At 35.4% G+C, this 72,089-nt stretch overlaps 4 protein-coding genes across 5 annotated transcripts; 2 read left to right on the top strand and 2 right to left on the bottom strand.

Moving 5' to 3' along the window:
* Positions 1 to 17,410: 17,410 nt before the first annotated feature.
* Positions 17,411 to 19,170, top strand: LOC106662042 (cuticle protein 12.5-like). The gene is made up of 2 exons (XM_014385847.2): positions 17,411 to 17,469; positions 18,476 to 19,170. The coding sequence occupies exons 1-2, from the start codon at positions 17,461 to 17,463 to the stop codon at positions 19,013 to 19,015; spliced, it is 549 nt and encodes a 182-aa protein (XP_014241333.1). The 5' UTR covers positions 17,411 to 17,460; the 3' UTR covers positions 19,016 to 19,170.
* A 14,294-nt stretch (positions 19,171 to 33,464) lies between these two features.
* Positions 33,465 to 39,973, top strand: LOC106662043 (cuticle protein-like). The gene is made up of 5 exons (XM_014385849.2): positions 33,465 to 33,555; positions 33,629 to 34,113; positions 34,777 to 34,788; positions 39,284 to 39,302; positions 39,376 to 39,973. Exons 1-5 carry the CDS (start codon positions 33,547 to 33,549, stop codon positions 39,859 to 39,861), a joined length of 1,011 nt encoding a protein of 336 aa, XP_014241335.2. The 5' UTR covers positions 33,465 to 33,546; the 3' UTR covers positions 39,862 to 39,973.
* Positions 39,974 to 42,046: 2,073 nt separating this feature from the next.
* Positions 42,047 to 61,929, bottom strand: LOC106661690 (pupal cuticle protein C1B-like). 2 transcript variants are annotated; one of them, XM_014385239.2, is made up of 4 exons: positions 61,824 to 61,929; positions 61,590 to 61,671; positions 61,085 to 61,541; positions 42,047 to 42,080 (listed from the first exon to the last, which is right to left on the bottom strand). In XM_014385239.2, exons 1-4 carry the CDS (start codon positions 61,830 to 61,832, stop codon positions 42,077 to 42,079), a joined length of 552 nt encoding a protein of 183 aa, XP_014240725.1. In that variant the 5' UTR covers positions 61,833 to 61,929; the 3' UTR covers positions 42,047 to 42,076. The 2 variants fall into 2 exon arrangements, with proteins under 2 accessions (XP_014240725.1, XP_024081233.1); XM_024225465.1 differs by lacking the exon at positions 42,047 to 42,080 and having other exon boundaries at positions 61,081 to 61,671.
* Positions 42,059 to 42,844, bottom strand: LOC106661691 (cuticle protein 67-like). Its single transcript, XM_014385240.2, has 2 exons — positions 42,800 to 42,844; positions 42,059 to 42,613 (listed from the first exon to the last, which is right to left on the bottom strand). The coding sequence occupies exons 1-2, from the start codon at positions 42,806 to 42,808 to the stop codon at positions 42,077 to 42,079; spliced, it is 546 nt and encodes a 181-aa protein (XP_014240726.1). The 5' UTR covers positions 42,809 to 42,844; the 3' UTR covers positions 42,059 to 42,076.
* Positions 61,930 to 72,089: the final 10,160 nt, after the last annotated feature.

The following is a 72,089-nucleotide window of genomic DNA, read 5'->3' as shown; positions in this document are numbered from 1 at the left end:
TACAGAAAGGTATTTTCTATAATTAAGCCAGATTATATTTTTTTTATAATTTACTGCAATGGAAAGCATATTTAATGATACGTTAAATTATTAATTTGTCCCAGGAGAGACCTCAGAATTTACATGCACCTTTAATTCACGAGGGAATAAGAACATAATCATAGACTTAAACTATATTTCCCGGTGATGCAGTATTTTAAGAATAAAATTGAGAAAGGTAAAACCTTATTGAAACAATTCTTTTTACAATTTTGAAAAAAATACGCTGATAAACATTTAATAAAATTGGTTGTGAAGAAGGTGAAAATGTTTTGTAGTATCTTTTTTTTTGGTGGATGAGTAACGTTTTCTTTTCTCTCGTTTAACAAATGGTTTTAACCGATTTCTTTGCAACATTCAATAGAACAGAGTTCAATAAATTTTCCTATTTCGGCCTATATTGAGAACTCGTCGGCAGGAAACGGTCAATTAACCTTGTTCAAGTGGGATTCGAACTCCTTGTGCAATAGGAGGGCTGGGGTGGTATTGGGCAACAGGCCGGGCCACGATTTCATGCCAGTTTCAATTCCGTGCTGGTATTCTTATTGCCTCCCTTGGTGCGAACCACCGAGTCAATTATTTAAATTGGTTGCCCGGTTGGCAGGTATATGCGCGCTTTACCGATTTATTTGGAGCAGTGGTGTGGGAACGACCTTTCTCGTTTTTGCAACTGCTCTTTTAAAACTAAATATGACAATATTTGAATTCGGATTGTTAATAAAAAATACAAGTTTGTGGTGTTTAGTGACCGTTAGTTAATGATTATTCGGAGATCGTGAGATGCGATCTGGTAAGACGTAGGTTTAGAAAAACATTTTCTTTATCGTGCCAATGTTTCGATTTTTATTGAGATCATCTTCAGTGCTCCTCAAAGTGTTTGTTTTCCGTGTAGATGTGTCATGTTTGTCTGTCGTGGCAGGCAACGCCTACGGGCGCTTTCTACGTGGCAGACAAGAATGGCACATCTACACGGAAAACAAACCCTTTGAGCCCTGAAGATGATCCCAATGAAGATGGAAACGTTGGCACGATAAAAAAATGTTTTTCTAAAATCTACGTCACACAAAACCGCATCTCACGATTTCCGAATAATAAAAAATACAAGGCTGCTCTAAAATCAACAAAGTTCATTTTTTGGTAAACTTGAGAAGAAATAACATAAACAAGTTGTGATGAAGTCTGTAAAATACTGAACCCTGTAATTAATACGTTCCGCTCTGCCGAATCTCGCTGGTTTCGTCTTTCACAGATTTTTTCATAAATTCGCAATTTTTAGTAATCATGCTGAACCGGCATTGGGTCACTTATTGCGTCCGACTTCACTTGGGAGTTTGCTGATCTCAAACCCGCGAGTGAAGACGGACCCAAATCCCGGTCCTGCAAAGAGTTCACCGACTCGTAGACCAACACCCAGCATCAACTCTTTAGTAGTCAGTAATCACTAACTTATTGTGAAACGATTTCAAGTGAATGGCAAATGTTTAAAAATAAATTGTATTCTTATATAAGTCGATAAATGCAAGCAACAAGTAACAATCACACACAATCTTGGTTAAAGTCTGCGTTTGATGAAGGCCTCATTTAATTTTTATTTGATATTGAAAAAAATAATTTAATTCCTGTTTTAGAATTACAGTATAACTACACTTTAACCAGTGTTATTTATCAATATTTTGACATTTTTATACTAAGCGGTTTAAATGTTTAACCGCTGGGGTCAACCACCAATCTAGGAATCAAGCTTATTGGCATATCGCGTGACCTTAGTACAGATGCCCAATATTGTCAGATCCCGATGCACATCTTTATTCCTTACTCTTTATGTAAGGAGATAAAAAAGTCAGTGTCAGGAGCGGGATTCGAACCCACGACCTTCGGCTAAATACGCTGCTACTCTACCACTTGAGCTGTCATGACATTGATCCACTCGGACACTAACTTCCCACCTCAACCCAACCTTTCTAATTGGCCCTCCTTTTTGCCATTTTTCAAATGCCGTGTAATCAGGATTCGATTCTCGGCGACAAGTGAAATCAAATAGATTTTATCATCTTTATGTAAGGCTTGGTTGAGATAAAAAAGTCCGAGTAGATCGAAGTCGCGATAGCTCAAGTGGTACATTCCCGTATACTCGGCTGTCCTAAAAAGGACAATGAGAATCTGTAACGTCCGCACCTAGCCTATTCGGCCTGATCAGACGTTTTGATTCCCAAGATGAGAGCTGACGCACCTCCGCATACGACAGGATGGTGTACTGCCGTAGCATTGGTGTAAAGGCAGCACGGCCCCGAAGGGCCAAGACAACCTCGCTCCCCGCTTCCCCATTCCGAGTGGTCGGGTCTGCATTGAGCATCAGACCGTATGTCGAGCGCAAAGAGCTACCTAAGCCGAAATACATCAGCCCGGTCTCCCGCGCACTCCCTAGATAGAGAAGGCGACTCTATCTCCCAGAGTATTGGGGCTTCCCTAGCATAGAAACTACCGGATCCTCCCTGGCCGCGGTTTCGTTTAAAGTGGAATTTCTAACCACCCCCCCTAGAGGAGTACCGCCTACGGTAAAAGCCTCCAATCGAGCTCAGCCTACAGCTACGCGCAAAGCATGCTCGAGTAGGAGCAACCGATTCACTACCCGTTCCTATCCGCCACTAACCACGCATTCGAGGGACTTTCCAGCATAATCATAGCGTCCTCAACGCTCATACGCTGCCGTCCGATCCGCCGTATCCTGTGAGGCCGGGTGTATAACGGTGGTCATACGCAAGTTTCGTGCGGAGGTCACAGGTCGAAGACAGCCTCTGCTCGAAGTTCCCGCCAGGGGCGTCGCCACGTACCACTACGAATCCATTCCAAGTGGTAGGTCAAGTGGTAGAGCAGCGGCGTATTTAGCCGAAAGTCGTGGGTTCGAATCCCTCTCGTGACACTGACTTTTTTATCTCAACCAATACCTTACATAAAGATTAATTAATTGAAAGATGTTATTTGGTCAATCGGACAACGAAAGCTAATCGATTTATTCCTTACGTTCCAAGGAACATCGGCCATGATCCTTAGTACTCTGTTTTAAAAATTTTAAAATAAAGCTTCGTTACTACTTTACGAACAACTCCACAATGTTATGCCATAGATCCAAACAGATTTAAAGATCAAGTTATAAATGAGTTCTGTTCAACTTTTATCATGGGCATGCTTTTGGGCTCAATACATAACATTTATCGCGTGACCACTTTTATGCAATTGATTTCGCGTTACCAGGTAGTGAGAAAAAGATCGGTTATGTTAGGGTTAGAGTCAAGATTAGGGATAGGTTAGGTAAGATAGGGGTCAGAATTAGGGTAGGGTTAATATAAAGGTTACGTTTAGGGACGAGTTAATTAGGGGTAGGTTAGATTGGTTAGGGTTAAGATTAGGGTTAAGTTTGGTTGTATTAGGGTTAAAATTAGGGTTAGGTTATGTTAGTTACGTTCAGAAACAAGGCGGGAAAAGACATAAGGAATTATGATATCAATTCCTGACCAATACGAAACAAATATCAATGACAATTAATTAAGGTTTTTAGTTGAGATGAAAAAAAGTTAATGGCACGAGAGGGATTCGAACCCACCACCTTCGGATAGATACGCCGCTGCTCTACCACCTGAGCTATCGTGACCTCGATCCACTCGGACATCAACTCCCCATCTCAACCCCACCTTATGAGTTTTCCCTCCTTTTGCCATTTTTCAAATGTCGTGTAATCGGTTTGTATTCTCGACGACAATTGAAATGGCGACGGAGAGCTTTAGTGAAGTGTACTTCATTTTTAAATCATTAATTCACTAATTTCGTGGTCCTCTTGACCAATTAATACATGACAATTAATTAATGGCAAAAGGAGGGAAAACTCATAAGGTGGGGTTAAGATGGGGAGTTGATGTCCGAGTAGATCGAGGTCACGATAGCTCAGGTGGTAGAGCAGCGGCGTATCTAGCCGAAGATCGTGGGTTCGAATCCCACTCGTGCCATTAACTTTTTTATCTCAACTAAAAACCTTAATTAATTGTCATGTATTAATTGGTCAAGCGGACCACGAAATTAGTGAACAAATATCAATGCTCACTAAATAAAATATATTTTTAGAATCTGTAAAAAATGGTTGACATTGCATTTTAAAAAACTAATCGTCGCGAGCAACACGCCATACTCTGTACAAGTTTTTGAGAAAAGTTGGTGGGAGATTTTCACCCGGTATATTTAGTTGCACAATATTTTTACTGTGACGCAATTTTCTTAGATTTGTAAAATTTATAAATGAAATTTCTAGAGTTATTACAATATCGATGTTCGTTGACTTTTCAATACGAAACGTGCCTATTGGCATGGCAGGCATCAAATGGCCAAATTGGTTCATCCAGAATCGAAACTTGAAAGACTCGAAACAATCAGGTGACTTTTAAAACAGAACCAGAGCGGGCAAATTAATTTAGTGGAAACCCTCGGCAAAAATTATAACCCAGGGTTATTATGCATTTATGAATTTTGCGCAATCCGAACATTGTACCAGGTCCCGGGGCGGCGTTCACCATTCAAGGTTGCCGGGGTTCAACAACTGAGGAAGACGAATGAGGTGGCAATCGTTCAACTCATTCATGCCGGTCTGCAAGCACGATCGGGATCTCGGTAGTTTTTTCCCCCTGAATCTTTGTACATTGCCATTTCCGATCGGAACAGTCTTATGTCACGGTTTGGTGAAAGCCCTTTCAATGCTGGGAATTTCAATGATTCGGTCCGACCTCTGTTTGTTTCACTCGTGTTTAAACTGCTCCGCTTAAATGTCAATATTTAACAACTGTTCGACTAGATTTTACTTTTAAATTAATGGAAATTTGAGCTGATAAATTTAAATAGGTTAATTACATTTGCTGGGATGAAGGGTGCCCTGGGTAATCCCGAATCAAACAGACAATAGAAAAAGTTTCAAACACTCCCCAAATTTATCTGGAAAATATAAATGTTGACGTTAACAAGTTTTCCGATCCAATAGATGTTTCTAATTAATAATTTAAATGACAAAATGTTTTAAAAATTAGTTGGACTAAAAAAAATTTCGTAGGGGTACAAACTACACATAATAGCCTACATTTGGTCACCGTAAATAAATTAGAATTGGAAATGAAAAGTTTGAATAGCTTCTATTTATTTCGTTCTCATTAAATCAAAAACCCTTGCACATGTAAACAATCGATTTCAACATTTCATGGAACAAATATTTCACCAAGTCACAACATAGAACATCTAATAATTTTATATGTAAAGAAGGTTTTTTTAATTGGACTTTCACCCCAAAGGGTTGTCACTCTCGATGTGCGACCCTTTATACCTTAAGGGAATTCACCTACCCCGTTATGCAGTTCGGTCGCTAGTATCTCCCCCAGATAAAAATATAAAGAAGACAACAAGGATCCCAGTAAATACAGACCCATCAGTCTATTGCCAATAATGGGTAAACTTCTGGAAAGAAAATTTGATAGATGAGTTGTACTCATTTAGGTAAATCGCAATACGGCTTTACTCCTCAAAAAGGCACTGTGGAAGCGCTCATGGAAATTAAAGACTACGTTGAAAAAGAACTCAGCGATCCAAGAGAAGCAATGGCAATGATCTCCATAGATGTTAAAGGTGCATTTAATGCTGCATGGTGGCCATCCGTAATCTGGTCAGACATTACTTTTCTAACAGAATTGCCAATTTAATCACAGCTACTATCAAAGTAAAAAAAAAAAAAATGGAAGAAAAAGGTTGCCCTCAAGGATCGTTGGAAAATCCTCTGGATCCGGCTTTTGGAACATAATGTTCGACTCAGTCCTAAAATTGAAATTTCCAACTAATTTCCCAGTTAATTAATATTTATATACTTGAGCTATCGTGACTTCGATCCGCTCCGACACTAACTTCCCATCTCAACCTCACCTCTCGAATTTTCCCTCCTTTTTGCCATTTTTCAAAGCCAAGTGGTAGAGTAGCGGCGTATTTAGCCGAAGGTCGTAGGTTCGAATCCCGCTCGTGACACTGACTTTTTTATCTTAACCAATACCTTTCATAAATATTAATTAATTAAAAAAAGTTAATTTGTCAATCGGACCACGAAGTGTAATGGATTTCTAACTAATGTAAAACTGATCGCTTTCGCTGACGACCTACTCCTAATGACTAGCTCCCGTGGCATTGACTACGCCTAGTATACAGCTAATAAACGTATGTTCGTAGTTGAAAAATGGTCATCAGAAAATAACATCAACTTCAACCCAAACAAGTCCAGGGTAATGGTAACAAGGAGAAACATTAACAATATTAACGTATATCTTGGAGGAACAAAACTAAAGATTGTTGTCGAACCTAAATATCTGAGCGTAATATTTGATAGCAAGTTTACCTGGAAGAAACCAAAAAGCATTGCAACTGATTAATATGCTTGCTCGTTCGGCAAAGGTATACTGCGGCCTGGGATCCGACGCACTTCAAATCATCTATTCTGGATCCATACTACCATTATTGATGTATGGATTAAAGCTGTAGACAATAAGAAAAATGTCCAAAAAGTCGAAGGTGTACAAAGAAAAATAGCTCTACACATAGTAAAAGGATATATGACAATTTCGTATGAAGCAGCTTGTATCATGGCAGGGGTAGCCCCGATTGAACTTAAACAAAGGGAACTAACCATATCTACTTCACCATAAAAAGTTCATCCAACAACAAAACCCTCCCTGCACTTATCGTGGAATCCATACTGCCTTTAAATGAATGGCCCCATCCGGCTTATACAACTCAAGGACTAACAGAGTCAGTATCACGGCAAGACAAGATCGTAATATACACTGATGGGAGCAAAATGAATAATGTGTTGGAGCAGCCCTAGACATCTATGGAAAGGACAACACCCAGCAAGAAATAATACAAATTAGACTGGCTAGCTGGTGCTCGAACAACCAAGCTGAACTCGTTGCTATGAAGGCTCTTCAATAAAGATCTTCATACTAAAAAGTTCTTCCCTACGGTAGAATCGAGGATAGCAGTAGAACTGACTAATCACCCAACTTATAATCGGCCATGGACGAACTCGAGAATATCTCTGCAGATTCCACATAACACAGGACTCGGAATGCGACTGTCCAAGGAGACCTCAAAAAACATCTTATTCGACTGTATTCAAGAACCACGCCGAAAAGCTGTAATAAGGGACTTTGTATGTAAAGGTGGACAATGGCATAACATTTTGATTAAAGAGCACATTGAAGAACACATTAATTTTGTTAGTAAAATTATATTAAACTAATTGTAAATAAAAATTGTATATGGATGTAAATACCTGAAATCACTATGGGATCAGGTACTAAATAAATTCTCTAGCCTTATGGGTCTAAGGGTAGAAAAAAATTCACTAGTTTCGTGGTCCGCTTGACCAAATAACATCTCAACCTTTTTTATCTCAACCAATATCTTACATAAAGATTAATTAATTGAAAGATGTTATTTGGTCAATCGGACCACGAAATCCAATGGATTTAATAAGTTAAATGAAGTATATCTTCTCTCCGTGGCCATTTCATTTGTCGCCGAGAATCGAATATATTACACGACAGATGAAAAATGGCAAAAGGAGGGAAAATTCAAAAGGTTGGGTTGAGATGGGAAGTTAGTGTTTGAGTGAATAGAAGTCACGATAGCTCAAGTGGTAGAGCAGCGGCGTATTTAACCGAAGGTCGTGGGTTCGAATCCCGCTCGTGACGCTGACTTTTTTATCTCAACAATACCTTAAATAAAGATTAATTAATTGAAAGATGTTATTTGGTCAATCGGAACACGAAATCTAATGAATTCGGACAAAGAACTAATTTTTATAATACATTCGTACAAAGGGAAAACACTAAAGATTTAAAACAAGACTAAATAAATACATTTAAACCTATTACATTGCATTCATTCTGATGAGTCGGTGAACACTCAACATTCCTCCATTGACCAATAGGTCCATCCACCTACCCGCAATATTAATAATTTAGTCAAAATTGGGTCGGATACTTTTGCAAATATTCCGCCATTGACCCTAGACACACACAACTGCTGTGGGTTTTATAATTATTTGCGTAATCGTAACTTGTGTGATAAAAAAATTAATATTTGTAAACAAAAAATCTATTATGTCTAATAAATATATTTATTTAATAATTCTTATCTTATTGAAAAAATTGAAAACCTTTTGAATTATAGTGTTCGTTGGTAGAGCGTAACGTGCCACGGTTCATTGGACCTGATTATTTATAGATTACCTTTTTGAACCCTTCAAATATGCCATTTTTGCTTAATAATCCCTTAATTGCCTTTTTGCTAATAACGTTTAAGAAAAATTTTATTGGCTAAATGTTAAAATAATAATTACCAAGCGTTGCCCAGTTTGTCAAGATTTTCCGAAATGCGTCGGACCGTCTTTGAATTTCAATGAACCGGGACCGTTTTGATTTAAACAAACGATACTGAGCGGTTGCGCAACTGGGTCTTAATAGGCGATGAGGGGTTTTACGACTCGGGGCGATAATCATTTTTATGATTTCTTTAGTTTTGCCGTTCAACGTCAACCGGCGAGGGGTTTTATTTTCGAAAGTGAAACGCCGGGGAATTTATGCTGTGTTCTGAAGAAACACGGTCTCTAGATAATACAGATAATAGACCGTTGGTTCGGAACTTTGGAACGGTTTCGTATGTTTGAACACGCCAACTACTGGTTAAAACGACAAAGAAATGTTTGGGGGAAAGTCTGAAATGTCAAATCCGTCCGTTTGTATCCGTTTTCAGGATTTAACTAAAACTACAACCCTGTCGTATCTCTCTCGATTCATAATATAAGAAAAGATAGAGGTACTAAAGTAGTGGCTGTGTCCCACTGTCCTAATCATGTCTTTGCCCGCTCGGCTCTCATTCCTCCTGAAATGGAGATGAAGAAGGTGAGACGAAGAATGAGTGAAATGGCCAAGTAATAAAGGCTCATTTTAATGTGGGTTTGGGGAAAATAGCGGTGGAGAACTATGTACTATATATTAGGTAAGTTGCGTGTTAGTCACTTACTAGAGTCCCTCCTGTTTTTCTCAAGAAGTACTCGGCCTAGAAAAAAATTTAAAATTCTTAAAATTTTTATAACCATAAACTGTGTATACATGATTATTTGGAGATCGTGAGATGCAATCTGGTGTGATGTAGGTTTTAGAAAAACATTTTCTTTATCTACCCAACGTTTCGATCTTTATTGAGATCATCTTCAGGGCTCAAAGTGTTTGTTTTCCGTGTAGATGTGTCATTCTTGTGTCTCGTGTTGACGATCTACAAATAACCATTAACGCTAGATTTTTCATCTCGACCAAGACCTTAGATAAAGAGAATAATTAATTGAAATAATTAATGTGGTCAATAATTATGAACGCTAAACATATACGGATTAATATAATAAGTAAAGACCTTATCACTTCACTAACCCGTGGCCACTTCATAGTCGCTTAGAATCGAATCCTGATTACATGACATTTGAAAAATGGCAAAAAGAGGGAAAATTCGAAAGGTTGTAGGTTGAGATGGGGAGTTGTTGTTCGAGTGGATCGAAGTCACGATAGTTCAAGAGGTGAGAGCAGCGGCGTATTGAGCCGAAGGTCATGGGTTCGAATCCCTCTCGTGCACTAGCTTTTTCATCTCAACCAAGATCCTATATGAAAATAATATTTAATTGAACTAATTAATACGGTCAATTATGACCGCTGAACATATTTGTATTGTATATAATTTACAAAGATACAAACTAAAAATTATATATAACTCGTACATTTTAAAGAAAGAAAGGGGAAAGGTAAATCCAATCTCACTTCTGATGTAGAAGATTTAAAAGAAAAGAAAATGTGATCGATAAGAAATAATGAGATGCATGTCTCGGAGAGTAATCTTTTGTCAGGAATGGTTTTTCTTCTAAATCCGCCATGGGGCGATAATAAAGATATCCATGTCTTAACATTTCATAAAAATGTTTATTAACTAAGATCCACAAAGGACGTATCGAAGCCGAAGCCAGACACCCCGCCTCCAAAGCAAGCTCATTCCATAAAAATCTTACAAGGTCTATAGCCTACTCATCATGGCGACCAACTGTCCAGTCTGTACTTGTGTCAACCACTGTCACGTGACTACCGTGAGTACCGACTACACTTTTTGTATCACCACTTCTTTGCCAAAATTTCCCAGAGTGAATTACACGGGGCTTTTTTCTTCAGCTTTCTTCATAACTCAGAAATGGTCGTTCCTATCAAAAACTTCCTTTCAGTAAAAGTGGGATGAAATAAGCTCTAAAATCGAATTGTAGACTAAAATGACGGGATTCTCATTTAAAACAACAAAGTTAGTGTCATTTCCCATCTAGATGAGAAAGTTACGTTAAATCTATTACCACCACCCATTCCTAGCCAAAATTAACTTGGAGTTTGTGTCAGACCATTTTTTGATAAAATGAATCGTTTCGGAATTAAATGGGTGGACTTTAGAACTAATATTTAATTATTTTATATAATCCATAAAAAAAGTTATTAGTTATATAATCCATAACCGAAATTTAAAAAAGTTTAATAAATTTATTCAAAATTTCCTTAAGTTTTTTTTAATTTTTCGCCTTACCAATCCGTCAGCCACGGTTTTTTCTTTCCTCTATCAATTTCTTCATCTTTGAAAAAAGTAATTGAAAAAAATTATAGCACTAAAAAGAATATCTAATGGAATACGTTTTCTGAAATTTGCTGGTTTCTAAGTTTGGAAATAGTGGTTTAGAATCGCCAGTAAGTTTTTCAACATTGAAAAAAATTTTGTTTTTCAATGTTCTGGCTACTAAAACGCTTATTTCAACAACGTTTAAACTTTAGTATTGATCGCATCTTATTGGAAATTTAACTTAGTTTTCAATGGTATCAACGGATTTGTCAAAACCTGTTAGTTTTGGAGTTATTATTGTTTATTTGAAGCAAAGTCGTGAAATCTTAAAAAATCAGAAAACGGGGAAGAACTCCGAAACTGTTAAGATTCGGACTAGAGTCAATTAGGACTCTTTGGTTGTATACAGTATAAAGTTTGTATATATATACAATTAATATTAATAATAATATTAATNCAGACCAGTTTTTGATAAAATGAATCGTTTCGGAATTAAATGGGTGGACTATAGAACTAATATTTAATTATTTTATATAATCCATAAAAAAAGTTATTAGTTATATAATCCATAACCGAAATTTAAAAAAGTTTAATAAATTCATTCAAAATTTCCTTAAGTTTTTTTTTTAATTTTTCGCCTTACCAATCCGTCAGCCACGGTTTTTTCTTCCTCTATCAATTTCTTCTTCTTTGAAAAAGTAATTGAAAAAAATTATAGCACTAAAAAGAATATCAAATGGAGTACATTTTCTGAAATTGGCTAGTTTCTAAGTTTGAAAATAATGGTTTAGAATCACCATAGTAAGTTTTTCAACATTGAAAAAAAATTACAACTAATTAAAGTTTTTAGGTGAGATAAAAAAGTCAGTGGCACGAGCGGGATTCGAACCCACGATCTTCGGCTTGATACGCCGCTGCTCTACCACCTGAGCTATCGTGACCTCGATTATATTAATATATTAATTGGTCAGGTGGACCACGAAATTAGTGAATTTAATGAATTTAAATGAAGTATACTTCACTAAATCTCTCCATGGCCATTTCATTTGTCGCCGAGAATCCAATCAGATTACACGACGTTTGAAAAATGGCAAAAAGGAGGGAAAATTGAAAAGGTGCGGTTGAGATGGGAAGTTAGTGTCCGAGTGGATCGAGGTCAAGATAGCTCAAGTGGTAGAGCAGCGGCGTATCTAGCCGAAGATCGTGGGTTGGAATCCCGCTCGTGCCACTGACTTTTTTATCTCACCTAAAAACTTTAATTAATTGTAATATATTAATTGGTCAAGCGGACCACGAAATTAGTGAATTTAATTGAAAAAAAATTGTTTTTCAATGTTCTGGTTACTACAACGCTTATTTCAGCAACGTTTTCAACTTTAGTATTGATCGTATCTTACTGGAAATTTAACGTAGTTTTCAATGGTATCAACAGATTTGTCCAAAACCTTTTAGTTTTGGAGTTATTTTTGTTTATTTGAAGCAAAGTCGTGAAATCTTAAAACATCAGAAAACGGGGAATAACTCCGAAATTGTTAAGATTCGGACTATAGCTAATTAGGACTCTTTGGTTGTATACAGTATAAAGTTTGTATATATATACAATTAATATTAATAATAATATTAATGTACATAAAATTTAAGCCTTATTTCAAGCATTGTAGCAATTATATATTTTAAGATTAAAAATATTTAGATTAAAAATATGTTTTTCTAAAGATAACCTACATTTTTAAAAATATTTAGATTAAAAATATGTTTTTCTAAAGATAACCTACATTTTTATTTACAGGTTCATCAGGTTCATTCGATTTTATTGAAAATGGTGAAAATTACCAAATCGGTTTGGATAAACGTTAGATATTGCAAAAAAAATATCTCGTTAATCAGATATTGCGGAAAAACTTCACTTCATAGTTAAATAAAGATATAAAGATAAATAGAGACAGATAGAGCGAGAGAAAGAAAGAGAGCTTGAGGGAATAAGAGAGATAGAGAGAGAGAGAGAGAGAGAAAGAGATAGAGAGAGAGAGAGAGAGCGAGAGAGAGAGAGCGAGCGAGAGAGAGAGAGAGGTAACTTGCCCTGCTTGTACCATTTATATTACAGTTACACAGATAACATTGGTTTTTCCTAGGTGAACTGCTGACAGAGCTAAATAAGCTTATTGGCCTATAACTCTCTCTCTCCCCCTCTCTCACTCTCTCTCTCTCTCTCACTCTCACTCTCTCTCTCTCTCTCTCTCTCTCTCTCTCTCTCACACACACACACACACACACACACTTTGAGAGAGAATTAAGCATTAAGCCATGAAACTAGAATAGCTAGAATAAGGACGGCTACCTCTTGCTGTTTCAACCAGCCATGCAGAACAGAGTTGGTAAATTAAGACTTGTGCTAAAATTCTAAGAGATAACTGTCGATTGATCATCAAGCTAGATGAAAAACGGTTTAATATGTAAAACGGAACAACTACAGGTTAAAACGATAAAGAAATTTTGTGGTGAAAGTTTAAAATGTCAAATCTGCACATATATAACGGAGATTCGTTTCTATAAGTTTAACAGGAAGTCGGGTTTTGGAGACGGGGAAATGAATTATTAATTTACTTAAAAACATATTTATTTTTCTTTTACCCATCATTTTCGTAATGACATTAAATCAACAGTCATAAAATGTAAAGAAAAAGTATTTAGTTTTGGTACACATTTAAGTCAGCAGGTACAATGTTTGTTACAATATTTGTTATAATGAATAGTTAAACTGAAATAAAGTCTGATTTTTCATATTTAAACTACGAAAAAATATTTCAAATTTATATATTTATATTGTAAAATACAATAATTTCTTTCGTTTTGAACTAGAATTTCTAAAAAGAATCTTTACAATTATTTATCTTGGGAAATTAATTATAATTTACCTTAATTTTACAGCTTTTTGTTGTTAGATCTATAAAAAAACAGACCTACATAACTTTCTTTTTCACTAATGGCGAAATGGAGCTGTGGGAAGCTGTCCCTAGTGAAAATTGTAATCTAATTAAAACCTTAAAATTAATTTTATATGGCAATACGTCCTTGTTAAACAAAAATTACGTGACTCTCAATATTTTACATGCAATCGTACATTCTAGAACGATTTGTTGATTTATAATTGATTCATATCATTCATTTATCATAGACGCCATGTTGTTCAGAACTTTTTAATTTGAGAATTAATAACCGTTGTCTGATTTTAAGTTGGACAATTTTATGATTTCAAAAAACTATTTACTGTGTATATAGTTTCAAATTAAAAGTTTATTAATTTTTGTCTATTAATTGTTTATTAATTATGTCCAAACATTCTGACTTGAATGTTATGTGATTTATCACTTAACGTGCAGACGAAATCTTCTGTTGTTCGGTTGAATTCAACTTTAAGAGATTCTGAATTTTAAGAGATATGAAGAAATAAATAAATTAATTTGATAAATGCCTTCAATTACAAACTATTTTCATATTTGTCGGACAACTGTGTCCTTAGCGTAAGTGGTATTATATATGCCAAGGGTGGAACGTTTAATTTTTCCCCCTGTGTGCCAATCGTTACCAATTAAACAGGAAAGTCTATTGAGAACTGAAAATAACATTATATACAAACTTAACTGTGAGTGGAAACTATCTTTTTAAAAACATGTTAACAAATTTCTGAATACATGTTAGCTATATAATAGCAATATTTCCTCATAGTCCCTTAAATATCTTAAAGATTTATTATTAAAAAGTCCAAAAATCGAGAATAATACAAAAGATTTTTGATGTCAATTCAATTCAACAAATCAGTATCAATGTTGAAAACAACGAAAATTGCAAAAACCTAAAACATCCTATTTCATTCTTTCTTCGAGCATCATTTGATAATAATAATTTTGTAATTACTAAAAAAAAATCAAAGTTTTTATGTTTCTTAATAAATAGATGAGCTATTTATTTTTATTATCACACTGTTTACAGATTGAATTTAATACTGTTTAAAAAAATTAAGGTTTTAAGTTGGGATAAAAAAGTCATTGTCACAAGCGGGATTCGAACCCACGACCTTCGGCTAAATACGTCGCTCCTCTACCACTTGAGCTATCGTGACTTCGATCCACTCGGACACCAACTTCCCATCTCAACCCCACCTTTGAATTTTCCCTCCTTTTTGCCATTTTTCAAATGTTGTGTAATCTATTTGATTCTCGGCGACAAATGAAATGGCCACGTAGAGCTTTAGTGAAGTATACTTCATTTTAATTCATTAAATTCACTATTTTTCGTGGTCCGCATGACCAATTAATATCATTCAATTAATTAAGGTTTTAAGTTGAGATAAAAAAGTAGTGCCACGAGTGGGATTCGAACCCACGACCTTCGGCTTGGTCGTGGGTTCGAATCCCGTTCGTGAAACTGACTTTTTTATCTCAACTTAAAACCTTAATTAATTGAATGATATTAATTGGTCAAGCGGACCACGAAAAATAGTGAATTTACTGTTTAAAGAATTTATTTCCTTTTTTTTGTGTAAAGTATTATTGCAATGGACTTTAATGCACAGATCTTTAAAAAATGTTGATTTTGTAACTTGATTTTGATTTTTTTCCAGTACTATAAAAAATTAAGGAGTGCTTATATAAATAAATAAATGCTAATTTTTAATAAAGTAAATTAAAATCAAAACATTGTATGCTAAACAAAAACAAAACAAAAAATAGTAATAGAAACTCCTAAACAGAACATTTTGCAAGTTAATATTTGGACATATTAGAAACCAAAAATAACACTAGATTTTTTCTTTTTTAAAAATAATTTTATATGAAAGATTTTAATGTATAGATCTAATAAAATGGCTAATTTTGAAGGTTAATTCTTGTGTTTTTCTATTGCTGTAAACAAAATTAAGCTCTGCATGTAAAAAACATGTTACACTAAAAAAAAATGTAACTAACAATTTCATTCGAATTCCTTGCTCATACCGCAATCAGAAAAAATATGCTGTCGATTATATTATTGTATTATGTATTTGATTAATGCAATAGAAAAGAAAAAATAAATTTTAACCAATTTGCTTAAAATAATTTTTATAAAAGATTGTAATGGCTAGATCTTTAAAAATGGAAAATTTCGCAGATTGATCTTGAGATTTGCCAGGGATGTAGACCAAATTAAGTTATGATATGTATATAATTAAATGCTAAACATTTTTTTAAAAGTAACATATCAAAAAAAGAAAAAAGAAATCGCATGACATCAACAACCTTGTTCATTAGGGCATCGAACCGTTCACGCGTAAAGTCTCACAATGAAGCTCGCTACTTATTTCATTATTATATCATTTGATTATAGAAGTTAGAGAATAAATAAAAAACAAGCATAGTACAGAACCTTGGACGATTTTTAAAAGGATTTTATGGAAGATTTTAATGCCTAGATATTTAAAAACGGCCGATTTTATAGACATTCTCAGTTTAATCAATGCTAACAAAAAATCACCTGATACAAGTACTAATAAATAGATGCTATACCTTATAACATAAAATAACATAATAACATAAAAACAAATGCTTGACTTCTTAAAAAATATTTGACTTTTGTCCTTATGGAACTTAATATCCATCTGAGAGCTTATACGTTGTCTTATATTCAAGCACGTCATTTATTTTTTTTATTGCACTATTTAATGATAGAAGTCGGAGAATGAATAAAAAATAAGCACCATATTGAAGTATTATTTTTTAATTTTTTAAAACGATATTTACAAAAGATTTTAATGCTTAAAAATAGTTGTTCTTAACATTGATTTTTTTTCAAGTTCTCTATAAAATAATTAAATAGTGAAGGTTAAATTGATGAATAACCTTTTTTTAATCAAAATAAAATCAAAACAAAAAATTTCGCCCGAAAACTTCAAGTTCCACATAAAAAAAACTTTATCTATCACGACTTCCTTTCTACTCTCACGTTCTAGTCTTTCAAATTATCCGGTCAAATCGGGGAGAATAATATTTCAAACTAACTTTTTCATCAGAGTTGTGTGTTTGTCGCTCAAAAAATAAACTTTAGAGCGTTTTTTATATATAAACATTAATATTTATTGTGTGGGAGAATGTAAATGATGGAAGCATGATGCATCTTGAAGGATGAATAAAGAAAAATTCCCGAGAGCCTTGAGGAAGTTTGGTTGGTCCAAAGAAAGAATACTTTTAATATATTTTTCCCCCAATAATGAAAAGTTTCAAAGTCCTAGGAATCATATCGAAGCACACTCACAAGTTTAAAACAATCGCCACGACTAATCGAAGAGGTATTGAATTGGGGCCGCGCGAAGGTAAAAATTGCTCATGAGCCGATCATGAATACAGGAAGGAAGCTGTGTTCGGATGAGTGGCTGCACATGAACTGAACTGCTTTCACGGATCGTGTGAACTTCTCCCACATCCCTCATCAGCCAGTATGAAAAGGCGTCGGCCGTCTTTTCTCAAGTTTTGAAAGGGCCCCGCCCCACCCCTTGGCGTCTGCCCTCCAGTGTTGATGATGATGACGTTTCTGGGAATAATTTGACACAGATTTGACAGTTGCGTAACCTTTTAGGGTTCAACCCCCCTACCAAACTCGGCCGGCTCGCATTTACTATAAAAGTGAAGCCATGTAACAGGGAGGGCATAGACTTCTATCCAACGTCTAACAATCAACATGTACAAGGTGAGGGCAACAGCCAAAAAACATACACCAAACTTTAAAAAACACGTACAATTACAAAAACAGCAAAACTTTACAGCCACATGTTTTGTCACATATTATTTTATCCTACACAGTAATTAATATTCATCTATCAAAACATTAAACTAAAAAGTTTCTCCATAAAAAAATAATATTCTAACACTACCTATTTATTCTAATCACTTATTATTCATATTATGAAATGATCTCATTTGTTAGTCAATTTTTTCACTTGTAAGTTGCTCGCCCAAATCTTTCTAACGCCTACACAGTTTAAAATCACAAAAAGACAAATATTTTAAAAACATTTATGTTCACCCCTCTTTTAGCCAAAATTGCTAGGTTTTGCAGATTTATATACTATAAGAAATCGTACTTCTAATTATTTTCGTTTATTGTTTCTGGATAAAGGTTTACGAAAAATATATTTGATTGCTAAAGTTAAATTTTCGAAGCAGTTTTGTTTTTTCCTGAAATATTATATATAATTTGTTTAGAACCTTCCATGATTTGCCTTAGTCCAATTTACTTAAATCTACATGCTGAACGATAAAGTTAATGAACATTTAAATTTAAAAAAAATCTTGATATCTATTCTTCATATCTCGCTGGATTAATTTGCTTAATGCTGTAATGCCTAATATGCTAATGCTTCTCAAATTATGTAATTATATTCTTACCATTTAGATGTTTTTAATTTCACATTGCATATAGCAATATATGTGCAAGTCTAAATATTGCGTTTTGATTGCATTAGATGGTTTCTAATGACTATGTCATTTTGGTATGTGCTGTAATTAGCTAAGATTAGGGTCACTTATACGCGACGAGGTACGTGTTTTGAAGATCATTTGTTCTTGGGAAAGGGCAAATGTTGCAAGATCGTTTTGAGTTTTGAAAGAGGGCCCGCCCTTATTTCCATCCTGATCCATTTCATACTGCTGATCAAAGTGAAAGTGAACAAAGTTTTATGGTTATGTTTTTTCAGTTCATCGTTCTTGCCGCCGCCTTGGCTTGCGCCAACGCTGGATACGTCGGAGCCCCCGCCGCCGTCGGTTACGCCGCCGCCCCCGTCGCCACCTACGCCCATGCCGCCCCTGTAGCGTACGCCGCCCCCGCCTACGCTAAGACCTACGCCGCCGCCCCCGTCGCCACTTACGCACACGCCGCCCCATTGGCCTACGCCGCTCCCGCCTACGCCAAGGCTTACGCCGCCCCGGCCGTCGCCACCTACGCCCACGCTCCCGCGGTCGCCACTTACGCCAAGACTTACGCCGCCCCCGTAGCCACCTACGCCAAGACTTACGCCGCCCCCGTAGCCGCCTACGCCCACGCCCCGGCTGTCGCCACCTACGCCGCCCCGGCATACGCTAAGACTTACGCCGCCCCCGCTGTGGCCACCTACGCTCACGCCGCTCCAGTAGCCCACGCCTACGCCGCCCCCGCCGTCGCTAAGGTCGCTTACTCCGCCGCCCCCGCCGTCGCTCACTTCTCCTTCGACGGATACGGAACCCACTACGGATGGTAATCAACTAAACTGCCATCTTCATCTCCATCGTTCTCATCACAATTTCATCAAACTTTCAATCCTAAGTACTAAGTACTGCCATGGTATTACATATGTATCTGTTACTTTTTGTACATAGTTTAAGGACTAAATAAAAACCATAAATTTTTAAAATATGTGTACTTTTTGTGTATTTATATTGTACATTTCCTATTTGTTTTGTATATTTCCTCCGTTAGCAACTCTTATTTTAACTAAAACATACATACTTAATCCTTTGTTAATTTTTTAGTATATTAAGTTAACAGTCAATTATAATACATTTTCTAATATTACAAAATTTTCCCAATTATGTGTGGTGATTAGTGACCGTTAATCGATGATTATTCAGAAATCGTGAGATGCGGTCTGGTGTGATGTAGGTTTCAGGAAAACATTTTCTTTATCGTGCCACGTTTCGATCTTTATTGAGATCATCTTCAGGGCCTGGGATTTATAAACACTGTTTAAATTTAACAAAAACATGTTGGATGTGAAAAAAGTGAATGTATACAATGCAAAATATATTTTTTATATTCAAAGTATTGAGTAGAAATACTTTGATTGAATATAAAAAATATATTTTGTATTACCTTAAAAAAAAAAATTACATCGCGGATAAATTTTGAGTCCTCTCAGACCCAGTATCTCAAAACAGATTGGCGTACAGTCCGTTGCCGTGTCAGAATTTTGTGTAAAAATAATTTGAAATTTGTTCTAAACAGATCATCGTGGTCCGCTTATTCTCGCTGGGTTGGTCTGTCAGTCGCGTCTTGGCATTTCCCCATCTTCAGTGTGTACGATCGATAACGACTAAATTCAGATTAATCATCCAGCAGGCATGAAGAAATAGTTCGTTTGTGTGGTTTTAAGTATTTTGTACATATTCTATTATTTCTCTATTATATATGTCCTTGGGCGTAACTGTTAGTCGATGTATTTTATTTTTGTACTTTTATTATTTACACGTTATTTTGATTATATCATCAATTTAAATATGTCCAGCGAAGTCCCACTTGTGCGTCATCGCCCGCTTTATTTTTCCGTTCTGCCAGTCACTTCGTTACAATTATAATTAACCCATAATATAACGAATAGGCGTCCATTTAGTTTTTGGCTTGTTTTACCCTGACCCAAATTTGTTTTGAATCGTTTTGTCGTCCTTGGCATTGTATCTGAAGACAGAAAGGAAACTAATCCAGGCGTGGTGAAGATTTCAGCCATCGATTTAGTTTGACGCTTGAAATTACTCTTCTATCAATTCCAAGTGGCTAAAAGCCCAATTTTTCCCATGCTGCGATTTCATTCCCTTCAAGGCCGATTTTAATGCGTAATGGGACCGAGATTTCCAAACGATCATTAAATAACGTGTCGATCCTCGCTTTTAGCCGTGACAGGGATAGTCAGGCATTCAAACGGCCCAATTGTTTTATGAGGGGATTACAAACCTGTCAGCAACGGCGTAAAACTTCACTGAATAGAAAAGGCATAAATTATATGCTACGAAACCACCTCGTATTACCGATAATATAAAAAATGAACCGATAAAAAAGTATATAAAATTTTGCATTACAAGGAGAGAAACTGTTGACCGTTTCGTAATGCAATGCACTTGCTGGTCCTGATCATGACGCAATCATGATGACCACAGGGCCTCAGGGTCGCGGCCGGCAGTTGACTCCACCTTTAGCGTTACACTTCGTCAAACTCAAGCAAAATTTTGAAAAAAAAAATGGTTATCCATATCATAAAATGTGGTTTATACCAAACTAGATATTATTGAGACAGCAAATTGTTGTGAAATTATTTGAAAAGAATGGTTTTCAGCTGAAACGTCTTCTTCTTTACATAAAACTTATATTGGTTATTAAAATTAGGTAATGCAAGAAAGAAAAGTTTCTTAAACGAATAAGGAATCCGTTGACGGCGGGACCGTCTACACCCGCGGAGGTCTTAGACTTACACATAGCTGTCGATTACTTAACCCTCCAGAAACAATCTCATAACAATAAAACTACTCAAAACAACATAAATACATTAACTCAACAAAAATCTCTTAAACAGAAACTAACAAATTTCTCAAAACACAAACCCACCAATAACCAACGCTTTCATAACTCTATCACACAAAAACTTCAACACTAACCAAACAAACCTACAACAAAAAGATTAAAATACAACATAAAATCCACTAAAGAAGAACGTATCATAACTCAAGACATAACTGACTTAGAAATAGATGTCAGCTTCTACCCACGGACATACAAGAACGAACAAAATAATAACATTAATAGACAAAACAATTACACCACTCTCCAGTACGAGCAGCAATGACAGTCAATGACACTTCTTACAAAAGGATCGAGTCAATTGAACTGAACGAAAGAACTAGAAAAAATATAATAAACCAGAAGGCTTGGAAAGTAAAAATCCATGCTTCCTAGCATTCCAACATTATCAGAAGCAGCAACAACATCTTTACAATACGAACAAATTTAAAAGGGAACTAATAAAAACATGAAGAAAAAACTAACAAACAAGAACCTGATTATCAATACAGCAAGCAACGTAACGCCACAGTCATCATGACAACGAGTAAAACAGTAGAACTTATACAAGAAAGACAAGACAGCCAACATAAAAATATCAAAAATACATTAGAAGCATAAACTGAAAACAAACAGCAGAAGCCAGAAATAATATAAGCCATAATAAGAAGCCTCATAATCATAAGCGTCAAAGAAGCATGTAAATACATAAGCATGAATCCCAGACAGCCTAACCGCACCCCATTTCAACAGTAGTGAACTGCCAATCCCTGCATAGAAAATATCAAAGCATGTTGCAGGTATTTAAAACTCCAATTTAAAATAAAAATAAAAATTCCGCATCACGTTAGTGAACACGGACCCAGTGCCAGTTCAAAATAAGAAAACATTTCCGAAGAAGCAAAAGCAACAAATTTAAACATCAATCGCTTCTAGCATTATACTTGAAAAACGTATAAGGCGTTGAACTTTGAGATATTAATTTTATTCAAGCTATAAAACTTGTAAAACAAAATTCACAATTGAAAAACATATAAGGGGCTTATTCCTAATTACCCCGAGGAATATCGAATATTCTGGGGTAGTGTGAATGAATTGTGGTATGTGAATGTGATTGTGAAAATCTCAATCATACACCATTTATTGTGTGGTAACTGTTCACTATTTATTAGCGTAAATAGAGGGGCTCACCCCCAATAACCTCAAGAAATCGAGTACTTTGGGGAATTGTGATAGCTAAACAGGTTGTTTTATCATGTTTGTGTTTATATGTATATTTGTGTTATTTTATCCATGATTGAAGAGGACCTGTGGTAAAGAGGGGCTGCAATAGGATAAAGAAAAGGGATTTGTCTGATCTGAATTTGCCTGGAAAAGAAATATTACGACTAAAACGCGAGAAAGACAAGAACAACAAAGACAAAGAGAGCTGGTGATGAACAATGTAGTTTTCCCATATTCACTCTAATAAATACGTTTACTCTCAATATTCACAAAACGAGATATTTGCCGAATACTTTATATTTCTGCTTCCTTCAAAATCATCCGGACAGGAGACTTGACTCGCTGCCGTGCTCCAGCACAATGGTCAAATCGGCGGGCATTCATACTCACGCCCTATATGGAACCACGGAATAACACACGTCAATTGTGTGAGACACATCAAGCACACCTTTCCCCCATACCAAGGCATCGGACCAAAAGCAAGTGTCCGTGTATCAACCAAGTATGATCTGTTCTTAGTCGGGTGAATACGATCGTTTTTTTCGATTAAGATGCTCCGAAGTCGCCTATAAACTCTTGAACGTGATAGCTTCTCTGCCAATCGCTGCCACTTTTTTAAATCATGTTTTTTGTTGTATTTTTAGTGCCAGAGAGTCGGATTGCGGTAGTTAGGTCCGAAGGTTGTATATATTATACAAAATATACTTGCAGATATATTACAATACCGATAAAATAATTATATTATACAAATTATACGTTTAGAATAGTTATAAACTGATAAAAACATTTATGGGTTACCAATAGGGGTGAGTTAAGGGAGTTGGGAGTTGGTGGCCGAAACAGTTAAGGCTTGTCACGGCGCTCATCACTGTAAAGATCCCGGGTTCGAATCCAGCGACCCTGCATTCGAGCCGATACATTTACTAATGTTTGTTTTTTCAAAAACATCGACACCTCGCGGGTTCATATGGCCTGTTGCGAACCGTAATACTTTGAGGATTACGGTGCCAAAGGGAGGTGCATCAAGACGGGGCGAGGGGTGCAACATGTAAAGGTAAGCCTCGCGTTCTCGGGCATTTCCTTTTCTCAATCCTCCTCAATTTCCTAACCCTTAGATGGAAGGGGTTTTCCAGGCAAGCATAATAGTGTAGCCTTGAGAGCGTGGTGAACTCTCTTAAGCACTGCTGTCGATTAGTCTGTGGATTTGCAGACTTCTACACCGAACCTCACGGAAGAAGCAGATTTTTCGTGCGCGGAGGTGAGTCACGCCTAACTTGAGAATCTAAACGTGTGACGCCTAGGTGCCCTCGCTAAAGAACCTCAATGTTAAATGACATTGCGACCCCAGTGGGGTAGTGCAAAGTTCCAAGACCGGTAGCGTGCTACATGGGATTGGTATCGTAGAGGCCCACTGGTGAGACCTCTAGCGGGTGCTTAGAGCAGAGCAATGGTGCTCTTATCGGCTTCCCTTACTGAAGGCAATGTTCCTCAAAGGGGTGGTTAGAAATTCCACTATAAACAAAATCGCGGCCGGAGAGGATCCGGTAGTTCAGACGCAGGTGGGGCTCAACACTGTGGAAGATAGTTACCTTCTCTATCTAGATAGTATAGAAGGTTAGTCAACTGATGCATTTCGGTACCGAATGAGCAGCTTTCCAACAGCTATGTGGTCAGGTGCGTAGAAATTGGCCTATCCTCAGAAGGGCCAAGCGAGAGAAGTCACCCTAGTCTGTGGATAAGTGGCTTCTACACCAAACCTTACACGATTAACACTGACCACTTGTGAACAGGATGAATTGCTCATATCTTCAGAATCATTGTCTTTCTGATGACATTGCGACCCCAAATGAGAAATAATATTGCGAACCCTCGTTAAAAGAAAAAATCCGATGTAAAAAATCAGATATTTGTAGCTGATAATTTCGTTCGTGGTCTCGCGGTCTAGCTGATATCAGACATTTCCATTCTAACTCGATGTAACCAAGCGGAAGACAGAAGCGTGGACAGAAAGATGCGGGTCAGAGCGGATTCTCGGTTACACAAGTCGACCTTCGCGAGAAAGGGAATCGAGAAGAGTGTTCGGAAGAAATTAACAAGCCGGCCCGACATGTGAACCAACCGGTTCTCTTTCGGTTCATTGCGTCACGTGAGTTTTATCAGCAAAAGAAATTGGTTTTGGACAATCTTGACTTTATTGTCTTTGCCATTTCCCCAAGGCCATAGTTCAAACAAATATCTGTTTCCTAATGTACGAGAGCGCGCGGACTAAATCATCCGAGGTTATTGTTCTTCCAATTTGTTCTAGTTTGACCTAATAAGGTATTCCCATTACATTCGAAATGTCACAGCGAGTCAGAAAGATAAACCTGGCTTTTTAACATGGTAAATTGGTTAAACAACACCCGGCCTTTTTTTTTTTAGTTTTTATGTTTCATAGTTCGACGTCGTTAAAGGTCGAAAACGCCAAGATTACAACTGCACAATGCCGCAGGAGAACAATGATTGCATATCTCGTCACGGTTTACCTATTTTACCGTGTAAAAACTTGTTCTTGTATCAAGAATAATTATTGTTTTGTTCCCCAAAAAATAGATTACAGGATTTGACCTATCACTGAGTGGTAGGAGTGGAGTTAAGGGCTACTTTTCATTTCTAAATTTTACAGGTCTTTCTTCGTAGAAATAAGCTTTAAGTAAATTGGTAATTCAAAAATATATACTATATATTATTTAAATATATTAATGAATTTTTTTCTCATTCGGAAATTACTCATAACACGTACAAGAACGAAATTATTTTCGAGTAGTTAATTTTGATTACGAGTATAATTTATTTTGTGGCATTTCTTCTTACTTGTCAGTAATTTGTGTAATTTGGTCGTTACCGAACATTTTGGACAGAAGTCGGCATTTTGCCATCTTCACTATTGGGTCGGTGTTATTGTTGTCCCTTTGTTGAGAGAGAGAGAGAGAGAGAGAGAGAGAGAGAGAGAGAGAGAGAGAGTGAGAGAGAGTGAGGGGGGAGTGAGAGAGAGAGAAGAGAGAAAGATAGAGAGAGAGAAGAGAGAAAGATAGATAGATAGATAGATAGATAGAGAGATAGAGAGAGAGAGAGAGAAAGAGAGAGAGAGACAGACAGACAGACAGAGACAGAAGGCAGACAGCCAGATGGATAAATGGACAAATAAAAACAGAAAGAAGATAGATAGAGAGTGAGATAAGAAAGAAAACAGATAATAAAAAAGTAAGTAAAACGCATAAATAGACATAATAAACATACCTATAGGGTGTATATGGGTCAAAGAGAAATGGAAGGATAGATAAAAAGATAGATATCTAAACAGTTTGATAGACAGATAGTTGGAATGAATAAATAGATAGAGAGATAATGAATGAGTGAAACAGAGATGTCTAGGTATATAGAGAAATAATGAGTGAAAGAGAAAGAGAGAGAGAGAGAGATGGTTAGATAGAGAGATAGAAGATAGTGATAGAGAAAAGAGAGAGAGAGAGAGAGAGTGAGAGAGAGAGCGAGAGAGAGAGCGAGAGAGAGAGAAAGAAAGAAACAGAGAGAGAGAGAGAGAGAGAGAGAAAGAGAGAGAGAGAGAGAGAGAGCGAGAGAGAGACGGGTAGATAGATAGAGATAGTTAGGGATTGAGAGAGAACCTGTAACTGAGCCTTTACCAATCACTTAATTCTACCTATCTATTTGTTATTTCATTTTTGGTGTTTCGGCTTCTCTTCATCTTCAGTGGCAGATTGTACAACTGGCTGACTTTTGACATACCAAACCAGCGAGGAAAGGCGGACCAAAACCGGAAAATAAACCACGAAATTACAAGTCGATTACATCATAGTTAAAATGAGTTCTTGTACGTAAAGCATGAAATTAAAAGTGCAAAATTTATAAAATTTAAAGAGAAAGACTGAGAGAATGAAAAGTAAAAAGAAAAGAGGAGTGAGGGAAAGAGAAAGAGAAAGAGAAAGAGAGAGAGAGAGAGAGTGAGAGAGAGAGAGAGAGAGAGAGAGAGAGAGAGAGAGATATAGGAAGAAAGTAGGAGAAATAATTTGTTATTTAAGATTTCATTAATTTCTTCAATCTATTTATTGGTTGTAATGGCGTAACTTTATGTGCTTCTACAAAATAATCCAAATCGTCTTTATAAGACAGTGTTATCCACGTGGGCGAAGAAAATAGCGGTGTTAAAATTCAAAAATTGTCGTACATACCATGTTTCTTTGTTACGCTAAAACTAATTTGGCCGTAGTCATTCTGTTGTCAGGATGTAGTCCAAGGCTCAAAGCTGAGAATAGCACTTTGTGATGATAGTTCTCTGTTTCGCTACCGTTGGACAAAAGAAATGGTTTTTACGTTTATATTGTAACTGTACTTTTGAAAAGTAGAAAACTGGCTAAAGAAAACAATGGAACTGGAATGCATTCGTTTCGAAAGATCCTGTCATTTTCAATGTTGATGCTAAATATTTTCTGTATTGATGATATTTATAATACAAAATTTTCATAGTATGTTGAAGCAAAATGCTAGTACAAAGGCATCACCAAGAATAAACATGGACTTCCATTGTCTACAGAACGTCTTTAGGTTACTGAAGATACGACAAGCGCCCTCTATGAATTATAAACTGAAATTTCTCATACACTTTCTTATATCTTCCATTTTTCTGTGATTTATTATCATAAGCAGAAGAGGGAAAATACATTATTTTCTAAGCAGTTATTTTAAAATTTCATGTTTGACTTTGGTATGAACTGAAGTTTTTGCCAATGTTTTTCTTTCTTGTATTGTCTGTCTTAAAAAGCAAGATATTGATTCCTTTCTAATTTTTATCTGCAAGTAAAAATCATCTCTCCACCTTAGATAAGTAGTGTGTTATTTAGCGACCTGTTGTTCAATAATTAGTTGAAGTAGTGAGGAGCGGTCAGGAATAGAGTATTTAGAAAAACTCCTTTTTTTTGCCGAGTTTCGACTTTTGTTCGTGTCATCTCCAGGCAAAAGTGTTGTGCTTCTTATGGTATCATGTTTGTTTCGTGTGAAATTGTTGTCTGATGAAACCCCAAGAATAGCACTGCCCTTTAAGCACTGAAGATGACCCGAATGAAGGTTGAAACGTCGGCAAAAACATGTATTTTTCTATCTAAAAAGGGCTGTAGGTATTCTTCCTCAATATTTCAACAAATAAGATAAGGAGTAACAAATACTGTAAAATTTATAAGAATTAGGAACGATCAAATTTTGTTCGACTGTTAGATAATAAAACATTTGTATGATGTATTATATGATACAATGACAATGTGTTACTTCTGTTGAATAATTACGATTACAAAATACTTATTAACTTTGTCATTTTTTCGCCAATTTAAAATCCGATTACACCATTGCTTTCGCCGTAAAAAATCCTTTAAAATGATTTGTCAGGATGTATTTAAAATTTTGAAGTTGAACTGTGCCTGAGATATCCTGTACAATTTTCTCCAAAAAAGGTAAAAATTGGAAACTTTTTTTCAATAGCGTCATTTGTTCAAGAGAAATTCAGCCGGGCTATCTAAAAAGGCCACCCTGTGTAACAAAAAGAAGTGTTGTTGGAGAATTTAATTTTATCATTTAAATATTAGTAAAAATCATAAAAACAAATATTTTTTAATAGTCAAAATCCTATCTCACGGCATTTCTGGACAGGTTATGTTAATACTCTTGAATATTCAAACCACGAGTAAACCTACAAAATATACAATTGAATCTGTATAAAGTTGTTTCTGTATATATTTTAACTGTTTATATTAAGTAATGATGGTGATGATGATGAATGTGGATACCAGGAAGGCAGGGTGTTTCGTTTCCCAAGCACTGCAACCCCCTGGCTTCCTGTACTTTCCTAGTTCCTTAGTTAAGATCAATCGTTTCGATCCTGCTCCTAACTAGGTCATAGACTGATTTTATTATATTTTTTTTAATTTGTGATGGACGATTTTATGCTGGTTTTTGTTATCCCAATAATAGGTTCTATATAGGACCTATATATGATCTTGTGGAACTTGTTGTGGCCAATGTGTCTACCCTTTCGTTTTTCAAACTTCCCTTGTGCTCCCAAATTATCATCAGGTTTTGTAGACTTCGGACTGACGTGACTGATGTGATTTTTTTACATTCTAATGCTGTATGAGTTTATTACTCGTGTTTTCGGCTTGAACAGAAAACGCCTGATCCGGTTCGGTCATTGGTTTTGAATATCTGTTTTAAAATATCACTCTATCTGATATCCTCCTGAATTCTTCTTCTCCGTTGTAGTCTGTTGAGACATAAAAAGTTGTTGTGAAGACTGTTTCCGGGATGATGTCAGTCCCTAATTATAAGAATGGGTGTCTGATTTTATTAGTTATTGTTGTATGTCCTAAGTGTTTAATTTCCAGTTTGATTGTTTCTGGAGCCAAAATGATTCTGCTCACTTCTACCTGTATAAATATGCCCAAAGGAGGTAGGTTTAACATAGTTTCTAGTGCAATTGTATTTTTTTTTTTTTCATTGCCTCTGTATTTTTATTCATTAATTTCAGTTTAAACCTTAGCATTAGTGCAATTATAATCAGTATGGCACCGTTTTTTAATAAAAACATACGCTGAAATAATTATCGTTTTTACAGGTTTGTCAAGTTTTATCTTTTTTCGAATATATGGAAAAAAGAACAGTCCAATAAAATAAATGTATTAGATACTTTTAACTCATTCTCAAAAACTGACTGATTACACGGTAAAAGTAAACCTGTAATTTAAGCGGCATAAATACAAGGTGGCCCCAATCGATTCAGCCACACTTCCAGATCTTATAGGAAATTGAACGCTGAGTAAAAAAGGTCCTATGAACCTGTGTCCGCAAATCCTTCAGTTCCGAGCTACAGGCTAAAAACCATGAAAAACCACGTTTTTTTTACCTTATTCGTGAAATTGTTAGTAAACCGTTAGCCTGACCGTAAATCAGCTCGAAACGACATCTGTAGAGGATTAATTTCTGCGTCTCTAATGAGATTAAAACTAGCCTGATCGGACGAAAATTTCATTTTTGGTGATTTTTCGAAGTTAGGAGGTGAAGGGATACACAAAATTCACCATTTCTGACATTTTTATCGATTTTGCAAACACTTTCTAAAATTGGTAAGTAAGCTGTTCAGATTTTTCGTACATTATTTCATTCAGTAGGGGGTACCCATCAGAAATCTAACATTCGATTTGGTTGAAAAGCAGTAAATTAGCCAAAATTTGAATGTTTCATGAATCGGATTGGGGTTGGTCTAATGTGACGGAGAATTCGATCACCAACAAACGAGGTTTGTAACGGAGAATTTTTTCATAGGGTGTTCAAGTTGTGAATTTTCGATAAAATGTCAGAAATGGTGAATTTTTTGTACAGGGGTACAAAATACAATACAAAATACAAAATACAGGTGAAGGGTCACCTCCTAACATCGAAAAATCGCCAAAAATGAAATTTTCGTCCGATCAGGCTGGTTTTAATCTCATTAGAGACGCAGAAATTAATCCTCTACAGATGTCGTTTCGAGCTGATTTACGGTCAGGCTAACGGTTTACTAACAATTTCACGAATAAGGTAAAAAAACGTGGTTTTTCAAGGTTTTTTGCCTGTAGCTCGGAACTGAAGGATTTGCGGACACAGGTTCATAGGACCTTTTTTACTCAGCGTTCAATTTCCTATAAGATCTGGAAGTGTGGCTGAATCGATTGGGGCTACCGTTGGTCAAAACAAATTTTTTGGCCTAGAAGATTCTGTGAAGTGATAGTTTTTCCAATTTTTTCTGGTGTACCACGGCCTAAATTGTTAACTCTTTTATATTCATTATATAATTCTAACCAATTTTCTCTAAAATCTTCTAAAAAAATGATTTCTGCAACAAATTTGCACTTTTTACATACGATAGTAAAATCAATTCTATAATAAAAAGAAAATCAATATATATTTGGTCAAAAGCATTCTTGTCATTTAATTTTTTAGAAATATACTGTAAATTGATAGTAATTTTTCTTCCAATAAATTCACTAATTTCGTGGTCCGCTTGACTAATTAAATCATTACAATTTTCATCTCAAATAAAAACCTTAATTAGTTGTCAATTTTTTTCTTGGGCACCACAGTAACAAAATTTTCGAACAAATTCTTTGCTTGCCAGTGATTTATCTATTAAGGTGGTACATACACATATACATATAAGTTACGCCTCCGTTTTAACAACGAGACTTCTTTGAAACAATAATTATCTCAGTGCTTAGGAATGTGTGGACTCAACAATTGCCCCTTCTTTCAATTGTTCCCTTTAGATAAGCTTCTCATTCCTGGTTAGTTACAACTCAGTTAACGGACAGTAAAGATCCGAACATTTAATTGTTATAAAATAATGGGTACCGCCCAATACATCCGGATAGAGGGAAAACGAGTAAAGCCAAGCGATCAAGTCAAGTACTTGGGAGTAATATTAGGCGATAACCTGAACCCAGTACACCACGCTATTAAAATAACGGAAACGACAAGAAGGGTGTACAATAGATTGAACGGAATAGCGAATGTGGAATATGGACTTAGCACAAAAGCGCTCTCCACAATCTATAAAAGTGTCTTCCTCCCAATAGCAAGTTATGGTGCAGCCGTGGGCCAAACGACTGCCGAGCAAAAGCAAAGCTATAATAGAGCAAAACCAACGAATAGTTGTTATAACAACCATAAAAGGGTACAGGACGATTTCAACACACGCCCTACAAGTAATAGCCAACCCACCGCCAATAGACCTAGTCCTTAAAGAAAGGGTGGTCATCCACCAAAAAAAGAAAAATGAGGCAATTGATATAGGAGCAAGCCAAGGAGAAATAAACTGGTTCCGAAGCACAACTGGGAAGGAGGCAAAAGAGGGAAAAATGACAAGGGTATCATGACAAGGAAGATGGACAAACAGCAATAAAGGTCGGCTGACATCCAAATTTTTCCCCAGCGTTGAAAAAAGACAAAAAGCAAAATGGACCCCGACTACTGGACCACCCAAATGCTATCAGGACATGGAAACTTCGCAAGCTATCTTCATAAATATAAGAAAAGAGAAAGCCATTTATGCTCTGTTTGCAGCACTGAAGACAACGCCGAACATAAACTCCTCAGCTGTACCAAATTTAATGTAGAAAGAGAACGTTTGCGAAAGACCATCACCTCAGCAGAATGGCCGCCTAATCTCCAAAAGCTAGTCTGTGATATCAAATCATTTGAAGCACTAAAAGACTTTGCCTCAAATACGCTTAAATGAACATGTCCCTATTTATTATAATTATTAAGTCCTAAATAATGTTATTATTGTTAGAGTTTTATTACCATTATTTATTTATTTATTGCATAATTAAACATAGGTTTAGGGTTCCGGGCTGTTTTCTTCTTCTTAGTAAGAAAATTTTAGATAATATAAATAGATAGAAAATAAAATCAAGGAAAAGTAAATGTGCAATGTGAAACCAGCAAGGGAAGACCTTTTGTTTTATGGTTATTTTTAAAATGAAAATATGGTCCCTTCAAAAACCGACCAGCGGTCTCGCCTGAAGGAAAGATCGTTGGGAGGTATTTTTATCGTATTTATTTGAAATCCTTTAGATATACAAATTCGATTAAGCTAAAGCGCTTGTCCGCCGGTATAGGGTCTTCCTCTGGTACGGCGGGGTGGTGGAAATAAAATAATCTAGACCGTGAATAGGAAAGTTATTCTCTGTAACCATTTTGTGTTATTTAGTAATAAAGATTCTTTTTTAAAAAGTCTTTCGTCTAAATCTTGCACATAACTTATATATAGAAATATTTCTATAAAATGTTATACATATAAATGCAGTTTTTCTGACCTTCCCAACAGCCATGACACGCCCCGGTTGATGGCCACATTTTCTGTCCAGTGATCTAATCCGACCCATTTTTCAAGGGAATGGCCAAGTCAGTAAATTCTCCGCGTACTTTGGTCAATTTCTACAGGTACAAGTTTTTATTTATTTATCAGTAATGATGAGCTTCGAATCGGATGTTTATTACGTTCGTTATAGTTTGAAATAGTGAATCATCCTATGATGAATAATCATCGAGGATTTGATTTTTAATTATTCAAATAAAGCTTTTACCTCTGAAATTAATTGAGCGAGTTAAATTTTATTTTAATCTATGATTTCAATTTTTTTTTAATATTCATTTTTCTTGGAACCGCATCGATGTCAGACGGTCAAATTATTATATATCGGCCTTGTTCGGTTGGCCCAGATACTAACCGACTATTTCAATATAATTATTTGGCCGAATTGAAATCACCATTTTAACAATTAATGAGGTTCTTTTTATGCGAGTCTACAATTTTTTTTTTCATTTTAAAGGTTTGAAAGAAATGATCATTTTATATTTTTCTGCATGAAATCACAATAGATAAGTTTGATATTCATAGAAAAGGAAAGATTTCGTAGATTATTAATTTTACATACAATTTGAATATAATAACAATATATGAATAAAACTATGGCAATAACCTTCTACTAGACTGCAAAAGGAAAGTGAAATAATTCTTGTCATACAGAAGGACTAAACATTTAACTATGGACGAAGGGTCCAACCAGTTTACAATACATTTTACACATTATTACTAATCAAAATACCAACTCGGCAACTGCGCCACCCCCTCAATAAAAGGAAATATATTTAAAATTGAGCAAATCAAAAAGACAAGCAAAATGCTCATAATAAGAATATCAATAGTTGTTTATTATTCTATTATCAAATTATAATTATTAAAACAAATTACATAATACATATCGTAAAAGGTTAATACAAATTCTGAGATAAAGTTTTTGGTAATTTAAATTTATTTAAACATTATATTATTCAGTTGCTTAAACAACTAATTAATTTTGTGCGAATTTGTTTGGACTGCTGAAGAATTGCCGAACGTGTAGCAAGAAACGCAAGACAGGACAAAAGTACAATTCCTGCTAATGAACCTACATAATATAGTTATGACATATAATATAAAATAAATGCTGTAAGGGTACCCATGACCTTTTCTCTTTAACTGTGGGCTAATATGAATGAGTTGGTATGATCCGTGGAGAAATGGCCTTGCCAGGGGGTGTGTCCACCTGAGGGGAGGAATATAAAAGGCACTGCGTTTTAGATTGAAGTCAGTTTGTGTCTCAACGCAGATCTTTCAACATGTACAAGGTAGAAACAAAAGTGATTGAAAGAAAAATTTTAGATTTTGAAATATTAAATTGCAAATGTTTCTTGTGAATAGTTCTTCGTCCTCGCCGCCGCCTTGGCTTGCGCCAACGCTGGATACCTCGGAGCCCCCGCCGCCGTCGGATACGCCGCCGCCCCCGTCGCCACTTACGCTCATGCCGCCCCCGTCGCCTACGCCCCGGCCGCCGTCACCTCCCAGTCCTCCAACACCCTGAGGTCCTTCGGAAACTTGGGACAGGTCTCCACCTTCCACAAGACCGTCGACACCCCTTACTCCAGCGTTTCCAAATCTGACGTCCGTGTCTCCAACCCCGGATACGCCACCTACGCCGCCGCCCCGGTCGGTTACGCCGCTCCCGCTGTCGCTACCTACGCTCACGCCGCCCCTGCCGTCGCCACCTACGCCCACGCCGCCCCCGTCGTAGCCAAATCCTACGCCGCCCCCGTCGCCCACGCCGGTCTCCTCGGAGTCGCTTACTCCGCCGCTCCCACCGTCTCTCACCTCGCCTTCGACGGATTCGGAGCTCACTACGGATGGTAAATGTCGTAACAACGACTTAAGTTCCTAACAATCGAAACCATCTTTCCGCTTACTATTCTTCTCCGATACTTCCTTTTCTTCCACCAGTTATTTATTTATTTTCCTAGTCCAAAATAAATTCATAAAATTCTATTTTCTTTTTTTCTATTATACCTTTCCCTTAGATCTAGCGACAATATTGCTTATTTCAAGCAAAGAAAGACGTTAGTTACTTTTTGGAACAACACGTACGTTTACGGGTCATTGAAAATGAAAAGTAATAGGTCCTTACTTTTGGTGAAAAAAAAGCCTAAAACATTTTATTATTCTCTTTTTAATGATCATTTTATAGGCTTAGCTTGGCTGCGTTAATAATTTATAATTAATATTATCATGAGCTTTAATGATACAATGGTATCATAAAGAGTTGTACATTGTAATATGGCCAAGTTTCCAATTACTGCTAGATTGCTAATAGTGCGAATTTTTAGAAATATTTAAAAGATATACAGTTTTTCCCACGCTTATTTGAGCTAATGCAATTAATTGAAGGAAATTTAATTGAAAATATTTTGGAAATTTTTCTAGTCAAATTGTTTTACTGAGTGTTGAAGTGTTTTCCACAGCATCTTTTGACTACGAATTATCTTTCCTTTTTTTTCTCAATCTACTTTTTTTAATAGCAAGGAAAGAGTGTAAATGTTTCAGTTTGAGCTGTCAGATTGAGAGTTTTCCCTTTTAAACCTTCGGAGGGAAGCCAACTATTGGAAAAATCCTTCCTTGTTGTTCCTATTGGAAAATTCTCGCAATAATTTTTATGTTTCTAGGAATTATAAATTTGATTTGAATTTAACCATAAGCTTAAAATGAAATATACCTAGTAGGGGAAGCATAAATCTTAGAATAAAATAGTTACTTCCCCAATTTATACAAATCTTCAACATAGAACAAAAACTCATCAAAACATATAATGTCGATACAAAATAACTAAAGATATTTGGAATACGAACGAACAAATGAAATAACCTTAAATTGAATCGGAGTGTAACAAGTTTAAGATTCCAAAATTTGTTGAAATGAGTGACGAACATCATTTTGTTAGCCGTACCTAAGCGCTATCGAATGAGTCAAAAATGGTTAAGATTACAGCGTTACTTACGGTAGTAAGAACTTAATTTCACTAATTTCCTGGTCCGCTTGACCAATTAATACATTACAATTAATTAAGGTTTTTTTTAGTTGAGATGAAAAAACCCATAAGGTGGGGTTGAGATGGGGAGTTGATGTCCGAGTGGATCGAGGTCACGATAGCTCAGGTGGTAGAGCAGCGGCGTATCTAGCCGAAGGTCGTGGGTTCGAATCCCTCTCGTGCCATTAACTTTTTTTCATCTCAACTAAAAACAAAAATAAAAAAAACCTTAATTAATTGTAACGTAGTAAGAACGTTATGAAAAATATTAGTTAGAACAAGGCGGATAAGATTCCACACAGTTTCTTACCTTGCGATAGGAACTTTTCAGTGATCAAACGTGTTGTTAGAAGATTGGATAGAATTTACTCCCTCAGTCAGTATGAAGAGATAATATGAACACCTAAGAAACCAGCTCCCCATTTTGAGGTACGAACCGTTGATGCTGACCTGATTTTGGATGTCAACGGTTGGTGGCCTCAGTATTACAAAAAGACAACGACAAGCGTTGAGAAAAAAAGAATCAAGTTCAATATAAGCAAGTACAGACATCTCGTGTATTCGAATGCCTGGTTGCGTTAAAGCCTGCGAATTGCGACGATTTCGCCAAATTTTGAAATTGGATTTTCTCTATGGCGGTGTTATTATCCATTATCTGGGAATCGTCTCGCCCTGAGAAAGGGTTTGAGGTGCGATATGTGGCCGGAGGCGGTGTGGAGGAAAGAGGGGATATCCAGGATAAACAAACAGCCGACATAGTGAGGCGTTTTCGAAATATATGCCAATCAGAGGTCCAGTTAATAAGTGGTAACAACTGTCCAACAAGAATACATTTTGCGGCCATCTTGGAACGGCAAACCTGGGATCCCGGAAATTCATGTCTACACTAGGTGTCTTTTAAGAGACGTAACCTTGATAACCTTGATTTTTGTCAAAGCCAGTTAATTTCAAAATTATAATTTTTGGCCGAAGTTAAAAATTTTGTTTTAAAAAATAAATATATTTTTTTCTTTGCTTAAAGGTGTACATTTTTAATTTCATTTCTAATTTCGCTATTACGTTTTATTTTATTATACATTACCTTTTCGTTAGTTTGATCTGATAAAGCATTGTTTCAACAAGCCTACATAACTGGGCGCATATGTGAAGGCAGATTTTTAGAGGATAGTCTTCTCTATACATTTCAAAAGAAAAATCAATCGTATAATTGAAACTGACCCTCACAGAATCGATTGATGGATTAATTCCAGTTATTTTCAAATTGGCTAAAACTGGCAACTACCTTCACTGAAAGCTTATCGGGGAAAAATATCAGTCAACTACAAGAAAGTAGAAGACATCAAGAAGGTGGTGCACTACGTGCCTGAAGATTTAACCGTTCTACCAAGGGATTTTGGCCAACTACCAACCAGGATTGTGAGAGCGACAACGACAATAATTAAAATGACTTTTTGCATTTTTTATTACATGATTATTTTGCTTTTTTTCTCAATTAATGGAAGAAAGATAAAATTCCAACAGATGTTTTTTAATATAGGTATAGATACCAAGGACTTTTTTTTGAACAACTCACATAATTTCCTTCAAGTTTTAGAATAATCGTAAAATAAAAATATTTTGATTAAAACTATTAAAATTAAATTTTTTTTGTTTTTCTCAAAATTGGAAAATTGGATTCTTAACCTTGTAACACTCACTGATTCAATTGTCCTGTATCCATCAGTAAATAATTAAACATACCTTCAATTTAAAAAAATAATATTAAACAAACAAATTCATTCACCACATGACGATAAAATAATAAGATCTATGCCTGTTTCGGTTTTCTTTCGCCCATATCCAAGCTAACCTGACCTGAGGTCGACTCGGCCCGGCCGCGAAAAAGGGCGGCCCTCTCGCGATTTCTCCGTCCGCGAAGACCAACCACAATTTATGACCTTAACGTTTTAAGTCTTATTATTGGGGATAAAAAAAACGTAATTATATTAACTTGTAGGTTTCTGCGGGCGCGAGGCACCCTCTGAAGTGTTGACATAGCCAAAATCCAAAGCTAGAACTTCGAGTTCGATAATACGACACATTGCACAATAGCTGGATGGTAACATGAACTCATTCACAAGCCGCAATGATGGGGAACGTGAAAATTTGTTAATTAATACACGTGGGCAACTAAAAATCTTAATGTCACTTAAAACAATCGTGGGTGTTGAATGTGTTTATCTGAAATCCTGGGTGGCCAGAGCGACAATCGTTTCCCAGTATTGATAAGCTGCTTGTTTACTTCTTGGTTGTCGCTGCCATGTTTGATGATAATGATGAAAGGAATCTAAGAAGTGGAGGTTTATGTCCCCCAAGCACTACAGGCTTCTGATTTATTGTACTTTCCTAGTTCCTTAGTTCACTGCAATCGACTTGATCCTTCTCCTAAGGAAGACAGGTTATTGACGGTCATTGCTACAATTCCTTCCCCTGGGTTTTCTTTGCATCCCAGGATATACCTCCATTGAGCGATTTCGAAGATGACATGGGTGACTGTTTCTTCCTCCACACTGCATAATCTACAGAAGGGCTGGTTATCGTCAACATATACTTGTTTTGTCATATTTCCTCAGCCAGTGACCGGTTAATAGTTCATCACTCATCGGAGTTTAGCCCTNAGGGCCGCTGGATTCGAACCCGGGACTTTTACCTTACAGTGATGAGCGCCGTGTCAACGCCTAAACCGTTGCGGCCACCGACGCCCCCTCGTTGTGATTATTATTTCAAATTTGTGAACTATTTTTGCATGAATTTGATTTCTGTGTTCTTTGTGTTAGTGACAATTAGTTAAACAACTTTACTTAAGATTAAGTGTTTTTTTGTTGCCCTCGCCATTTTTCCGCAATTGTTTGCATTGCGAAATATGTGCCCGTTTTTCATCTGCTTGGTTATTTGAATTTTGCAGCATATACGATACATTTGAAATCATTCATTTAACAATTAGTGGTTTTTCTTTAAATTTGAGTCGAAATACTATGTTTTTTCATTCTGACAGTTTCGAACGGAAGATAATTTTGTTTGATTATGTGAGGGATCACAATAGGCTTTGATATTCATTTTAAACTATATTTATTCATAAAAACGGAGAGGTTTTGAATTATTGATTCTGCATATAGCTAGAATATAATAACAATATATGAATAAAACTAAGACAACACCCTTCTACTGCTCTTAACGTCAATCAACGGGCGACCAATGTAACTTTACGTTTTACAAAATATTACAGATTAAAATTACATGGGCAGTGCCGCGTGGCACATATGAGTCTGAACCCAAAACCCTGGGACACTGAGCCATCCCCTCAAAAAAGTAAATATATTTCAAATTAAACAAATTATAAAAACAAAGAAAAACGATCATGATAAGAATATTAATAGTTGTTTATAATTATAATTATTTAAACAAATTTACTTAATACCTATCATGAATAAATAAATATAAATTTTTGGACAAATTTGGTAGTAATTCAAATTTATTTAAACAATCTTTTTAGTTTAGGTTTTTGGTTGAAATGAAAAACCTTAACTAAAAAGATTAATTAATTGAAAGAAGTAATTTGCTCAACAGACTACTAGATATAATGGATTTATTTAAACATTTTATTTATACGGTTGTGAAAACAACCAGTTAAAATGCGTGATATTTTGTTGGACGGCTGAAGAATTACGGAAACGTGTGTAATAGAGTTAACGAGAGACGGTGGCCAGGGCTAAATTCAAGTAATAATTTCTACTCATAAACATATTATATAATATAAAATAAAACCGAATTGAAATAAGAAATAATACGGGAAGTGGATATCCATGACCTTTTCTCTTCAGACCTCTCTCAACTATGGGCTAATATGAATGAGTTGGTATGATCCGTGGAGAAATGGCCTTGCCAGGGGGTGTGTCCACCTGAGGGGAGGAATATAAAAGGCACTGCGTTTTAGATTGAAGTCAGTTTGTGTCTCAACGCAGATCTTTCAACATGTACAAGGTAGAAACAAAAGTGATTGAAAGAAAAATTTTAGATTTTGAAATATTAAATTGCAAATGTTTCTTGTGAATAGTTCTTCGTCCTCGCCGCCGCCTTGGCTTGCGCCAACGCTGGATACCTCGGAGCCCCCGCCGCCGTCGGATACGCCGCCGCCCCCGTCGCCACTTACGCTCATGCCGCCCCCGTCGCCTACGCCCCGGCCGCCGTCACCTCCCAGTCCTCCAACACCCTGAGGTCCTTCGGAAACTTGGGACAGGTCTCCACCTTCCACAAGACCGTCGACACCCCTTACTCCAGCGTTTCCAAATCTGACGTCCGTGTCTCCAACCCCGGATACGCCACCTACGCCGCCGCCCCGGTCGGTTACGCCGCTCCCGCTGTCGCTACCTACGCTCACGCCGCCCCTGCCGTCGCCACCTACGCCCACGCCGCCCCCGTCGTAGCCAAATCCTACGCCGCACCCGTCGCTCACGCCGGCCTCCTCGGAGTCGCTTACTCCGCCGCCCCCACCGTCTCTCACCTCGCCTTCGACGGATTCGGAGCTCACTATGGATGGTAAATGTCGTAAAAACGACTAAAAGTTCCTAACAATCGAAACCATCTTTCCGCTTACTATTCTTCTCCGATTCTTCCTTTCTTCCACCAGTTATTTATTTATTTTCCTAGTCCAAAATAAATTCATAAAATTCTATTTTCTTTGTTTCTATTATACCTTTCCTTTAGATCTAGAGAAAAAATTGCTTATTTCAAGCAAAGTAAAAACATTAGTTAATTTTTAATGGCTTTATAGAACAACACAGAGGGTTATGACTAATTTCAGTTTTTTTATAGGTGAAAATACAATTACAAACATATTTATGGTGAAAGAAAAAAAAACAGAAAAAAATTTATTGCTCTTCTTTAATTGATAAAGTTAGCAAGGCTTGTCATATTTAATAATTAACAATTAAAAATATCATGACCTTTATTAATGCAATGGTTTCTTAAAGAGTTGTAGTTATAATAGGGTCATGTTTTCAATGACAGCTAGATTACTGATAGTGCAAATTTATATAATTATTTATTATTATTTAATATCTTTTCAATTAATCAATCTTTATGTAAGGTATTGGTTGAGATAAAAAACGTCATTGTCACGAGCGGGATTCGAACTCACGACCTTTGGCTAAATATGCCGCTGCTCTACCACTTGGGCTATCGTGACTTCGATCCACTCGGATACCAACTTCCCATCTCAACCACACCTTTTGAATTTTCCCTCCATTTTGCCATTTTTCAACCAATACCTTACTTAAAGATTGAAAAGAATTTATTTGGTCAATCGGACCACGAAACCTAATCGAATTATTTAATATTATTAAAGCTGATGTCATTAATTTTTTGAAGGCATATTTAATTATTGTAAATATTGTAAAAAATTTCTAAACATATTGTTTAACTGAATTTTGTGGTATTTTTCAATTGTTTTTAATTACGCGTCTTTTTCTCGAAACACCCTTATTGAAAAATTAAAATCAGTTATTGGGTGTAAGTGTAATTCAGTTGAGCCTACAGATTCTTTATCAATATGTTTTATAACTGTTTACGCCAGTAGTTAAATTTAGTTTTGTAAATAGTTTTACACTTAATCCATTAGAAACAATAGTCCTCATTTTCTGAAAAACACTAACTCTCTTCTCTATCGCTCTCACGAATAACCTAAGTCTCGCTTCTACTGTTTTTTTGTTTTTGTTTTTCTTAAAGGTTTTAATTTCATTCTTAACTGGTGCAAGTGCCTTCCCTTAACTTTATTTTACCCAAAAATTATCATGCTGTGCTTTGGAGACTCCGATCAACTTGGGCCTGAAATTCCGTAGCAATAAAACGAAGAATATGACCGTTCAGAATACGAATTCATTGTAAGAACTTGTTTTATTTTCTTATATTTCAAAAAAAAAAAAAATTCCGACCCACTTGGATTTGGGCTCAATGTAGATATAGGCCTAATTGAAGAATATTTAAAATTTCATAATTACATTACACAATTTATTAATACATTTTTACCGGGTTCTGAACGTTTATGGTTTAAATGATCAGTTCGGAGCCGCTGCCAATGGTTAACTTTTTCTATAACGATAATTAATGATAAATATTCAAAACAGAGATGCAATGTAATTGTTGTTTATAGTAATTAACATTACAGTTGTTGGTAAATAAATGTATATATTAAATTAGATAATTGTGAATTAATCAATGTGATTAATGCTTAATCAGGCGTCCAGTTATAGATTAAACCTGCACTACCCCAGCGTCTTGACGGTTAAGTATATTTCACTCATAAGATATTGAAGTACATTTTTTCTTTAAAGCATTTGTTATTTACAATTTCGAAAATTTAAATTCTTTTCGACAGCCAACTGGATGAGAAAATTAATTTACTCTACAGAACATTAGCAAAAGTTGTTTAATCGGATTGTAATCATGGGTAATATTTGAACACGACATATTTCAAAATCATTTTCATGAATAAAATATGCTGTGAGATAATCGTGAGCTATATCAGTGGAATTTGTTCGTGTCATTATTTTTTTATATTAATTTTAGAATAATTGCATCAAAACGTTTCGAGATCAGCACTTTAAGCAAGGATTTATTTTTAAGGAAAAAATAAATAAATACAACAATATTTAATTACGGAAAATTTTTATTGGGACTAGGAAAATAAATACAGGAATAAATAAATGAATCGGATGGTGGATGATCGGATTTGATGATAATCGATGGGATTAAGGTAATTACCATCCGTAGTGAGCTCCGAATCCGTCGAAGGCGAGGTGAGAGACGGTGGGGGCGGCGGAGTAAGCGACTCCAAGGAGACCGGCGTGAGCGACGGGGGCGGCGTAGGATTTAGCTACGACGGGGGCGGCGTGGGCGTAGGTGGCGACAGCAGGGGCGGCGTAGGTGGCGACGGCAGGGGCGGCGTAGGCCTTGGTGACGACGGGGGCAGCGTGAGCGTAGGTGGCTACGGCGGGGGCGGCGTAAGCGACCGGGGCGGCGGCGTAGGTGGCGTATCCGGGGTTGGAGACACGGACGTCAGATTTGGAAACGCTGGAGTAAGGGGTGTCGACGGTCTTGTGGAAGGTGGAGACCTGTCCCAAGTTTCCGAAGGACCTCAGGGTGTTGGAGGACTGGGAGGTGACGGCGGCCGGGGCGTAGGCGACGGGGGCGGCATGAGCGTAAGTGGCGACGGGGGCGGCGGCGTATCCGACGGCGGCTGGGGCTCCGAGGTATCCAGCGTTGGCGCAAGCCAAGGCGGCGGCGAGGACGAAGAACTAAAAACATTCAACATTGTTTACAATTTATACAAAGTTATATAACAACAACAAAAAAGTTATAAAACTTTATATACTAAAAAATTCATGAGTAACTATGATTTTCTTTTTTACTGGTTAATAGAACTGAGAATTAAATTATTCATTCAAGTTTTATCACGAATGGTCGCTGTTAAGCCAGCATACCTTGTACATTTTGATGTGTTGTGTTTGAATACCACGAGTGATATGAAGTTCAAGTAGCTTTCTCACCTTTTATACGTACCAACCGCGGCCCCTCCAGTCAGATAGACAGTGTTGGGCAACAGCGTATCCAGACTGCCATAGCCAAGGACCTACGTACACCTCGCCCAAATAACCCAATTTGCCAAATATCTCTCCTCGGAGGGAACTATGACTGTATTATAGTCGCCCAAGGTGTTCTACTTAGGACCTTGTTTTCGTGTCAATTAATTATATCGTACAAAAACAAAAAAGGCAGGTGTCCAATTCCTAGGTTTTTTATTAGTCGCCAATGCTATTTCCATTTTTTCTTGTCTACTTCGGTCAATAAATCGTTATTTATTTTTAATTTTACTATCTATATTTTGAAATTTCCCATTGTATTTTTTTCATGAACGAAGTTTCCAATTGCCTCACCTTAAAAGCGTTAAAAGAGTAAAATTGAAATTTATGTTTATGTACCTCCGCCTCGGCCAACAGGCAATGTTGCCAGAAGAAAATAGCCCGAAACGTCGACGAAAAATATGAAATAAAATAGCCTGTTTTTAAAAACACCACGAGAAGATACCGCACCTTAAAAAAAATTTAAAAAGAAGAAAAAGGTTTAAAAAAATATATTTTAACGTTGAATTAACTAAAAAAACATGATTAAAATTGATGGATAAGGCAAATTTGAAAGCAAAAACAGTTCCTTAATTTTCAAGGAATATATCCCCTTCATCAGATCTTTAAAACAATTATTAATCATTCACACGGTTAATATTTGCTATTTGAATAGCAAATATTAACATCTATTTACAGTTCCATTTTCTATTGATAGAGGAAAGATATACATGATCCATTCTATACCGGAATGAATGACGGCCCGTCTTCAAATTGTGCAAATTTAACGACCCTCTTTTCCTAATGAAGATGATACACACTTCTTAACTGATGGACTATACCTCTTAGCAGTACTTTTCAACCTTTCTACAGCAGTTATATCATCGCCATTCGGAATTGTTACCACCTTAAACAAATTTCAATATATTACAACAAATGTAAGTTAAACGTCAACACTAATAATATCAAAGTTTGACCAATAATACCACTTTATTAAAAGCCGACCGATCGTTCGGGACTACATAAATTTATTAGGTAAACTAATCTCGATGAAATTGATTCACCATCGATAAAGGCCTGCCATAAACATAACCTGTACAAAAAGTACAGTCCAACAATATGTGATTTATGCAGGTTGTTTCCAATCTTCAATTAAAAAAAAAATATGGAGCAGTATAAACATACTAGTGTTGTATTATTCTTGCATAAGTCCGATATTAAATTATTCTCGCCCAGTCTGGAATACAACATCAAGAAGTTCCAGACACCACTACAAGAACAAAATTCGTACTCCGAGAACTCATGATACCACATCGGAAAATAACTAAGACTTTTTTTTCGCATTGCGCTACTCAACCAAACCCATCTATTGAAAGAAGTGGGCCACTACTATCGCAGTACTGTAACAGAGAAATAAAGTTGAGGCTCGGAGATGGATGTGCTGGCATGCTCATTTGTTGACTTAGTTGGGCTGAATAAGCCTTTCGGGGGTTACAGTACGTTCAGCCGCCAGGTTAGCTTTTTTTTAATAGGACTTAGATCAAAGTCTCTATCCTTAACGTAGTGTAATCTATGTCGGCCAAGTGTGGGGGATTTCAGCATTGCTCATTAGAAAAACGCCAAAACCTAAGTCCTAACTAAATGTTCACTTCCAGATTTTTTATAGCCTTATTTTGTCAATATCAGCCATTCATTTACTACTTTCACTAAAAAGACTACATAATCAAAAACGCAAACATTTAAAAGAAAATAACATCGAAACTAATACAGCAAAAAAACTATAAAACTAACAATGCCCAAATAATAAAAGACAACGGAAATAATCGACTTCACGAAAGACCAATGAACATCAATGAAAACCTGCGAGTGAAGATGGACCCAATAATTGACCCAATGCCGGTTCAGAATAATAAAAACAGTAATTATCCTTTTTATATAAGGTCTTGGTTGAAATGAAAAAGCTAGTGTCACGAGCGGGATTCGAACCCACGACCTTCGGCTCACTACGCCGCTACTCTTGCCACTTGAGCCATCGTGAGTTCAATCTACTCGGACACCAACTCACCATCTCAACGTCTTCACTTCGACCAAGACCTTACATAAAAAGAATAATTAATTGAAAGACGTAATTTGGTCAATAGACCTATAAACATAATGGATTTAATAAGTAAAACTAAGTATAACTTCACTAAAAGCTCGCCGTGGTCACTTCATAAGTCGCTGAGAATCGAATCCTGATTACACGACATTTGAAAAATGGCAAAAGAGAGGGAAGATTAGAAAGGTTGCAGGTTGAACATCGAAGTCACGATAGCTCAAATGGTAAGAGCAGCGGCGTATTGAGCCGAAGTTCGTGGGTTCGAATCCCGCTCTTGACACTAGTTTTTTCATTTCAACCAAGACCTTACATAAAAATAATAATTAATTAAAAGAAGTAATTTGGTCAATAGACCACCAAACATAATGCATTTAAAAACAGTAATGTTTTATCTAAACGATCGAAACTGTTGAACCCCGTAGATATACTGCTGCATCAGAAATACACTATTGGTTTGATGTATTTGTCTTTTGTATTTGTTAAAATGGAGCTAAATTTAATTATTCTCAGGCAAACGCTATTTTTCAAATAGAAGTCGGAAATTATTTGAAACTATACGATATTTCCGTCATGAAATTTTTGTTTTTAATTATTTAAATGTTTTAAGAGGGACAAGTAATAAATATATATACAAAACTAATCTACTTTCCAAGTTAAAAAATCAATAAACCAAATTATCAAAATTCCCCAGGCGTTTTTCCCTTATTAAACTATTATCACTTTATTCAATATAAAATAATTTATTAATTTAGCGAAGTGAACGTTTCCCGTAAGAAAGGGCGGTTTAATTAATTTATTTTCGATGTAATAGAATCGGCGAACGAGCCCGTAAATCATTTGGGCAACTTGGCCGTTTCGCAACCGAAGCTGATCGACATTTACTGTTTGAGATACACTTGGTAACGCCGGAGCTTTTTCGAATGCCATTTAAAAGTAACATGATAGGTTACACGGAACACTTCAAATGTGAACGATCGACAAAACAATATTTATAATATTTTCATTTTTTTATTTATTTATTTGTCCAACTGTGATCTGACTGGATCTGTGATTGTTTTTGAATGTTATTTGATAATCGATTGCAAATTTTGAGAACTATTTTGAGTTTCTGATGTTTTTATTTTACAAGGGGAGGCTACGGACGTGGGATCAAAATAGGGTCAAAAATATTAGGCACGTGTCCAAGGTCCTAAGAGTCTAGAAAACAAATATTTTAGATAATTTAAATATTTTTTTAAAACATGGTGTTCGTTTTTTTGGTTCATGAATTTTAAGGTTAACAAAACATCGATTTTTCTTTTTTCCTAGGCCTAGAACATATTACTCTTATTAAGTGAGATTATATACATAATAATTTACAAAAATTATCAGTAAAGTAGGCAAAAAAGTGTGTGATTAGTCGATGATTATTCGGAAATCGTGAGATGCGGTCTGGTGTGTTGTAGTTTCAGTAAAACATCTTCAGGGCCTGTGATTTATAATTGTTTAAATTTTAACAAATATATGTGGAAAAAATGAATTTATACAGTGCAAAAAATATATTTTTTGTATTCAATCAAAGTATTTCTACTCACTCAAACGACACGCAAGAATGGCACACTTACGCAGAAAACAAACACTTTGAGTGAGTAGAAATACTTTGATTGAATATAAAAAATATATATTTTGTATTGCAAAAAAGCAATTTTTTCTACATCCTACATGTATTTGTTAAATTTAAACAATGTTTGTAAATCCCATGACCTGAAGATGATCTCAATAAAGATCGAAACGTTGGCACGATAAAGAAAATGTTTTTCTGAAACCTATATCACACCAGACCGCATCTCACGATTTCTGAATAATCGTGGGCAAAAAAATTCTATTTTGAAAAGTATTGTTTTGAGCATCATTTAAAGCCCCTAAATACTTTATATAGCATATATAGATAATTTATGTAGCAAACAAAAATTGGAATTTTTAGGGTGGATCTGCCAAGGGCAATTTTTTTTTCTCTGGTGTTTCACTTAAAAATTCATAACTTCTATGGAATTTCCAAGAGGGACCGTAGGAAATCCACGTTTTCCTTGTTGTGCCTATATCGACAACTTTTGCTTTTTATGCGATGATACATCAGACAAAAAAGGATGAAATCAACACAAACTTCTCAATTGTTTTATTTTATATGTTCGCTCTGATTTTTTTTCCGAAGGCCAAGTTTGTGTCATTACGAGCAAGATCTAAAGTTCTAAATGGAATTACAATTTCCTATGGATTTGATGGGCCGTTGTCACCATTTTTGTTATTCTTGCAAAAGAATATCGGAGGCATTTTAAAGGCAAAAAAGTTCAGAAAAAAGTTATTTTTTGATTTTCCTAAAAATTTGTATTCAGAGGGGTTTTGGGTTTTCAACAATTCAGCAATTAAAACAACAACAAGGTTGAGATGGGGAGTTGGTGAGGTTGGATCGAAGTCACGATAGGTGAAATACTTAGAGCAGCGGCGTATTGAGCCGAAGGTCGTGGGTTCGAATCCCGCTCGTGACACTAGCTTTTTCATTCCATCCAATACCTTACATAACGATTAATTAATTGAAACTAATTATATATGTCAATACCTACGATATCTATTATGACTAGCTGCGAAATATAACTTTGATTTAATGACCTAAAACAAAACCTTGTTGCTAAAGACTGAAAAAATAGAAATTAAGCTTTCTAACGGTTGTAATAATATGGATAAAACGAGGAGTTTTGAATTTTTATGTGGAACACCGGAGGTCATCTGAAAAAAATTGCCCGCGGAGGAATGAGCCTAAAATTATATAGTTTTATTACTACAGAAAATTTGTACTTAAGGGCTTACTAAAAAAAGGGAAAACGGGAAATATACATTTTTTATTGTTATAACAATTCGTATTTAAGAGCTTTAAATGGTGCTTAAAATGAATTCAAAATGTGTTTTGGCATATTTTACCAGAATTGTCTTTTGGTTTTTGTAACTTGATATATATCCGATCTCCTTTGGTATGGTTCCTGATTTTCCTACTTAAAAAGGCAAATCGGTCTTGGTTGAAATGAAAAAGCAAATTCACGAGCGGGATTCGAACCCACAACCTTCGGCTAAATACGCCAATGCTCTTACCACTTGAGCTATCGTGAGTTCAATCCACTCGAACACCAACTCAACATCTCAATCTCTTCATTTCAACCACGACCTTACATAAAAAGATTATTATTAATTGAAAGAATTTATTTGGTCAATCGGACCACGAAATATAACCGGTTTTCAACTATGTTGATAGTCATTTTTTGAAGGCCTTAAAACCATTGAAAAAAATTGGGAAAATCAAAATTTTTTGCTCAAATTGTTCACCTCCGATTTTTGTCGAATATCACAAAAAATGATATCTTTAAGCGACACAATTTTGTTTCTTAATAAAAAAAAATATTTTCTGCTAATTTATTTTGCTATGTTGCTTGGTCACAAAATAATGAATATTACAAAATATTTCTATTTCAACAGGTGAGAATTTGAATTGACTTTTTTCATGTTTTTGCAAAGTAAGTTAACATATTTTTATTTTAGGATTTGAGGAAAGCTATGGTACCTATGTGGTAAGCTGTGTGTTTCAGCTGAACAATGGAAACCTGGATACCATTCCACTGAAAAGAATTATGTACCATGCCCGATTGACACACGGACTTTTGAGGCAAAACCCGCGCAGTTGTCCCACCGGTAGAGTACGGTTGCTCAGTGAGTCTCACTTGGTCGAGGAGTACCACACAGGGAGCGAGTATACACCCGACATAAAGGCCGTCACAAGGACGTAGGAGCTGATATGGCTCCATTCTCTGTAGCTCGCCATTAAAAAAAGGACAAGTACATAAAAAGTGCACCCCTTGGACACCAAAGTACAAAAATCATTCGATATAGTCATATAAAATTTAATTAAATTTTACATGATATTCGTACATTCTCTTGTGGAACATGTCAATTGTTATCAATCCAATTGAACTGGATTTCAATTAATTATTATTTATTACTTTAATTTATTACTTGGATAATTATTGTATCCGTTTTGTAAAAAAGTAATCCATTGTATTTCGTGGTCCGATTGACCAAATAACTTCTTTCAATTAATTAATTTTTATGTAAGGTCTTGGTTGAGATAAAAAAAGTCAGTGTCACGAGCGGGATTCGAACCCACGACCTTCGGCTAAATCGCCGGTGCTCTATGTAGAAGAATGATTAACTGGATTATTGATGAATCAATAGATGCAATGTGCAATAGTGTGAGATTGTAAACCTAAAGGAAATATAAACAAAAAATTCTTATATATTTATTAATAATAATTAATAATTACTTAAGGAAAACGTTATGAATCGAACACAACATACGAAAAGTTAATTGCTAAAGGGGAATTCCTTCAACTCTAACTGGAAGAACAAAAAAAATATTACAAAAAACACCTCGGAAGTAGCATTTTTAATATACTTTAGCAAACTATATTAGTTTTTTCCTTAAACATACTGCTATGGAAATATTCTTGGTTGTTTATTGTAATTGTTTTACTAACAGCAAATCACATTTCTGCCGTTTCTCCAGGTTTTTAGACAACGTTTTTAGCACGTGAGGTAAATTGTGTCCGGCTGGGTCATAAGGGAGTGTCCGGGGTGTCCTGATTCCTCGATCCAGTTCCTTCCAGCCAAGGGCGAGCTATGAAATTTGAATTATTCACAAATCGATAAAATGTTCGCGTGAATTTTACTGTTTCTACAAAGTACTTTCTGCGTCTGGAAGGACGGCCTGTAACATTTGACAGGTTATAATAAAATTAATGGTATTGGCCGACCTTTGTAAACGTCTCGTAGAAATAAGTTGAAATGAAAAGATATGTAACTGCCGTAGACCGGAGGTTAACTGTAAGTTCAAGGGAAATCATTAAAAACGCCGAGCAATTAAACTGTAAGCAAAAAAAAAAAATTCAGGTCAAAAGGATATTTTCAATCAATAGAACTAACAAGGGGAGGCTAAGGTCCTGGGATAACAGATTTGAATGATATTTTTTTGGTGATACTAGTTGAAAATTATTAGAAACATGGCCAAGCATTCTTGCCAACGGGCTCTAAGAGCCGTTAAAAAATTCAAGCATTTTATTTAAGTAATAAAACTATACAATTTTAGGTTCATTCCTCGGCGGGAAATTTTTTCCAGGTGACCTCCGGTGTTCCACATAAAAATTCAAAACTCCTCGGGGTTTTATCCATATTCCATATTATTACAACCGTTAGAAAGCTTAATTTCTATTTTTTCAGTCTTTAGCAACAAGGTTTTGTTTTAGTTGATTAAATCAAAGTTATATTTCGCAGCTAGTCATAATGGATATCGTAGGTATTGAAATATAAAATTAGTTTCAATTAATTAATCTTTATGTAAGGTATTGGTTGAAATAAAAAAGCTAGTGTCACGAGCGGGATTCGAACTCACGACCTTTGGCTAAATACGCCGCTGCTCTACCACTTAAGCTATCGTGACCCGATCCACTCGGCCACCCATCTCCACCTACCTTTCGAATTGTCCCTCTTTTTTGTCATTTTTTCAATGGTGGAGTTTTCCAGTGGTAGAGCAGTGGTGTATTTAGCCGAAGGTCGTGGGTTCGCATCCCGCTTGTGACAGTAGCTTTTTTGTTTTAACCAATACCTTACATAAAGATTAATTAATTGAAAAAAGTTATTTGGACAATCGGACCAGGAAATATAATAGATATATAATTAGTGGCCGAATCTCAGCAAAGTTGGTTAAAATAATTTTTGTTAATAAAAAACCAAATTGATATTCTTTGTCTGAACCCCCAAAAGCATGTAAAGTTATGGTAAGATAAAAAAAATTCTAATAGCCTCCGATTTTTTTTACCAGTAAACACAAAATTTGTGATAACTTTGAAACAATCCAGTAACAAACGACAGGAAACGTTACATGAGTTTTTGACCTATAACCCTCAAATAATGACATAAATCCGTAAACAAATCAGAATGAGAAATATAAAACAAAACTTTTGGGGAGTTTTTGTTGATTTAATCTTTATTCTTCAAATTTATCCTTATCTTGCATTGTTATTTTGGCACATAGTATAGCAGGCCTTCTAAGATAAATCTATTTGAGAGATATTGTGACAAGTGAAAATTAACAGTCATCGAAGAAACCGAAGATCATAGCGTTAAAATTTGGGTCATCAGATCATTTGAACGAGTGGGAATCAAGGTGGTGAATAATTACTTTTCGTTTCGTCCAGATTTCGTTTAGTCCAAACAACTGGCATTGAAAGCCTCCACAGCAAATTTTTCTATAAATAAATCCTGATATCCAGTTATATGATAAGAAACTGTTTTATTGAAAGTGAAATTTTGAATGTCAACGCTGTATGTCTCAATTTGATACAATCGAAAAAATTCGTCGTTTTTTGTTCGGAAAATCTTTCAATTACCAGAACCTAATTATTTTATTTATAAGGTGTCTTCTTATGAATCTTTTGATTTAAACTTTGAAGAAAGTACGCTTTTTATTTGTTATGAAAACTTATACGTTCACGTGTGTATAACTCTTCAGGTTAACGGTTGTGTAAATTATCGAAAAAAAATGTCTTGGTTTGCTGAATGGCTATTTTTCAGATGTATGATTTCTTGTTTCTCCCCTTTTTTAGAAAATATTTCAAAATTTTTGACATTGAAAAACTACTTAGATAACGTAATTTAGATCTTTGGGGAAAATTGCGGGGTTACAATTTTTTTCTATAACCCTTCGTTTTCAAGAAATATGGAAATATAGACGCGCTGTATAATTTCTTTCTTTCTTTTGTTTTAAATGTACATTATTGTAAATAAAAGTATCTATCCTCTACTTTTTTGACCGAGTGTTTCGTTTATTTGTCGATTTTCTAAAAACAATGAAGATTACTTTTTGTCAATTAATTAATTTTTATGTAAGGTGAGATAAAAAAAAGCTAGTGTCACAAGCGGGATTCGAACCCGCGACCTTTGGCTAAATATGGCGCTGCTCTACCACTTGAGCTATTCTTCGATCCACTCGGACACTAACTTCCCATCTCAAACCCACCTTTTTTTAAATTTTCCATCCTTTTTGCCATTTTTCAAATGTCGTGTAATCAGGATTCGATTCTAGAGACATATGAAGTGGCTACGGGGAGCTGTTAGTGAAGTTATACTTCGTTTTACCTATTAAATCCATTATATTTCGTGGTCCAATTGACCACCTTTCAATTAATTAATTTTTATGTATGGTATCGGTTGAGATAAAAAAATTAGCGTCACAAGCAGGATTCGAACCCACGACTTCGGCTAAATACGCCGCTGCTCTACCACTTGGGCTATCGTGACTTCGATCCACTCGGATTTAATGAGTAAAACAAAGTATATCTTTACTAAAGCACTCCGTGGCCATTTCATTTGTCGCCGAGAATCGAATCCTGATTACCCGACAGTTGAAAAATGGCAAAAAGGAGAAAAATTTGAAAGGTAGGTTGATAAGGGAAGTTGGTGTCCGAGTGGATCGAAGAATAGCTCAAGTGGTAAGAGCATTGGCGTATTTAGCCAAAGGTCGTGGGTTCGAATCCCGCTCGTGAAACTTGCTTTTTCATTTCAACCAAGACCGATTTGCCTTTTTAAGTAGGAAAATCAGGAATCATACCAAAGGCAATCGGATATATAACAAGTTACAAAAACCAACTGATGATTCTGGTAAAATAGGCCAACAAACATTTTGGATTCATTTTAAGCACCATTTAAATCTGTTAAATAGGAATTGTTATAGCAATAAAAAATGTATATTTCCCGTTTTTCTTTTTTTTTAGTAAGCCCTTAAGTACACATTTTCTGTAGTAATAAAACTACACAATTTTAGGCTCGTTCCTTCGCGGGCAATTTTTTCCAGATGACCTCCGGTGTTCCACATAAAAATTCATCTCCTCGGGGTTTTATCCTTATTCCATATTACAACCGTTAGAAAGCTTAATTTCTATTCTTTCAGTGTTTAGCAACAAGGTTTTGTTTTAGGTCATTAAGTCGAAGTTATATTTCGCAGCTAGTCATGGATATCTTAGGTATTGAAATATATAATTAGTTTCAATTAATTAATCTTTATGTAAGGTATTGGTTGAAATAAAAAAGCTAGTGTCACAAGCGGGATTCGAACCCACACCTTTGGCTAAATACGCCGCTGCTCTACTGCTTGAGCTATCGTGACTTCGATCCACTCGGACACTAACTTCCCATTTCAACCCCACCTTTTTTCCCTCTTTTTTGCCATTTTTCAATGGTGGAGTTTTCAAGTGGTAGAGCAGTGTCGTATTTATCCGATGGTCGTGGGCTCGAATTCCGCTTGTGACTAGCTTTTTTTATTTCAACCAATACCTTACGTAAAAATTAATTAATTGAAAGAAGTTATTTGGTCAATCGGACCACGAAATATAATGGATTACTTTTCTTACAAAACGGATAAAATAATTATCCAAGTATTTTCTATTGCAAAATAAGCAAACAACTCTGAATGAAATTGAAATATAAAATGAAACTTATGATGTAAGATGCAACATTTGTAGAACAAGTTTGATATATTAGGAAGTTAAAGGACATACGGACTATGTGATATTCTAGGTTTTGTAATTAAAGTACTCAATAGGTTACCGGCTAAGAATAGTTCACAATGGACTTTCACCGAATCTTGCTATCCATTATCCTTTCAGGCCCCTGTGTCTTTCCTTGTTACGTAACAGCGATATTAATGACTTTTAACTTTTTATTACGAACCGCTAATAAGATTAGGATCGTAATTCTACTCGATAATTGTTGTCGACAGCCGAAAATCGGCTCCGTTTCGCAATCTATCGGTGGTTTTCCAACGTTCGCTCGGTGACAACGTCGGGCCAAATGTCAACTTGGAAAGTGACGCCTTTTTTCAAGAGAAGTACTGAAATCTATTTAAAGGCAAATTACGAAACGCAGTGCCAGTGTGTAAGGACCAATATGAAAGTCCAGATACCTACACCCTCCTGGCTCCATTTTCGGCCTACAATGAATAAGCAATGCCACAACCTGCTGATGCGTGACCCAAAGAGTTCTTTATATTTATAATTCAGTTTTCAAGCCAGCACATCGAAAAAGAAATTTAAATTAACAGCCTAGAAAACGGAATAAACTTCTATTCGAAATATTGGAAAATCAAATGAAAATGGAAAATGCACTAGAAAATCAATTAGCTAAAACTTTTTTCGCTTCGATCACTCATTTCGAATCCAAATGTAAAATTTGCATTGAAACATCAAGACAAATCAATCGGCGTTTGACCTCAACCGGAATTGAAATTAATATTATCAGCTCGTACCTTTTTTGGATCGAGCCTTTGATAATGAAGGCTTTGCGTAATCTTTTTTTCATCCCAAATGGATCAAAATCACAATGTAAGACAACCTCGCAAGTTTTCAAACAGTGTGTCGAAACGACGGTTTTGTAAACCTTTTATTCAAATACATTGGCAAATATGTAAGTGGTTGTGTTAACATTGACATTGCATTTATGCAGAGAAAAATTAAATATTTATGTATTAGATTTGTTTATTCATATTTAACAATTATTTTAACAGTACAACTGTAGTACGACTAACAAGAGGAGGGTGTAATGAAATTTTAGTGATAAGAGCCCTAGGTACAGAGAATTTCTTTTATAAATATTAATTTTAGATATATATTTGATTTTACATTTATGATTACATTTACATTTTTTACATTTTACATTTACATTTTATGATTCTAATATATTTACAGATTATTCGGAAATCGTGAGATGCGGTCTGTTGTGACGTAGGTTTCAGAAAAACATTTTCTTTTTTCGTGCCAACGTTTCGATCTCTATTGAGATCATCTTCAGGGCCTGGGATGTATAAACATTGTTTAAATTTTACAATGTAGGATGTGAGAAAAAAAAAGATTTATTCAATGATAGAAAATTTTATATTTAAAAAAATGAATTTATACAATGCCAGAAAATTTGAGATTAAAAAAAATTGAATTCATACAATGCTAGAAAATTTTTACATTAAAAAAATTGAATTCATACAATGCTAGAATTTTAGATAGAAAAAAATGAATTTATACAATGCTAGAAAATTTTAGATAAAAAAAAATTGAATTCATACAATGCTAGAAAATTTTTAGATTGAAAAAAAAAGAATTTATACAATGCTAGAAAATTTTAGATAGAAAAAAAATGAATTTATACAATGCTAGAAAATTTTAGATTTAAAAAAAATTGAATTCATACAATGCTAGAAAATTTTTAGATTGAAAAAAAAGAATTTATACAATTCTAGAAAATTTTAGATAGAAAAAAATGAATTTATACAATGCTAGAAAATTTTAGATTAAAAAAAAAGAATTTATACAATGGTAGAAAATTTTTAGATTGAAAAAAAAAGAATTTATACAATGTTAGAAAATTTTAGATAGAAAAAAATGAATTTATACAATGCTAGAAAATTTTAGATTAAAAAAAATTGAATTCATACAATGCTAGAAAATTTTTAGACTGAAAAAAAAATTTATACAATGCTAGAAATTTTAGATAGAAAAAAAATGAATTTATACAATGCTAGAAAATTTTAGATTAAACAAAAATTGAATTTATATAATGCTAGAAAATTTTTAGATTGAAAAAAAAAGAATTTATACAATGCTAGAAAATTTTAGATTAAAAAAAAATAATAGAATTCAGACAATGCTAGAAAATTTTAGATTAATCAAAAATGAATTTATAAAATGCAAAAAAGTATTTTTTATGTGTAGTGATTAGTGACCGTTACTCTATGATTATTCGGAAATCGTGAATAATCATAGACTAACGGTCACTAAACACCACACTTAAAAATACTTTTTTGCATTGTATAAATTCTTTTTTTTTAATCTAAAAATTTTCCAGCATTGTATAAATTCAATCTACAATTTTCTGGCATTCTATAAATTCATTTTTTTAATCTAAAATTTTTTAGCATTGCATAAATCCTTTTTTTGTCACGTCCTACATGTAATTGTAAAAGTTAAACAATGTTTATAAATCCCAGGCCCTGAAGATGATCTCAATAAAGATCGAAACGTTGGCACGATAAAGAAAATGTTTTTCTAAAACCTAAGTCACACCAGACCGCATCTCACGATTTCCGAATAATCATAGACTAACGGTCACTAATCCCCACACATATTTACAGAAAAAATCTTTTTACATAACGTGAACGTTATAGGTTTATAAACTTTGCAAAGTGTAAAGAGGTTCAATGGAGTCGTTCCAAAGTTTCACTATTTTTATCATTAAAAAAATTGAGGGCACAAATTTTGATTAAAAAAATGTTTTTCCAAAAAGGCCGCAGCGGTAGGCGTTTTACAAAGCGCTCATCATTGTAAGGTAAAGGTCCCGGGTTCGAATCCACCATTGACACTCGAAAAAACTCTTGTAATAACGTTTCATTTGGGATAAAAATTCAGAGGTTTTTATGAGTTTTTAATTGAAACATGATTATCGGGAAAAAGAATCTAGCTCAAAAATGTCTGTTTTTTAATTTAATTTTTTATTTATTTATTTTTTATTTTTTTATTTTTTAATAAAAATTCATATTTGGGGGCTTTAAATGGCGCTTAAAACAAATCCATAGTCTTTGCCGACCTATTGTACTGTACTATATTTTGTAACTTTATATTTATCTAATCTCATTTAATGGGGCTCGGTGACCCCGCGGTAGTTGGTTCGATTCTTACTGTCGGCCCTGGATTTTTCTATCATGCTCCCTTCCCCCAAATAAAACAACCTGCAGAACTACCGTTCTCTGGCGAATAAGGGAGAAAATTTTGTTTTTAAAATAATATTTAAATTACTTAAAAACTCTTCTCAGTTCCTAAAGCCCGACAAAGTCCCATTAAAATCGGTGATTCCACCTCCGAAGCCTATCCTTATAAGCTATAAATAAATAAATTATTGGAATATATTTGTGGGTAATAGACGTAAAGAATTATTTCATTTTTTGACTAAGTGCTGCATGACTAGAAATTTGCTTTGGGTTTTAAGAAAATGCTGCTATAATATTGGTTATACATGTAAAGAATCTTAAAAATCTTTGACTTATAAAAGCTTCCTGATTTACTTTTTTTTAAATTTATTACATTTTGATATTTACAACTACAAAATTTTATTAAGTAAATACCCAGTGGCACCTTCTTCAACCTTCACTCAATGAGAAGGCCTCGTGTCCACTTTCGTTTCAATCTTCCAGATTTTTGGGTAGAGTATGAAGCGAAAACTGGGTACTAATAGATTTTTGTGTATGTTCGGTGATATTGATTACTTTAAAAAAAGTAAAAAGAAATTTATTAAGTAAGTCAGAAATAACAAGTAATCTAATTATTTAGGTTCTGATCTATAGACGGTTCTTCAGGCCTAGACTTTTTTTTACAAAATGTATGTACAAATTGACATTGGTTTTGTCGATTAGTCTATATTTCGTCTGATGACTCAGGCTTTCAATTCAGAAGAACCGGTCAGGATTTCGTTCTCCGGTGATAACTCAAAATGACATGTCTTAGCAGGTCGAAACGTACGATTTCCTTTAAACAGGTAATCGTTGGGTTCGGGTCATTTGCATAAAGGTCTGCGGTTTAGAGAGATTGCGGGACTCCGGGTTAAACTAAGCTACGACGGGAGGTCAAAGTCCCGCCCTTGAGAACCGGCTTAAACTCGACTTTTCTACTTTATATCACGACCAGGCGAAGATAACAGAAAACCTGTAGCAAGAAAATGATTGAACTTAAATGTAACTTGTTTGAAAAAAAATGTACAGCTTGATAATTTTTACAGTGTTTTCATTTCAAACGGTGGTATAGACATCATAGATTAATGATTAATCTATTTGCAAAGAAATCTACTTCGGACTTGTTCTGATTGTTCGTGTTCACGTAAAATATTATAAGTGTGTCTGTAATGGTTATTGATTATTATTTCTTCATTCACTTATGCTGTTTCGTTATAGTTTATTTACTTTCTTAATTTCTTAGCCTGTATACGAAGGAATGGGTTGCGAAGGCACCTGTAACCTGGCCGCACCTAAGGTAAGGCAAGTCAAAGTTGAATGGAACGCGTGGGTTGGGCTTAATTGTGCATTATTACAACTTATGAAGGAGTATTACTTAAACGATAAAGACCCAGTCTGAGAAAGTTTTTTTTTATGTAGTTTTTATTTTGTATGTACTGTTATACAGAATCTGGATTTCTTGTTTTGGGGAACGATTTATTTGTTTCAGAAACCCAGCTAACTTTTTAATAATAATATTTCTGGCAGTAAAACGAATGTACGATGTATTTATAATTGTAAAAATCTATTTCTTAGTTCTTACCTTTTTAATAGAACTCAGGATACTAGATTTCCTTCTTCTGTTAGAGTTCTATCTAATATTTTTTCTGGTGTACCACAAGGACAATATTAGGGCCAATTATGTTTCTTATTTATGTAAATAATTCGTTAAAACTTGGCTTATCGGTTTTAGTTATGCTGATGATACCACTTTGATTTTTTCTAGGGAAATTAAGACCTAAGAATTGTACATTCTTTCGGTGTGGGGTTTTCGAATAATTATCTTTTAGTAAACTCGATCAAAACGTTTGTAATTTCTTTCTTTTTTTAGAAGGAAACTTAATCTCGAAGAAAGTAAAATTGCTTTACTCCTTGTTCACACTCCGTTGATTGTTCATGCAACTTTTTGGTATTTACTAATAAAATAATATATTTGGTTTTGTTATTCTAACTTCAATTTTAAATTCTACGTGTGGTGTTTAGTGACCGTTAGTTGATGATGATTTGGGGATCGTGAGACGCGGTCTCGGATAACGTAGGTTTAGAAAAACATTTTCTTTATCGTGCCAACGTTTCGATCTTTATTGAGATCATCTTCAGGGCCTGGGATTTATAAACATTGTTTACATTTTACCAATACATGTAGAATGTGAAAAACTGAATTTATACAATGCTAGAAATTTTAGATTTAAAAATAAATAAATAAAATGGTACAAAATTTTAGATTAAAGAAAAATGAATTTATACAATGCTAGAAAATTTATATTAAAAAAATGAATTTATACGATGCTACAAATTTTTAGATAAAAAAATGAATCTATACAATGCTAGAAAAATTTAGATTAAAAAAATGAATTTATACAATGCTTAGATAAATAAATGAAATGAATTTTACATGGCTAGAAATTGTTTGATAAAAAAATTAATTTATACAATGCTAGAAAATTTTAGATTTAAAAAAAATTATACAATGCTAGAAAATTTTAGAATTTTCTAAAATTTTCTAGCATTTTATTAATTCATTGTTTATATCTAAAATTTTCTAGCATCGTATAAATTAATTTTTTTATCGAACATTTTCTAGCATTGTATGTATAAATTAATTTTTTTATCGAACATTTTCTAGCATTGTATAAATTCATTTTATTTATTTTTTTAATCTAAAATTTCTAGTATTGAATAAATTCATTTTATTTATTTTTTTACTCTAAAATTTCTAGCATTGTATAAATTCATTTTATTTATTTTTTTAATCTAAAATTTCTAGCATTGTATAATTTTTTTTCACATCCTACATGTACTTGTAAAATTTAAACAATGTTTATAAATCCCAGGGCCTGAAGATGATCTCAATAAAGATCGAAACGTTGGAACTAGGAAATCTCGCCGAAATAACAACGTATTACTGGTAATAAACGTAAAATTAAAAATTATTATTCGGAGATCGTGAGATGCGGTCACGTAGGTTTAGAAAAACATTATCTTTATCATGCCAACGTTTCGATCTTTATTGAGATCATCTTCAGGACCAGGGATTTATAAACACCACAACTCCTTTCACCTCAAAGAAGCCGACTCCTCATATAAAAATGTTTTTCCATCCCTACTTCCTACTCCACCCCTTCAAAATCCAACGTATATAAACATAAAACATCAACATCTCACTGGCACTCTCAACACGACACACAAGATTTATTAATTTTATTAATTAACCAATTAATTTTGTATCCGTCGTTTTGTTGATTGTAATTATAATCAATTAGAAATTTTCAATTTCTGCGAATATATCGTATTTATTCTGTAAATTAATGTATTAAATCAATAGTTAAATTGGATTATTTATAGGATGAGTCTAACTTAATTCAACCTGACCAATACTATTACTAGTGATTACTGATCAATTACTGAAAATACCTCATTTTGGCTTTAAATAAATATTGAATTTTAATGTTTTAGGCTTGTATAGGTCCTATGAACGGTCAATACTTCAGGAAGTTATCCTACATGTCAAATTGGTCTAAAAGTCTCCATTATGAAGTCTAATTTTCAATTGTATTAAAAATATTTCTCTTTGCTGTTTACTTCACCATTTCACAATTTTCATTCATAAAGTTCCACGTATCTCCTACAATATTAATCCAACTATAAATTGGATTACACCAATGCTTTGAAATGCTTTGAAAATTTAGTACAATTGAATAAGAATATGACTGAAGTACATCAACGTGCCTCCTTTGTTTACACTTCTGACTGAGTATTTGTAAGTCCAAAAAGAAAGAATACAAAATTGTGTGTGTGTGTGTATATATATATATATATTTAGAGATCTGAATGTAAAATTTACATTTATTCAATTGTAGACCCCCTTAAGAAGGTTTAGTAAAAGTCGAAAGCTTGGCAAGATACAACATTATTCATTTTGAACCACATCCCTGATCCTGAAACATCGTCATATCTACGTTGGTCGATAAATCTCTTTTCGACACTGGTCGGTTATTAAGTTATTATTTAGACACATATTTTTAAAGATTAATGGTAGTGGAAAATAATAAGTAAAAAGACATTATTTGTGATAGGAAATTTATTTACTACAACCAACGAATTGGTCAATAAATAAAAGGAATAAATAAATATTTACAGCCAGATTGAACAGTCAGTTATTTACCATCCGTAGTGAGCTCCGAATCCGTCGAAGGCGAGGTGAGAGACGGTGGGGGCGGCGGAGTAAGCGACTCCGAGGAGACCGGCGTGGGCGACGGGGGCGGCGTAGGATTTGGCTACGACGGGGGCGGCGTGGGCGTAGGTGGCGACGGCAGGGGCGGCGTAGGCCTTGGTGACGACGGGAGCGGCGTGGGCGTAGGTGGCGACGGCAGGGGCGGCGTAGGCCTTGGTGACGACGGGGGCGGCGTGAGCGTAGGTGGCTACGGCGGGGGCGGCGTAAGCGACCGGGGCGGCGGCGTAGGTGGCGTATCCGGGGTTGGAGACACGGACGTCAGATTTGGAAACGCTGGAGTAAGGGGTGTCGACGGTCTTGTGGAAGGTGGAGACCTGTCCCAAGTTTCCGAAGGACCTCAGGGTGTTGGAGGACTGGGAGGTGACGGCGGCCGGGGCGTAGGCGACGGGGGCGGCATGAGCGTAAGTGGCGACGGGGGCGGCGGCGTATCCGACAGGGGCGGCGGCGTATCCGACGGCGGCGGGGGCTCCGAGGTATCCAGCGTTGGCGCAAGCCAAGGCGGCGGCGAGGACAAAGAACTACATTCAACAAACAAAAAGTTATAAAATTTAATGAACTACAAAATTCATGAGATACTATAAAAGGCGGCGGCGAAAATGAAGTATTCACATGAAAAATAATTTTAGTTTTACGAATTCGTTTTTGTATCTTCATAAACATTAAGTCCTACCTTGTACATGGTTGTAGGTTGGTGAGTTACAGATGACTGTATGCCTTACTTGGACCTAAAATCTCTTTATATACTTTGAAGAGGGGAGTCCTTTCACTTCGCAAGGACGTCTCGACTACCCTTATCCACAAAACTGTGCTGAGTACCTTATCACACAAAACACTCGGTCTTATTTTCGTTAGCAACAACTATTTTTCTACCAGTATACAATAAAATAATTATCAATAAAGTTCTATTTTATGTAGTTTCTAAGGAAAGAATAAGTATTACGACCCGGTTCGACATCTCAGTGGACCTGAATTATTGGAACGCAATTTTTTTTTTCTTTTTTTTTTCAAGAAGTCTCTCAGTCTCCCAACATATCCTGCCTAGCTAATAGGCAATTAGCTAGCACTTTTAACCCTTATAAATAGCCAGAGGGTAAGATTTTCCACATGGAACAACCCTAGTTAACATTTTTAGGGTGAGCCATGAACTAGCCCAGATATGAATACACCGAAAAGAGGATTCGGCAAAAGGAGTAGAGGCAAAGCCTATAAGCAAATTTTTTCGTCCTTTGGACAAAAAAGAGAAAATGGTAGGTCAAGAGATTGAAAATAATCATCTTGTAACAAAAACCAGGGGTTGATATGATCTCTGCTGTTGCAAACTCGTTCAACCCTGTCCACCGTGTTCAACTAAAACACCAACCAGTGAAGTATACGTAAAGGAGGTGTTGACAGTGATTGTATTTATTGGCGTGAATGTGTGATGTGAGAGGGTCGATGGCGGAATATCAAGTACCACCTTCAATTAGACTAGTTAAATAATGTGTGTAAAGGGTGATGGAGGAATATCGAGTACTCCATCACCCTAATTGAATGTATTGTATGTAAATAGGAAATGTATTTAAGAATGTACGTGAGTACGATTGGGTTTGGAACTGCATGAGTTGGAGCAGAATTGACCTAGCTGTTTAGAGCATCTCCCCCGGTGCCCAACCCCTGAGTTCTGCCTCCGGACTGCCAACACTCGGGGTTGGTGATTCTCGAATCTGCCTGCAATTTACTGTAAATAGCAAAAGCTAGAATTGCCGGTGGGCTATGAGAAGCCAAGAGGCCCAACTCGGCACGTATTTCTATATGAACTTACATGTGCGGATTTAAGCCTACACAGATCCAATCCAACTGGTGAAAATCTAACCGTCTCAGCTGAATTGTATTGGACTTAAATTGCATTTTTTGACTTAACGTCGGTTATTTCATGTAAAGTGATGTAAATTATGATATAAGTTTGAGAGATACATGGTTAGGTTTTAGCCAGGCCTTCTTGTTGGTTTTTGTCCTTCAGACGTTGGCTTTTTGGTTTAATAGAACTTACGTAATATTTGATATTTTCTTCTGGGGAAACAGAGTCAGAAGGAACCAGAGAAATTTATACGTTTTAGTCGTGTAGGGCCTGAAGGATAGTTTTCATCCGACCGAAGCGTTAATGGAGCAGAACATGGCAAGATCAATTAGGCAACACGTTAAATCCATCGGACCGGAACAAAATCTATTAATCGAAATCTATAATGTTAGACACATTCGACAAAAATGTCAGTGTGTTTCAAACAATCATGAAGGACTTTGGCCCGAAGGTGTTTTTTTCAAGTGGTCTGAAATGGAAGATTGGCAGTTAGATTGAAACATGTAATATGTTCAAGTTGGTGTGTGCGAGTAGATGAACTCATGTTGAAAATGATCGACACATTTTTTTTTTACATTTCGGCTTATGCCATCTTCATTAAAGTTCATTTGTTGAGTACAGCTATTCTAAAAGGAATTTTCTCGCTGAAGATGACATTAAGCCGAAATATAAAAGAAAAATCATTTTTAACATAACAAATTGCATACATTTTTAGCGTATTTTCTTTGAGATTCACTTGATTTTTATATCATAAAGCTGTTGAACATTGTTTCAGATTTTTCTCTTCCCTCAACAGCGAAACTTCTTCGAGCATTTTTACATGTTTTTTTTTCTTCCACCCTGGAATATAAAAGTCATCCAGGGTTTTGGTTAAGTTCGAACCGGGTCGTCCGGCTTTACTTGACGTGTGACCCCCTTCTGTGGGTGTTGGACTGTTGCGACATTATCGCACCACTCCCATCTTAGAAATCGAGCACTCCTTGCGATCTGGATGATTGTTTATCTACGTCCAAGGATAAGGATTAGAACTTTTGAGCCGGAAAGTAGTGACGGTTGTGTAGCTTAAATCGGAATTCCGTCAGCCAACAGATACGATAAAATTTAAATTTTATAATATAATTTGTTATTGGGGGGGGGGGGGTTTGAAATATGACATTATTTCTAAAAAGGTCAAAAAACTTAGAAAGATTAAGATTAAACCTAGCATATTTTTCAATATAAAAATCTAGTGCATTTTATTATTAAAAAATGGTTCTTAGACGGTAAAATACTACTTTTAAAAAAGTCGTTACTATGCAAAGTTTTTGGTTTTGCTTTATTATTTTTCATTGATATTACCAGAAAATAAAAATATAACATAATCAAACCTTGATAGCAAACCACATTTTTTTAGTTTGCATAAATTAAAATTTATAAAATGTTAAAACAATTTTTTTCTCCCCAGTAACCCTGGAGGAAAGGCGTTTATTTGTTGCCCGTTTCCTAAATAAGACTAAGGGTGTATACATATATAATACTTTACTTTTTTTTTACTACCTGTATTAATACATCTTGTACTACACTGTATAGTCTTGAGGGGAGTCGCCAACCATTGTTGGTCTCCCAGTTTTGTGTAAGGTTAGTCCTTGATGAAGAAGTTCTGAGGCTTTAATCGGCGGACAGGATTGTAGGGATGGATTATGCTGGGCATGGATTAGGCTAGTGGGTTGGGGTGATTGGAGAGTTTGTCGTGGAACTGGGTGAATTTGGCCGGGATTAATTTATTTACAAAGGGTATTTTGAGGTCATTGTGGAAGCGTAGGAGACATAGTAACGAGCGTTAACTATAATTCTAAGGACTTTGGATTAGATGGATTGAATTCGTTGGTTGTTGGTAGGTTTAGCCGTGCTTCACAGTTCTAGTCCGTTTGTCCAAACCGGTTTCAGTAATGTCCTGTACAGTGTTTGTTTTTTGTCGAGAAATTAGATTTGCGTCGGAGTAGTTTATACAGTAGTCCGAATCGTCTTTCTAGTTTCTGTCTTTTTATTTTGATGTGTTGTTTCCAGGTCAGTAAGTCGTAAGTCAAAATAGAGCCCAAGGTATCGTACGCAGTTTGGGTATATAGATTTTGCTGAGATGTGTTGTGTGAGGAGGTTTGCTTTAACTTGTTTTCATTCATTTTTATTCTCCATATTTTCCTCCATTCTGCAATCCGTTGTACGTGTGATTGGAGCTCCTCCGAAGCTTTTTCAGGATCGGAATTGGACTAAAGGAAGGCTGTGTCGTCGGCGAAGGATGCAAGGAGAGTAGAAGGTGTGGATGGAATGTCTGATGTTTAGAGGAGTTGCAAAGGAGGACTTAGTGGTCCGAGCACACTACCCTGTGGTACTCCCGATCCCCCAGGACAGTAGTTGTTTCACTGTTACACCAACTTCCCATTCGAACCCCGCTCGAGACACTAACTTTTCAAAGAGGTTTATTTAGAAATCGTGAGATGCGGTCTGGTGTGATGTAGGTGATCAAATAAAGAGATATTCAGCAACTATGCAAGAGGTTATAGCATGAAGATGAAATCCATTCAAAACTAATGGCAATGTGTGGTGATTAGTGACCGTTAATCGATAATTATTCAGAAATCGTGAGATGCGGTCTGGTGTGATGTAGGTTTTACGCAAGAATGGCACAATTACACAGAAGACAAACACTTTGAGTGAGTAGAAATACTTTGAATGAATATAAAAAATATATTTTGCATTGTATAAATTAACTTTTTCACATCCAACATGTAATTGTTATAAGTAAACAATGTGTGTAAATCCCAGGCCCTGAAGATGATCTCAATAAAGATCGAAACGTAGGCACGATAAAGAAAATGTTTTTCTGAAACCTACATCACACCAGACCGCATCTCACATTTCTAAATAAATATCGATTAACGGTCACTAATCACCACACATTTTTAAAGAGGATTAAACACCGCACTCACTCCTCCATTCATGATTTCTACTAACAGAAGTAATTTGGTCAATAGACTACCAACCATAATGGATTTAAAAACAGTAATGTCTTATCTGTACAAACGATCGAAACTATTGAACCCCGTAGATATACTGCTGCATATCAGAAATGCACTATTGGTTTGATGTATACTACGTGTTTTTTGTATTATACTTTGTGGCTATCAGTACCTTTGTATTTGTTAAAATGGCGCTAAATGTAATTATTCTGAAGCTAACGCTATTTTTCAAATAGAAGTCGGAAATTATTTGAAACGATTCAATATTATTTTTTCAATTTATAGTTACAATTTAATGTTTATACATTTACAACTTTCCAATGTGTTTTTTTCTAAAGTTTAAGTAAGATTTTCTTAGTTCTGTAAATACTGACAGATATGCAATTACAGTGAAGTTGCCCCTTCTAATGAACTTTAAACACATGTACTTGATTTCTCAAATGTCAGTTATCACTAAAGACCAGATTCTCGTGCGATTGCATTTCTTTGCTAACTTCAAATGCATTGAACTCTCTCCGTGGCCATTTCATATGTTGCCGAGAATCAAATAGATTACACGACATTTGAAAAATGGCAAAGAGGAGGGAAAATTCGAAATGTGGGGTTGAGGTGGGAACTGGTGTCCGATTAGATAGATAGTTCACGATAGTTCAAGTGGTAAAGCAGCGGCGTATTTAGCCGAAGGTCGTGGGTTCGAATCCCGCTCGTCACACTGACTTTTTTATGTCAACCAATACTTTACATAACTATTAATTAATTGAATGATGTTATTTGGTCAATCGGGCCACGAAATTTAATGGATTTAATAACAATAAAATTTAAGCTTAGTAAGCAAAATAAAAAGGGACTTGTTCATTTAAGCGTATCTGAGGCAAAGTCTTTTAATGCTGCAAATGATTTGCTATCACAGACTAGTTTATCGAGATTAGGCGGCCATTCTGCTGAGGTGACGGTCTTTCGCAAACGTTCTCTTTCTGCATTAAATTTGGTACAGCTGAAGAGTTTATGTTCGGCGTCGTCTTCAGTGCTGCAAACGGAGCATAAAGGGCTGTCTCTTTTCTTAAATGTATGGAGATAGCTTGCGAAGTTTCCATGTCCTGATAGCATCTGAGTGATCCAGTAGTCGGGGTGTAGCCATTTTGCTTTTTGTCTGGGGAAAAATTTATGTCTGCCGACCCTTTTTGCTGTTTGTCACTTGTAAGTTTTAAGTGTAATTGTTAATTTTGATAATTTTAAAATTAAGATTTTTATCTTTCACAATGTAAAAGGAAGCTTTGATCAAATGTTAACATATCAACCCAATTTCCTTAGGAAAGATGTCGATGTTAAGGAAATTACTCAGAAATGTGCACGTACACTTCTCAACCGCGGGTGGATTGGCAGTGGCCGAGTACGTGAGGATTGAAGTCAAGGATCGTTTTGGTTTTTGCCCTCTAGGAAATAGCAGTACTTCTCTTTTCGGTTCAAACAGTCGAGGGCGTTCCTTCGAGGTACAACCTCGATATTTGCAACGTTAGTCATCCCCAGTCCAGCGAATGATTTATCACGTTTCAAATACGACTATTTATACAGCAAAGGTGAAAAGCAGCTTATTCACACTTATGGCCTTAATTGCGCAAGAAGAATTGGACCGCTGTTTAAATAGTCCAGATAGTCAATTACAGACAAACAAAGGCAGAATTTGTTACAATTAACAGACTAGGAACGTAAAATAAGGCGGTAATTTTCGATTTCATAATCCTTACTGATATATCACGAAGTTCTACTTAAATTGTTTAGAAAGCTCCTGTATTTATTTTTACCGCGTTCCAGATTTACTCTACTAATACGGACTACTGTATAAAGTCTAAACGAAACAAAGAAATAGAAAATAAGAAATCTGAGCTTGAAGAGATAATTTATTTAGTAGTTTTGAAAGAAATTATTTCAATTTACTTTTTCCTAGTATATCGGTAATATATAGTAAATTTAGTCTAACTTCTAAATTTCTAAGAAAAGATATTCGTAAAAATAATAGAAAATCCTTGTTTAAATAGAACAAACTCAAGAAACCCAGTTCATCTTCAATCAATCTTCGTCGTTGTTGCAGAAGAACATCATCTAATAGTGATAGTAAAACCTCCATCAAAAAATTGAGGAACTGAGCACCATTTAGATTATTTTGTAGAAGTCCACACGTAATACGGCTTAAAATTGGAAGTCCGGAGTACATCTATAATTTTAATTTTTGAAAAACCTAAAACACTTCCAACATTTCAGAAAGAGGAATTCAGCTTCAACAAACATACAGTACAATTCATTAGATTTCGTGGTACAATTGACCAAATAAATTATTTTCAATTAATTAATCGTTAAGTAAGATATTGATTGAGGTAAAATAGTCAGCGTCACGAGCGGGATTCGAACCCACGACCTTCGGCTAAATACGCCGTTGCTCGATCACTTGAGCTATCGTGACTTCGATCCACTCGGACTCAACTTCCCTCCTTTTTGCCAGTTTTCAAATGTCGTGTAATCTATTTGATTCTCGGTGACAAATGAAATGGCCACGGAGAACTTTAGTGAAGGTCAATATACTTCATTTAACTTATTAAATTCATTCGATTTCGTGGTCCGATTGACCAAATAACCAAATTAATCTTTCAATTAATTATCTCTTATTATTACCTTATTTTTATCTCAACCCATACCTTACATAAAGAATAATTAATGACTGAACGGAAAAATGTGCCCTTCGATTCATTTTAAATGGATTACTGAATGTAACGAATAGTTATTATTGTAAAATTTATTTACTTCCAGGAATTAAGATTTGCTTTCATTACCATTGACCAACAATGACAGAATGTAAACAAAAGGCAATTAATTTTTACTTTAGTACGTTCGTTTCGTGTGAAATTGTCGTCTGATGAAACCCTAATAATAGAACCTCCCTAAGCCCTGAAGATGACCCGAATAAAGGTCGAAACGTCGGCAACAAATGAAAAAGTATTTTTCTATCTAAAAAGGTATTTTCTAGGTATTCTTCCTTACTACTTCAACAAATTAGATAAGTAGTAACAAATACTGTAAAATCTATAAGACTTAGTAATCATCAAATTTTGTTCAACTGCTAGATAATAAAATATTTGTATGATGGATTATATGTCCCAATGACAATGTGTTACTTCTGTTGAATAATTACGATTACAAAATACTTATAAACTTGGTCAAATTTTGACCAATTTAAAATCCGATTGCTCCATTGATTTCAGTGTAAAAATCCTTTAAACTGATGTGTCAGAATGTATAGGGTCATATTTAAAATTTAGAAGTTGAACTGGGCCTGGAGTACCTTGTATAATTTTTTTCAAAAAAAAGGGAAAAATTTGAAACTAGACTAAAAATATTAAACACGTTTATTTTTATGTATAGCCTCATTGGTTCAAGAGAAATTCAACCGGGCCATCTAAAAAGGACACTCTGTATATATTGAGACACTGCCCTTCAGCTCAATAAACAATTCGTTAATTATTTTTAAAAAAATTTGTATAGAAGCAGCATTTTGATTCTGATAGATGAGAAAACATGGATAAATTTGTCAATCTTAGACAAGCATCGTGTAAAGTTCCTAAATATTTATGCAATGTATACCATTTTTTAACTAAATCTGTTTTACGTATTAGTTCATTGTTTGTAATTTATTAAGCAGCAGGTCGAGCAGTTATTTTATAGTCAGTGCTACAGAAGAATGATATTTGAAAATAATTCTTCTAATGTTCCAGAAAAGGAGAAAAATTGCAAGTTTTAGCAGTAACTTAAGTTGGACCAAATATATGCTTAAATCTTATGAAACCAAAAAATGATATATCCATTTTTCTGTCAGTGGGTGTGCATTACTAAGCATTTTGACTTTTCATGGTCCTCCTATTCTCGCTTTGTATCCAGTAAGATTCTGGATATTTTGCTGGCATGAGGTTTTAACAAAAACTAAAATGAGTCAAAAACCGACCTTAAACCATAGGAAATCATCAAAGGTTACATATCCATTGGGTTGGACATTTGAGAGCTCTCTAAACCCCATGGTCCGCTCACCCTCGCTTTGTAGCTTAACTAGATTCATTAAAATCTAGATACTTTGTAGGTAACAAATGTTAGCAGAACCTGAAGTGGGTCAAAAATCAACTTATAAAAATTTTATATATCCAGTGGCCGATTGAAAGTTGGATATTGTGAGTCCTATAAACTTCATGGTCCGCATTTTATCGCTTTGTATCTAGGTAAGGCGTGTTCAAATCTGGTTATTTTGCCGGCTAAATGTTCATACGATGTATCCCATTTTTTAACTAAATCTGTTTTACGCATTAGTTCATGGTTTATAATTTATTAAGCAGCAGGTTGAGCAGTTATTTGATAGTCAGTGCTACAGAAGAATGATATTTGAAAATAATTCTTGTAATGTTCCAGAAAAGGAGAAAAATTGCAAAGCAGTGCGAGATTTACGATTATTGGTTTAATGGTGGCAGCATATAAGATGAAAAGATCCCTAGTCTGTTATATCGAAGAAGTCCTTTTATAAGCGCGTATGCCAATTAAGTCCAGAACAGAAATAATATTTCTTAAGGAAAAGTTGAAGGATGGAATTCATAAGTCAGTTCATGCCCAACATGACAAGATCAATGCCATTCCTCGGCAAGAAACCCATCCCGAATCGGCCGAAAGGGCGTCTCGGCTGTGTAAAATAAAAACTCTTACGGTAGATTGCCTGACGTAATGCCATATATTTGTCGGATAATTATATCTGGGAGGGGCCCCCGGGGACCTTGACACACATATCTCCGGCCTTCGGTCACTGGGTCAGCCTCCATCTCACGGGCCTGGACCCGGACCACCCTCGGGCAACATAATGTCAGCATATCGGCGTTTTCGGAGCAATTAGGGCGTATGTCGGGTTACGTACAAACGCTTAAGGCCGAATTAAGGATTAGCAACTGATTTATATCAAGTGGAAAATGTGATTTCAATATTATAATATTTTATTTCAATCCCATTATGATTCATTCTCCGGGTAAAAGGGAAATATAATACAAAATAAATCAAATTTTAAGACTGGACTCTTCAAATAGAAATTTGCATAACCTGAACAATTAGTTCAAAATAGAAATAAATCAAGAAACAACAAAGTACAAAAATAAAAAAAATAAACAATAAATGAGAACAGAACAATCCAAATTACTCAAAAACCAAAGGAACAACTAAAATTAGAAAATAAAACTTTTAGGGGAGAATATTTCAGAGCGAATGATCACATACTTAAATTATAAACTTCAAATATTTATCCAAAATATTCAGAAACAATCAAAAGTTTCACAATACCATATACAGTATGATTGAACGGTGGCCATTGGCAGAATATTATAATACCCAGGCGGTTTTTGTAAATTGGAAAATAATCATGTATATTTATGGTTAATACGGGAATGATGAGAAACTGTAATGAGAATGGTGAATGAAGGAGTGCGAATTGATGTCGCTCGACTGCCTGAATCAAGGCTAGTTATGTATGTAATGGATATGACCATCGGAAAAATATCGAGTTTGTTCGTCGTGTATAAAATAATATTGAGAAATTGTATTTATTAGCGAGAATGTTGGATAAAGGAGTGTGAATTGATACCGCTTGACTGGCTGCATCTAGGCTAGTTATGTATGGATTGGATATGGCCGATGGTAAAACATCGAGTTCGTACGTCCTGTGTAAAATATTAATGAGAAATTGTATTTATTAGCAAGACTGTAGGATGAAGGCGTGTGAATTGATGCCGCTCGACTGGCTGCATCTAGGCTAGTTATGTAAGGAATGGATATGACAATTGGTGAAATATCGAGTTCGTACGTCGTGCATAAAATAATAATGAGAAATTGTATTTATTAGCGAAAATGTAGGATGAAATAATATGAATTGCTGCCGCTCGACTGCCTTCATCAAGGCTAGTTATGTAAGGAATGGATATGACAATTGGTGAAATATCAAGTTGGTACGTCGTGTATAAAAGAATAATAAGAAATTGTATTTATTAGCGAGAATGTAGGATGAAAGAATATGAATTGTTGCCGCTCGACT

Source organism: Cimex lectularius, unplaced genomic scaffold, assembly GCF_000648675.2.
Source record: "Cimex lectularius strain Harlan isolate CLEC.00 unplaced genomic scaffold, Clec_2.1 scaffold29, whole genome shotgun sequence".
NCBI classification, from domain to species: Eukaryota; Metazoa; Arthropoda; class Insecta; order Hemiptera; family Cimicidae; genus Cimex; species Cimex lectularius.
This window is presented reverse-complemented; position numbering and strand designations above follow the sequence as displayed.